We start from the raw sequence: 72,089 nt of genomic DNA on the forward strand, positions 1-72,089 counted from the left end.
CCCACTCTACTCACACATCAGGGACATCTGTGTCTGAGACTGAGCAGAATAAAAACTTAGAGAAAATAAATTTTGAACTTTAATTTCTTTAGAGTTAAGAATTCTAAGCTTTAGACTTCACTTACAAGGAGAAGAGATTTAAATTTTAGAAATTTTTGGACATGAACTTATAAAAACAAGAGAATCTAATTTATTTTTGTTTTCCAACATTTTAATACTATATGCAATTGTAACCTAATCCATCATCTATTGTTCTAATAGTAACCCATTTTTCAATTATGGATACATATATTTGTGTGCAGCTCATCTTATTCTCTCATCCTTGGTTCCATTTCATAATAAAAGTAGTATAATATATCTTTTTTTTTCAATTTTAAAATAAACATTTCCCCCAGGGAAATCATCTATTTATTTATTTATCTTTTCCAATTTTTTTTTATTGTGGTAAAATACAGATAACATAAAACTTACTACATTAACCATTTTTAAATGGTCTATTCAGTAATATTAAGTACATTCATATTATTGTGAAATCATCGCCACCATGTATCTCCAGAATATTTTGCATGTTGCAAAACCAAAATTCTGTACCCATTAAACAATAGCTCCCCTTGACCCCTCCTCTCAGCTCCTGGAAAACACCATTCTACTTTCTTTTTTACTTTTGGTTTTTTACTCTTCTCTTTTTCTTCCATGCTCTAGCCTCTGGTAACCACCATTATATTCTCTGTTATTATAAGTTCAATATATATATATATATTTTTTTAATTCTACATATAAGTGAAATCATGGAATATTTGTCTTTCTCTGTCTGGCTTATTTCATGTAACATAATGCCCTCCAGATTCATCCATGTTATTGCAAATGACAGGATTTCCTTCTTTTTTTTTTAAAGTCTGGATCATACTCCATTGCATATTATATATCATATTATACATATTATATCTCACATCTTCTTTATCCATTCATCCATTAGCAAACAGTTAGTTTGTCTATATACTATACCTTAGTTATTATAAATAATGCTGCAATGAGTATGGGGTGCAGATATCTCTGAAATAGTGATTTCACTTCCTTCAGATATATACTCAGAAATAAGATAGCTAAATCATATGGTAGCTCTATTTTTAATTTTTCAGGTAACCTCCATACTGTTTTCCATTGTGGCTGCAATAATGTACAAGCCCACCAACAGTGCACGAGGGCTCCTTTTTCTCCACCGCTTCACCACACTCGTTATCTCTTATCTTTTTGGTGACAGCCATTCTAACGGGGCTGAAGTGATATCTCATTGCGGTTTTGATTTGCATTTCTCTGATGATTAGTGATGTTAAGTCCTTTTTCATGTACTTATTGGACAATCCTATGTCTTTGATACAATGTCTATTCAGGTCCTTTGCCCATTTTTAACCAGGTTATTTGTAGCTTTGCTATGGAGTTGTATGAGTTATTTATATTTTTTTGATAGTGACCCTTTATCAGCTATATGACCATGTCACTTTTTGGTTGAAGCTTGAAGAGCCAGTGCATAATGCTCAAAAAGTAATCTCCCTCAAGTACTTTAAGGGTGCCCATTTATTCGTCAACGATTGTCATGTTCACAGACGTCATTATCTCTTCATTAAAGCAGTTTCCCAAAACTACTTTCTGATCCTGAGTTGTCAGTGTGGATTGTTTTTTCTAGCATTCATCAATTTGTAATAAATTTCAATAAGTGTTTTTTTGCCATATCACCTTAATTTGTTGGTCAAATATTTATTGAGCACCTGTCATGTTTCAGTTACCATGCTAGGTGTCGGGGTATCAATAGTAAACAAGAAAGATTTGGTTCCTTCCCTCAGGAAGCTGGGAAGTACTCTGGAGTAAAAAACTAGAGTGTTTTCCGAGTGTATAACATGGGACTTGACCTATCCAGAGGGGATGGTGAAGGCTTCCTGGAAAATATAACATTTTCACTGAGACCAGAAAAAAAATACAAATTAGCCTGACATGGCATCTGTCAGTACAATCTTGATTAAATGGAATATTCAAGAAATAGGGTATTTAGGTTAATTAAAGTTCTAGCTTTTTAATTAAATAATTAATTATACCTCATTTATAAAGACTGGATTTCTAGTACTTTCATATCTATTTTTGCATTTTACTGCCGCTACAGACTCTTAATGAGAGAGATTAAGAATGATTTATTCTGTTTTTGTAAACACTTTCTGTGCCCCACCCATGTCTCTTACTCTTACCATTCCCATACATGCTGGCCTGAGTGACAATTGCCAATACCTGAGTCTCTTTGAGTGCTGTCTCTGACCACTGGCGTCTGCTCCACCTGCCCATAGGGAAGTCCTGAAGGATGAGGAATTAGCCCTACCCTGGAAACGGCTCTCAACCAATGATTGATGACCCAGCTCCTTCACCCCTTGGGCAAGACAACTTGGAGGCACATGTTCTGCTCTGGTACCTAGAGCTCTCTCCAGAAGGAGTAAGCTCCTGTTGTCCACTGGATAACTTACTTGGATAACCCACCTGTTACTAGCTACTTTCCTTCCCTGTATCATTTCTTCATTCCTCTACTGGTGTTTCCTGAGACCACCTCTGTGATTGTTAATTTTATGTGTTGACTTGCCTAGGCCATGATGCTCAACTGTTTGGTCAAACACCAATCTATGTGTTATGTGAAGATATTTTTTAGATGTGATTAACATTTAAATCAGTAAATTTGGGGTAAAGTAGATTCCCTTCCAAATGTGTGTAGGCGTTATCCAATCAGTTGAAGGCCCTAAGAGAAAATGACTGGGGTACTCCAAAGAGGAAGGAATTATGCTCCTGACTTCTTCAGAGTTGAGCTATAACATTAACTCTTCCCTTGGTCTCCAGCCTGCTGGTCTTCCCTGCAGATTTCAGACTTGCCAGCCCCCAATTTCAATTTCTTAAATCACAAATCTCTCTCTCTGTCTCTTTCTTTCTCTGTCTCTCTCTGTCTCTCTCCACACACACAAATATAAATACAAATATATAGATGTTATAAATATGTATATATATTATGTATATATACACACATATACACATTAACATGCACACAAGTATATAGCTAAGTGACTTGTTGAAGTCACAAAACTACTTAACTGTAGAGCTCAGACTAAAAGCCCAATCTATTCACTAGCACAATTTTCACTATGAATATTTGGCGAACAGTTCCCCCACTTCTCTCTATTACCACTACCACAACCCTGCCATCAATTCTAACTTGACCTATTCAAAGTCTCCTAACTTCCACCCATCTCAATTACCCATCCAACAATGCTTCACTCTGCAGTCAATGTGATCTATTTAAAGTCCATGTCTGGTCATTATGCCACCCTTCTTTTAAAAATATCTTTTTGAATCCACTGGACTTCCTATGTCCATGACAGACATCATCAGTTGATCTTTCCTTTCCTTTGGGCCCGGTCACATCTTCAGAAACATTCTCAAGGCATACTTTAGGCAGCCTTTAGGGCCTGACATATAAGAGACCTGTTTGCCATTCCTGCTCTGGACTATATTCAAAACCTTTCTAAAATGGATCACCATGACTCTGGAAGAGGCTGACAGTGCCTGCCTCGTTTTCCCATCTCTGCTGCTTTACTAGCTCCTTGAAGCTGGAATCCACTGTACCTTCTAGCCCCACCCAACCCTGCCCACTTTCACCACAGACTTCATGCTGATTCAAGCCTACTCTCTTCTGATGGAGGCTGCAGAGACTAACCCTCCCCCACAAAAAAAACCACACCCAAGGGATGGAGCTTGAACTTTGTGTCACCCCCATTGCCCAGATCTGATGGCCCATCCACAGCTGAGTCTAGCATGGACCTGGCCAAGAGTAGGTGGTACTCTGTGTTGATGGACTGAGAAAAGGAACACAATGGCAAATGAACACCTCTAAACACAGTGAGTTATTTCAAAGTCTCTCATTCCAGTGGCTTTAGGGGAGCTGACTAATAAAAGAACAAAGAAAGAGTCACAAAGCTGGTGCTGTTATTCTGGAGTCCCCACACACAAACCTAGAGCTCATTCAAATATTGGCCAAAGCGCTTACACATGTGCTGCAACTTCTCTTGTTATAGAATCTAAGGCCATGGATTTGGGAAAGTGGATTTGCAAGATAAACCTGGCAGAGATGGTGAATGCTAGTAGGTTAACAGTGGTAAGAAATGGTATAGGGACCCCCTGGCACAGTCAGAAATCCTCCGACTACCTCAGGAAACAAACCTGTTGACATTGGTCTGGGCAGCTACTTGAAGATGGAGCCTTGGACAAGGTCTGTTTTCAGCGATGAAAAAAGCTGAGCCTTTCTCCATCCTGGTTGAAGGTGGAAGTGGGGACGTGCTCTGCAGCATACATAGCTGCAGCACATCAAGAGAAAAGGAAGAAAAGGAAAGAGCTCTAGGTTGCAGGTTGAGTAGTCAACCATGACAGAGACCACCAGAGTCTTCCACAGAGAAAATGCTTTAACAAACAAAGCCAAGCCTCTGAGCCCTCACCCCCACCTTTGACCTGCCATCCTATAAGAAGAGCTGCATGCACCAGCTAGGGAAGTTAGGATGCTGGAAAATAGCATATCCAAAGCTCCCAACTAACTCTCAGTGGGAAAACAGGCAAACTTTTCTTCTATGTGAGTTCATAGTCTGCCAAGGTCTCTTTGATGAGGACATGAAAAAGGAACCAAAAGCCATCTGGACCAAAGATTAGGAGACCAGAGTTCTAATGTCAGCATCCACAATGACCCACAATGTCAAAGGCTGTCCAAATGTAGGGCAATATTGCAGTAGCATAACCACTCTAATGCTTTGAGTTTAAACAGCTGGACAATTCACATGATCTGACCAATCCTAAAAACAACCTAGTGAGATAGGCAGGATGCATCATCCCCTTTATACGTGAAGAGACAGATTAAGGCTCAGAAAGGTTAATGCACCTACATAAGGCTACACAGCTAGTCTGGGGTAGAGTCAGAAATCACATTCCATAGTTAGGGCCCATTCTCTCCTGCCATGGTTTCTCTTACAAGCTCTCAGTGATCAAAAAGTGATGCAACAAATACTTTGTGAACACTCATGAGGCCTTGTTCTACATTCTGAGAATACAGTGGTAAATTAGATACTACGAGGTCCCTACTGTCTGGACCCAATATTCTAGTGTCAGAAATGTACAATGACCCATTACCAAGAACATAATTCAAGTTCAGAAAATGGTGGGTGCTATGAAGGAAATGAAGCCAGGTAATATGAGAGATGTGGCAAGCCTAAAGAATGGGTGGGTAGGGAAATGAGGCAGGTGATATTTTCTATAGCCCAGGGCCCTTTGAGGAAATTGCACTCCTCTAGGCTGTGCACATGTGAGTTCCACAGTAGGGCCAGCTATCCCCACCTCTGTCAGGTAGCCACCCCCAGCCCTGGTCCCCCCAACCCTCAAGCTCCAGTGGCCCTCGAGCTCCAGTACCATGCAAGTCTGGGACCCCACCGACCTAAGGAAATCAGGAAATGTATATGTGTGAGAGATCAGTTTGAAGTTAAATTCATCCCAGTCTAGTTCTAGAAAGAACTAGAAAGAAGGATAATAAATCCATGACTGTACATTGCCACTCACCACGAACAGAGCTCCCATGCAAACAGCTGCCTTTCACAGGACTCTACAGTATGTTAGCTAGGAAGAATAGCTCCTAGATGGGGAGACCCAGGACCAGGGAGATTTGTCCGAAGTCACCCCATGGGTCACGGTCAGGGTCAGAGTTTGAATCTCAGTAATGGAAGGGCAGAGATAGGAACACAATTCCTAACTTCCAGGTGCTCACAGCCTAGGTAGACAATGAAGGATGTTCCAAATAATCACCATACACTTGGATATTTGCAAAATAATAATTCTATTAACTAGCTGCCTTTTTCAAGAAAATCCCCTAACTGTAGACCCCATTCCCTCTAGCAGTGGTGGCCTGGGATGTGCAAATTGATCACTTTTGAGAGGGTCCCACCTTCTCCCTGATATCATGTAAAAAGAAGAGAAGACACATGGGCAGATGCCAGACCCTGGTCAGGTGTGGTGTGCTCACCGAGGGCACCTGTTCTAAGTAAATAGGCTCATAGATGGGAAGTAGTTTGCACAAGGTCATCTAACTCTCAGGTAGCAGAATGGGATCAACCTACATCTGTGTGGGCTCTTCCAGATCCCCCAGGATTTCTCCTGGGACACCTGAAGCTCCAAGTAGACTCAAAAGAGCAGACCAGAGGTTGGGGGGTTGGGGAGGCTCTTCAGGAAATCTGGTTTATTCACCAAACCATAAAGTGGAAATCCCAGGGCCGCACATCCTCAGAGTCCCGGAGACCTCCAACCAGATGGTTGAGCCTTGTAGAGTCAGAGATGGTGAGCATTAATGTGTTGTGATCTCAGAGACTTCAGGGACCCCGCATTTAAAATGCCTAGTGTGCCAGCTATGATACAACGCAAATGTCCCTTCCCTGGCTGCCAAGAATTAAATTTACCCCAGGCCTGCGGTGGAGCCGGTGGTGATCATGCCAGGGGCAGGGCCTGCGTAGTGCAGTGTGTGTGCACAAAGCCTCCCAGAGTCAGGTCATGGTGACCACTGGTTAATCTCAGTGGGCCTGGGAATCAAGTCCCCCCAAGCTGGTGTACCTGTGTAAGTGTTAGGGTGAGGGTGGTACCCCAAAAAAAGAAAAAGTAGAGCATTACCTGTAGTTACCACTTCTCAGTGAGCAAACCCCTTCCTCTGAGACCCCCTTACCATTAGGGCAGGTTGGAGAGCCCATTTGTTCTGTGTGAACATGTGGCACTTACTACCACCTACCTGAGACTAGAACTCTTTGTGTCTAGCTTCAGCTTTGAACTATCCATAGTCTCTGGGTTCCCTCCTGGCAGCTCACTGCCACCTGACCCCAGTCACTTCTCCTGTACGGGGTGGCCACAGTTTGCAAATCAAAACGCAGACCTCCCAGTTACATTGGAATTTCTGGTAAACAATGAATCATTGTTCAGTTAAGTATAAACCATGTGATATTTGGGACATACTTATAGTAATCAATTATTCGTTGTTCATCTGAAATTAATACCTAACTGGGCGCCCTGGATTTTATCCGGCAGCCATATTCCTGTAGCCCACTTGGTGCCTGCTGTTAATACTGGTTGATGGAGAAAACAGTGTAATACACTGTTTTGCAAAAGTATTTGGAATAACTACTACAGGCTGCAGCACGACGTTTCTTCCTCTTTTGTCATTTTTGGAGGACGTTTGCACTATACACACACACACACACACACACACGTGTGTGTGTGTGTGTGTGTGTGTGTGTGTGTGTGTGTGTGTGTGTGTGTGTGTGTGTGTAGTCTCAAGGGATGCAAATGAGACCCAGTCCCAGAGGGGGTAAAATGAGTTAGAAAGCAGTTAGAAAACAACCCCAGGGGATCTGAGACCCGCGCTTCATCTGCCGAGTCTTTTATTCTCGTTAATTCATAACAGTGTCTTTAAAATCCTGGACTCGAATTCGAGAACAGTCGGTGTGTGAGTGTGACAGTCGTTACTCCTAGGAGACACCCCTTCCGCCAGCTGGGCATACTCGGTGCGTTCTTGATGCCACAGCGGCCTCCAGTGGCTTCCTCGGGAACCGCATGCTGTCTCTGCACTGAGTTAGCGCTGGCCAGTGAGGTGCGGGAGCGCAGCGCCGCTCACCGCCCTGGGGCTTGGCAGCGAGGAAGGATCTCTGCCCAAAGGCATAAGTCCAAGAGCGCCACGTGGAAACAAAGCTCTTCCCTGCTGCTGTGAAGCCCTGACCAGACCAGGGATGTATTTCATCTTGCCTGCCAACGTGTAACATATCTGCTGACCCAATTTTACAGATGTTCTCTTCAAAACGGACTTGGCTTTGTGAATATTTTTCTTTAACTCTCAAGCTGTGGTGATGGAAATGTCAAAAAAAACCGCTTTAAATAAAATGAGAGACAGTTGGGCTCAGAATTGATTCTTCTTCTACCAGTAGGTTATGCTTAAATGGATAGTTGGGGGTGTGGGAAAGGTAAAACCACTGGAATTAAGACTCCCACCCACTGCCTCTTCCCTTCAACCTAGCAGCCATTTCGCTTCATTTCCAACAAAGGGCAGCACCACGGATCCATTATTGAAAACACACGACTCCCATAGCCTTGTTCATTTTCATATACGTAGCTCGGGGCAAGAGGTTCTCTGCCACAGCTTCCCTTTGATTTGAAAGCAATATAAAGAATAAAGGAAAATGAAAAATGTGGCCATGGAGGGGCTGGCACTTGATCCTTCCACACAACACACACACACACACACACACACGCGCGCACACACACACACACACACACACACACAGAGGCAATTTTCCAAATGGGTTGTCACCAGCCTTTCTCCTTTCACAAGTTGATCTTCTGGCAGCTCCATGGCTTTTACTTTGTTCATTTGCTCATAATTTCAACTGAAGCTTACCCCCTGGGTGGAGAGACTCAAGGGCAGGAAGGTTGCCTAAGCCAGAGCCTGTGCAGCAGCCACCACAGAGAACTGGACTTGGAGATGGACATAGTGTAGACTTGGTGGACTTGAATCTGAGGTCTGCTTCAAATTGATGGTCTACAAATCCCTGACGGGGCGGGCTTCAGTTCCTCATATTGGAATAAGAAACTGCATAGGCATCCTCCCAGCTCTGAGTCTCTGGTTCTAGTTTGTTCTTCTTCAAATTCTTTTTGAATATTTTTATGTATATTCATTTAGCAAACATATAAACAAACACCTAAAATGTGCCAGGCACTGGGTTAGAGGCTTAGCATAGAGAAATGAATAAGGAATGTCCCCTTTCTTAGAATTAGGTTGTTGCAAAATGACAGAAGAAGTACTAGGAGAAAGATAAACCTAAACTAAGTGCCCTGATGATGGAGTGTCAATTTGTGCAAACTTTTTGGAGGCCAGTCTGGCACCAGTTTCTAGATTGTCCAATGCACACACTACATTAGTTGAGAGCCCTAGTTGCTTGACTGACTCTAGTTAAGCAGAAAAGTTCTGTATTTGTTTTCTTTTAAGCCTGATGAGTAACTCACAGAATCCCAGAGAAGGCTACAGTGTCAGACCTAGGTAGAGACATAGGGAATCAGGCAGCTGCCACAACCACAGCTGAAATCACACCACAAAAACAATCTGGCACTGACACTACCATTAACACTGTCAGACACTGGTGGCTACTACTCATCCACTATTGCTGCAGAGCCTGTGTGTTCTGCCATGCCACCACTGCTTCCTACTGCAGAGACAGAGTCACCAGAGTTCCTGCTTCACAACTCTGGGAGAGGGGTGTCTTCTTAGCCCAGATTGAGGTCACATACCCACTCTCTAGCCACAAGGGAACCACAGGAAACATGGCCATCTGGAATTTTGTGCCTCTACTGAAGCAAGTATGCTCTACCTCTCACCCAAAATAATAGCATGGGGAATTTCCTCAGCAGAGCAAGATATTTATGATGCTGGTAGCCTAAATCATGATAAATGTCCTCTACACATGCATTTTGACCAGGAAATTCCATTTCTGCAATTTAATACTTTAGAGTTATGTTAATGCTCACACAAATATTCATTCATTCCACTAACATTTGTTGTGGGGGTTATGATGTGCTAGGTATTGGGAGAAAATGGCACAAAAACACTCTGTGCCCCCATGGAGTTTACCAGGAATGGGGGTGCACATACAAATGAAGTAATTACATAAATGAGTGTGAAAGAACAACTGAGCTGAGGACTCAGAAAAAGTGGGTCTGCTGCACCTTGACCTAGTCAGTTATTATGGAAGAATGGCCTTGGGAAGGGAGGGTCGAGCAGGCCCTAAAGATGGAGTAGGAGTCAAGACAAGGAAGTATGACAGGTTTATGGGGGCCAAATCATAAAGGGTATATACAAAGGCCAGGTTAAAGTGTTTTCTGCTTCTTGTCATTTCAATGGGAAGCTATTGAACACTATATTTGGGAGTGGCAGTGGGCAGTGACATGATAAGATTTGCATTTTGCAAAGTTTGTCTTCAGAACTGTGAACTGGACTGTAGGACAGCAGGAATAGAAGAGGAAGTGACCAAGTGTCCAAGTGCTAGAAGATGGTGGCACAGAATGGCGGAGGTAGAAACAGAGGCCTGGACGGGTTCAGAATATACTGAAGGAGGTGAACATCCACATGGTCTTTTGGTGGATGTCTATACCCCGTGGAGTTGCAGAGCTTGCAGGCCCCTTGGCCAAAATAATCATGAAGGTCATGAAGGCTGAGTAGAGCAGCAGTCTTTGTATTAATTTTCGTAGAAATATTCACATTTATAAGTTGTCATGAGAGATGATGGAAAATCTGAAGTTTCAGGTTTTGTCCTCCAGGAAACAGCATCACATGCTCATATGAAAATGCTTCAGATTTTCATGTCATAGAAAGTTGGAGTTAGAGAAAGCCCTTATAAACCATGAAGCATGAAAATCGGGTTGTAAAATAGGATGTAGGAAAATATAAAATGTATAATAGCATCCAATTGTTTAATATATTATGCATAGAAAGGGCTACACCAGGTTAACACTGATGTTACATTATTGTCTTTGCTTTCATATGTTTCTAATTTTTCTATGATGAATATGTAAATATTATTGCAATAAAGGAGGAATCCAATATAACTTTCTAAAAGAAATTACCTAATGTATATAACTTCTACAAAGAGAAAACTGAGACAGGAAAATCTCTCTTGATATGAAGAAAGGAAAAATCCAATCAACTGCTACTATAGAAACCTTTTGTGTTGTTTTAAAATCTTCATCTTTATTTAAAAGTTCTCTGCCCTCCTTAAAGATTTTTTTAAGGCTATATGCAAAGGGCCACCCATTTTATATGGTCAACACATTATTTAAATAACTGAGTGCGAATTCCCTAAGTCATGAAAAACTCAGAGACAAAAGGAGTTTTTAGTAATTAGTCCTACTCTGACAAAGGATTGCTTGTGTCCAGGTTTCTCAACCTTGGAAATATTGCCATTTGGGGCTAGATGGTTTCTGTTGTGGGGGCTAATCCTGTGCATGCTTCATATCACCCCTGGCCTCTCCCCACTCAATGCCAGTAGCACTGACTAGATCTTGCTTATGTACCTCAAGTTATAGATAACTCACCACAACCAGAAGCACTCTTCCATCCATAAGTTGCTGTTAAAGTTCAACCTTCCACTGAACAGCCATCTGTCTCCTGCAGTGTCCAGTGCTGTTTTTTTTCCATGGGGACATTAAAGAGCAGGTCCAATCTCTCTTACCTATGACGGTTCTGTAGAGATTTCAAGATAGCACCATCCTCTGCCCCCACCAGCTCCCTCACCTACTCCCAAATCTTTTCACTCCCAAGTTGAGCATTACTCTTTAAGATGTTCCTGATGTGCCACACGGGGTCTCCTGTTTGACCACATTTCTTTGAAAGCTCTAGGTCCATGGGTAAACACAATTCTCTAGGTGCTGGCTGACCGTGGAGGAAGAACAGTGACCAGCATTCCTTACTCTTCCTGAAACATTGTCTTCATACTAAGCTGCTGACCACAATGCTAAATGTTTGTATGTATGACACTGCACCCTTGGATCACCCCTCCCTAGTGCCTAGGCACTATAGCCCACGTGTTAGTCCTATATTTATCCATACCAAACTTTGCCAATTTATAAGAAACTGGTAACTGTACTTGCGTCTGAGGAAAGAAGACTGGTTGGGGAAGGGATGGAGGTAAAAATGACTCTTCACTGTATATAAGTGTACACTTTTTAAAATTTGTACAATGTGCATGGATTACCTAGTCACAATAAAAAAGCCAGCAATAATTACACTGCACACATTTCACCTGCTCAGCTTCACCCGATCCTTCTAGCCTGTGCTGATCCAGCTGGAAATTTACAATGTCTTCGCTCAAAGCCATCCAGAGGAAAGGAGGAAAAAGAAGAGCCAAGGACCGAGAGGAGGGCCAGCCCCTCGTCATCCTCCAGAGAAATCTTGCCCACTGTAGCCGAGGTGAGGCTCCTCCAGTCATGTCGCTCACCTCTCAGCGCATGCCCTAAAGCTTTTAAGAGACTAAACGTGAACATACGCTAGGTCTATACCCAAAAGAATGAAAAGCAGAGACTCAAACATGGTTGCACCACCATAACCATGGCAGCTTTATTTGCAATAACCAAGAGGTAGAAACCACCAAAGTGTCCATCGAAGGGTGACTGGATAGCCAACATGGGGGCTATCCACTACGAAACGCTGCTCAGACTTTAGACTGAAGGAAATGCTGCAATATGCCACCACATGGAGGCACCTTAAGAATATTATTCTAAGTGAAATAAGCCAGACGCAAAATGACGAATGCTGCATGATTCCACTTATATGAGTTCTCCCGGGTAATCAAATGCATAGGGACAGAACAGGATGGCATTTACCAAGCATTGGGAGGAGGGGAAGAATGAGGAGTTTCTGTTGAACAGGAACGGATTCAGTTTTGCAAGAAGAAAATACTTCTGTGGAGAGATGGAGGTGGCAGTAGCGTGACAATGAGAAGGTACTCAATGCCACTGAACTGAACACTTATAAACGTTTAAGATGGTACATTTCATGCTAAGGGCATTTTACCACAATTTTAAAAAGTGCATGCAAACGTTGTAAATGTCCATATCTGTACATATGTACGTGGGCAGGGGAAAGAGCAGAAAGAAATGCACAAATGTCAATCAACGGGGGCTATACTCGGGAGGGTGGGCTTTTTTCATCATCACCATTTTCTACATCATCCACAATGAGCACATGTTACTCTGATAACGATGTGGAGAGAAGAGATAAACCAAAACACAAAGCAACAAAGGAAAATGAATGTTTATTCGGTCTCCAGGTTAGGAGGGGTCTCCACGTTTAACAGGAAAAGATCGGGGGAGGGGGTGGGGGACATAGGAAAGAAGCAATTTGTTTGCTTGCTTAAAAAGTGAAACCCACTGCCAAAATTTAAAGGTGAATGTGCACACTGGACATACAGAGACCCGGCAGTCATACTGACAGAACACGATCAGGCTCACCAAGAAGCAAAGAATCAGAAGGTTAAGCAGGATACCTCTTTCATCTATTATCGTTAGGGGTGCATTTGTTCTTGTTGTTCTTGATGCTGCTTTGTTGGCTGATTGCTTTTTATAGTTTTTATTTGTGCGCTTGTTTGCTTTATTTTCAGTTTTACTTCCCTAAGGTAGCAGGAGAGTAGAGAAAGGAGAGATATAGAGAAGCTTTTGACTGCTTGGCACCGAGAGACTATCCTACGGGAGCAATTCAAAAGACATAAAAGCATTTTATTCACAAAGTTGTTCATCAGAACATTATTTACAATGCTGAAAATTTGGAAATCACATAAATTTCCGATAATCCAAAGAAGGTTAAGTAAAGTATGACAGACACTGCACGATAAAATATATTACCACTGGTATAATGTATCTTTGCGAAAATCTGTAATAACCACGTATACTACCTAGTGAAAAAACAAGAATACAAAATTGCGTGGTAAAGCATATAGTGTGATGACAATGGTGTAAAATATTCACACACGCCCCAAAGATGATATTAAGTGACTATTGGGGTAAAGTACCGATGTGTTTTCTGACCTTTTACTAAATTTCTGTTTTCCAATTTCTATACAGTTAACCCAATATTATGATCAGGAAACACATGCTGCTTTTAGAATAAGGGGATCACAAGATTCTTCAGTGACGTCACTTCATACCATGACACAGGCTAGAATCACAAACCCTCAGCCTCTCGGAGGTGGGGGCATGGGAGCAGGATGTGAAGAATGGTCATGGAAGGATGGGGAAGGCGGCAGGGGACAACCTAGGGGTGGACAGGGAGGTAGGGATCGGCACAGGAGAGTGTGGGACCAGTGTGCAAACTGGTCGGCCGAGGAAAGGGGCTTCGTGGAGTCAGGGAAGACGCCGATTTCTCAGTGAAGGTCTGTGCAGACCTGGTAGTAGGCACTAACGGTGTTCTCAAAGGGCAGGATCAAAGAGGGACTTCAGGAAGACACATGGATTCTTTAGGGACCAGGGAGGAGAGAGGAGGGGTGGGTAAACTACTCGGGATAGGCTGAGGCGATGGCCATGGCGTGGAGAGGAAGAGGCTGATTGCCAGAGCGAACTCCTACGCTAGGCTGAGACCGAACACACTTCACTCACCTCTGGACACGTCTTTGCAGGCAAACGCAGGGTCGAGAAGCAGCTTACAGGAGGGCCTTGCCCAAACAAAGCCTGGTGGATGCAGCTCAAACTCAGAGTTTGCCCAGGGTGGCTCCATGAAATCAACTTTCTGCCACGACAGAAAGCTCCTAGAGCTGTGCTGTCCAATATGGTGACACAAACCACACGTATGCGGCTACTGAGCACGTGAAGTGTGGCAAGTCCAACTGGGAGTATGCTTTGGAAATGTTTCTCTTTCTAATTACTCTAAAATCAAATAGTCGCATGTGCCTGGTGTCTGCTGGACGGCACGCACGTAAGGCAGTGTTTCTCAGACTGTGGTCTTCAGGGAAGCAGTGTGATTGATAAGAAATGAAATGATCCAGCCCCAGCCCGGACGTACTGAATCAGAAGCTCTGCGGGAAGGGCACGACACACTGATTTACCAAGCCCTTGGTGTGGTTCCGATCCATGCTCACGGGTGTGAGCCCCTGATTTAAGGCCATTCACAATTTCGGGGATCACTCGTGCTGCTTTCAACCAGACTGTATAAAACAACTCTTGCTGCAGTGAAGTGACACTTTCTGCAAATAAACTGACTGGGGAGCCATTGATAAAACACGTCCAGTTCAGTGGGATAGGAGAAAGGTTACGCGAAGCAGCACAGATGTGGCTTCTCTAAGTCAAGTCAAGATGAGGAGTGTGGTCAGCACTGACATCTGAAACAGAAAGTGGCTGCTCGTCCCAATGCGTGTCAGAGACACGCAAAAGGAAGCGAAATCCGGCTCTAAATTGGGTCCAGTGTCGGAAACGCAAAAAGCAACCATAACCCGTGAGAGGAGTTGGAGGAGCGTGCCCCTGAACGTGAAATGCACCCTTCCTGGTTTCCAAAGAGATAGATTCGCAAAGAGAGGCCAAGAAAAGCTATAAGCTAAGGAGAGCTGAAGCATTCTGAGGTTACGCCCTCGTGAAGGGGAGAGAAGATAGAAGCACTTCTAGCCAAAGTGCCCCACAGAGACCAGAGCCAGATGTCGCTTTGGTCACACGGGTGGATGCGGTTTACTGCCAGAATGGCAGCTGCACATCCTACGTGCAAGTCACTTCACTCTCTGCCTGCGTGGTTCGGCTCATGACTTCGGCAAAAGCAGAACTGAGATTTTTGATGCTAACACTGTCAAGAAGCAAAGCGAGAAAGAAAGTGACAAGGAGTGCGTACTGCCGCCAACAGGAGCGGCAAACGAACGTGAAACAAAACCCTGTGCTAAACCTTACTGTAACTGTGGAGTAGGAGATAAAGCGAAAGGCGCTGGAAGTGCCTCATGAGGGATTTACCGACTGGACTGTCAAAATCCTAGCAGAGGTGACAAGAGCCATAAGAGGTTGAAGATGGAGAAATGAGAGGCTGAGGGAAGCCGTCTGCATGTAAAGGTTTCCGCGAGGGAGCCCATCGTCAGCATCGGCAGACGTGAACAGGGCCTTCGCTGCTCAGGCAGAAATTCTTGTGGCCAGACGCTAGGTCAATTACCTACAAGATCGTCCTGTTGCCCCATGTAGACCTCTATCGTAGGCTAATCAGGGAATTCTTAGTTTTGACTGACTTGAAGTAGTCATGCGATACCACCTCTCGTCTTTTTGGGTCACGACTTAATAGCCTGCAGTAACTCAAGCTGATTTGCCATTATCCTCCCTTCACAGATATTTACCTTGAAACACTGAAGCAGTTGTAAACACAGAATTCCTAAAATTACCCACTTTGAAACAGGACTGTAGTCAGTGTTTATACAGAAAGCCCTGGACTCTTCTGGTGACTCCTGATAATTGATCAGCTTCGACATACTGTGAAGATGCTGTGAACTTTCCGTCCTTCTGACGATGACATAGCAAAGCTCACCACAGCCATTTGCCTTTCTGCTTACTTTCATGTGCATCGAGGGAACACAGAACGACGTTCTGGGAGATCGGAGATGACCTAATAGTATGCTAATGAAAAGCCTCCAAAACTCTCCAAATAGCGTAGAATTTAATAAAATTAATGTTGCCTTTAAGCAGCAATTAAGAGCAGAATATTTGCAGCCTGGATAATGGATGTCTGCAGCCAACCATCCCCAAGGAAGGAGAATGCTAACAGGGTCTGAGTGACTCAATTCGTGGATACAGTCACGCCTTTAAATGTTCCCCATTGTAACTCACACTGCCTCTTAACAGACGGCCTTTGGGTTCAAGGGTTACATCATTTGCTAATATCTTATTATTTGGGCCAGAAAATCTCTAGAATTTTTTACTGAATTCCCCATACATCTCATGCCTCTGGTTTACCGAGCACGATTTATTATTTGATGCAGAAATTCCACCTTAATCACTTCTTGTATATTTTAAGTTTAGTTTTTGAGAGTTTACAATTTTAGAAAGAAAAGTTAAGGATCAAGACTTTAAGGCCATGGTGTCCAGCATTAGCATTTCACTTTACAATTTATAAAGATACCTGGACTACAGGTTGAAGTAATATCCTTAATATACTGGGATACATATGAATATTATTAAGTCATAAACAAAAGAACCAGGGACGTAGTGTCAAATCTGATTTGATGTATGCTTACTTTTTGAAATGCACTAAGCTCCACAAATAATTAAGGTGTTTCTTGAGTATAGTGGTATGTTTGGCTATTACGGTCTTGAGGTCTAAAGGTATGACAATTTTAGTTAGCTCACTCTGTACTCATTCATTCATTCAATGAATGAGCTTTTGGGGGGAAAAAAAGAAAGAACAGGTTCAGTCTAGCCCCAGTTCAATTACTAAATAGAAATCAATAAAGACCCAATCCAAAGTTTCGGCTGTTACAGACAGCTAGGCTCAACTGCCGCTACATGTTGTGACCGCCCGGCCCTCGCCTGCTTCCGGTGTTGTGGGTAGTCAGAATGTAACCAGCTCTAAGTCCTTCACTCTCCAGCGGGAAGGGAGCACATTATATACATGCCCTCTGTGGTCGGCACAACTCAAGGTGCCAGTAATCGGGGTAGGTCTCCACCTTGGCTGTCATTATACATGTTGTGATCCTGCAAAGGGTCCGAGTCTACAAAATACAGTTCCCCTGCATGGACGTCAGAAAAGTTGGCCAGAAATTCGTGGGGACTGAAGCCCACCCACACAGTGAACCTGTAGTCTATGGTGCGTATGGAGTAGCCCATGACCTTGATATCTTTTAAACTCGGCTTGTCAGAATTCCACTGAGGAGAGTCTGCGGGCCGGGGGTACTGGCTATAGGCAATGGACTCACGGGGATCCCCGTGGAAGGCCGGATCCTCTTCCAAGTCATGGGGTCGGAAATGCTTCCCAAGGCTCTGGCCTTCTCGGCACAGCTCCACGTGAAACGAGGGAACCGGACAGCGAGGCGGCACGCGCAGTCCCGCCAGTCCCGCGAGCGTGGGGAAGAGAGACACAAGTTCCACGAGGTCCTCGGCTCGCTGGCCTGGAGGAGGAAGAGACCCAGCGACCGTTACAGCGCAGAAGCAGACCGCATCCCGCATGGCTCCGTAAAGAAGCCCGTCTGGGCTCCACGGGCTGTCTTGCGATTTCTTTTACAACGTGTACTTTCAGCATAAGAATCTTAGGAACAAAGCCATCTCGGCCCCTCACACAAGGACAGGATGCAAACTGAGGTGCCCTCAGCCTCTCGGCACTTTTAAAGACTACTGCATTTTGGTCCATCGGTGTGTCATTAACCGAGCGAGGACCGACAGTGGAGGCCCAAGCCACTGGGTAAAGGTCTCTTGCGGACAGGACATCCCGTGTCTCAGAGGACCACCCTGCAGATCGCTCCTCTCCAGGTGTCTGCATTTCATCTCTCTCCTTTCATTGTGGTGAGATACAAACAACGGAATCTTTGCCGCCCTCTCCAGTTTCAAGTGTCCATCCAGTTCAGGGGCATCGATCACATTCACATTGTGCAGCCGTCGCCAACACCCTTCCCCAGCTCCCTCTCATCCTGCATACTGAAACCCTGTGCCCACTAAACAATGGCTCCCTACTTCCTCCTCCTCCCAGCCCCTGGCAACAGCCATTCTACCTTCTGTCTCTATGAATTTGCCTATTCTAGATGTGTGAATGATACACCATTGGTCTTTTTGTTAGTGGCTCATTTGCTCTGCATAACGTCTTTAAGGTTCACGCATGTTGCGGCATGGGTCAGGCTGTCCTTCCCGTTAAAGGCTGAATAATAATCTGCTGTATCGCTACCACATTTTGTTCACCAGTCATCTGTTCATGAACAGTTAGGTTGTTTCTATCTTTTGGTAACTGTGAATAATAAATTGAACTTTGTGTACAAGTTTTTCTTTAAATACCTGTATTCAGTTCTGTGGGAGAGCAACTACGAGTGGAAGTGCTGAGTCACATACATGTATACTGGTGAGGGAGATTATTTATAACACTGTTAAAAACATACCTGTTGGGTGCCATGTGTTCCATTGCCATAGCCATCTTACAAAAACCCTAAAACTCAGAAAGGTTGATTAGCTTTCCTACACCCAGTTTGTATGGAGCACTGCCAGGATAGGTACCTGTGTAGAATTTATGCAACCCCAACCTCAGACTGTCTTCCAACCCCCATAAGTGAAACAGGAAATGCAGTCATTCGCTGATAGACTGGGCAGACAGCCTGCACCACCCGGACTGCTGGGACTGGTGTATAGGTGTGTGAGTATTCCCCACTCAGGGTCATGTGGACTCTACCCAGGTCCCTGAGGACTCAGGCCTGACAGCTGAGGAGTTTGTAGCAACTCTCACTGTGAAATAACACATGATGTTCTTAATGCCCTCAGCAATGAGTTGTATGACAACATGTGTGAAATGCTGCCACCAGGGCAGCTCATTAAGCCTCAGCACTCAGGGCTGTTCCCAGGGCAGTCACCTGGACACTCACTGCTTCGACATACGCAAATCCCAGACTCCGAGCAGCAGGGCAGGGCTCTGCATGGACGCTTTAGGCATAAGAGCCGCTCATCGGTTCTGGGAATGGTGGGGACACTCCCGAGTTCCAGGACCACCAGTCAAGGACCAAGCTCATAAGCAGGACTTTCAAAGGATGACAGTCAGGCCTGCTACGTTAACTCTTTTCTGAATGAGAAGCAGGAGAAGTGAGTCTCACTGCATCCAGGGGGCTGACGGCTCCCGCTAGGAAGCCGAGGTCCCCTGGGACAATCAAAGTAAGATGCCACACCATGTCTTCTGCTCTCTACTCTCACTGCAAGCAAGGCCCATGCTCCGTGAAGTCAAAAGAAGGGGCTGCTCGGGCCCGGGAAAACCTGATAGGGAAAAACTGAAAAAGATGTTGTAAAAAGGAAGCGATTCCATGCTCTACAGAATATACATGCAAACACAGGATTTGAGGTTCCAACAAGCAGCACAGGGCCCTGTGTGTCACGGGTGTGACTGGTCAGCCCTCAGGGGACAGGTGATCACTGAAAACGTTCCCTGGAATTGAGTCTCAAAGACCATCCCTCACTGCAGGCTTTGGCAGCAAGCTCTGACTCACTCCTCTATGATGCTCTCACCAATCACCCCAAAATTTGCACACTGAGTTCAACGGAAAGAAATGAAAACCTCCAGTGCAGGGGAGTAGAAGGCCAAGGGTTTCCAACAAGTTCTTCTTTGTCCTAAGTCAAACCCTTAGCTGTGATCTCTGCATCTCATCTTCACACCCCTGAGTACACTTGGGCTGTCAGGCACCCCTGGTGACCGGGGATGGTGGCACGTGGCCACCTTCGTTACTAGAATCCCTCTTTTAACAAATGGAACAGCTGTCCCAGCCATGTGGGATCAGCATCCCCCATGAGTTAGTGATGGTGGCCCGGGCCTCAGCCGGCTCTTCACCTTGGGGTATCTGAAGGGGATGTGCGGCTTGTGATACCCAACGGCCAGGAAGAAAGGACTGGCAGACGATGTCATCTTTTCCAACAATCGGATGGCTTGCTCGGTGCTCTGTTTGTCAGGCAAGGTGCCCTCGGGTACATCTGCCACATCCGCAGGGCAAAGCAGGTTGGCATGGAGTTCTCCGTCTGGCCCCCTACATGTCTTTCAGAACAAAACATAGGGAATCAGCTTTTGAAACCCAAGAAGCAGAAGTCACGAAGTTTACACCCACAACAGATTTCACCTTTCTATCAGCAGCCCATTGTGTATTAGTCATTCAGGACAGGCACACAGGAAGTAAAACTAAAACAGAGAAGCGTTTCTGCTCTTCAAGGGAAGGGCCAGAAATCCGCCAGCACTTACTTCCCTGCTGTTAACCCTCTGTCTCTGGTAAACAATAAAAGGAAGTCCAAGTCAACTAATGATCAGAAAAATCTGACTCCAAATCAACAACAACAAAAAAGCCAATTAAAAAATGGGCAAAGGACTTGAATAGACATTTATCCAGACCAGATACACCAATGGCGAATAAGCACACATAAAGATGCTGACTATCTTAAGTCATCATCGAAATGCAAATCAAACCACAATGAGATACCCACTCACACTGCCTAGGATGGCTATAATTTTTAAAAATAGAAAATAACAAGTGTTAACAAATGTGGAAAAACTGGAATCCCCACAAACTGCTGATGGGACTGTAAAATGGTGCAGAACAATCTGGCAGTTCCTCAAACTATTAAACATAGAATCACTATCTGACCTAGCAATTCCACTCCTGCGTAAACATCACAACAATAAATAAATAAAATAACATTCTAAGTCCACACAAACACTAGACCTAGCAACTCTAACTAAGATACCTGAAAACTTACGTTCACACAAAAACCTGTGCAGGAATGTTTATAGCAGCTTCATTCATAAGCGTTAAAAAGTGAATACAACCCAAACATCCACCCACCGAAAAATAGATGAAAAAAAATGTGTTCGAGCAGGTGTTAAGCATCTCTCTGTGTCCTTATGGCAACTACTATTTCTTCTGCGGAGGAAAGTCTACTCAAGAAGTTTGCTCATTTTTATTTCTCTAAAAAAAGTAATACAGTCCTGATCCATGCTACAACACAGATCAACCTCAAAAACATTATGCTAAGTGAAAGAAGCCAGACACCAAAGGTCAAATACTGTACGATTCCACCGATACACAATGTCCAAAATAGGCAAATCCAAAGAGAAAGAAAGATCGGTTGCTGCCACGGGCTGGGGTTGAGAAGCAATGGGGACTGGATGATAATGGGTATAAGGCTAAGGTTTGAGGTAATGAAAGGGTCTTAAATCCCTTTTGCTGATGGTTGCACAATGCTGTGAAGTATAAAAATCAGTGAATTGTACACTTTTAAAGGGTGATTTTTATGGTATAAGAATTGTGCCATAAATTTTTCTTAACAAAAGAAAACAATCTGTCTATGAATTCAAAGACAGACTAAGGGGTGCAAGGGACAGGGGCCCGGTCAACTGGATGAGGTGACAGGCCATGGAATTTCTGGAAGCTCAACCACACCGTGCACAGATCAAACACTACATTTTCTAAAATGGCCACGCTGGCCACAGGCTAAGTCAGGGTGACCATATGATTTCTACCTCACAAAGACCCAGGGGCTTTGGCGGCTGCTGGTCCATCTGAGAGGACCTTCCTCCCACAAGCTGCCTTGTCCACCTGGCCCAGGGCCAGGACGGCCCAGCACCAGCCTCCCAGAAAACTCCCCTCCACGCTCACGCAATCTGCAGCTGTCATGAGGATCCGGTTCTGTCAGACCCACTGCTCTGAGAGCACATGTGGGGAGTGGGAGACATGGGCCTGGCATTCGTGAGTGAGCCAGTAAAAAGTACCACGATGGCTTGAGGCAACGGAGGGATTCAGATGGGGCCTCCACTCTCATTCTGTTAAGACTCAAGCCACAAGCCAAAGGCCAGAGCCCTCGGCTTTCACTGCATTCGGAAAGGCAAAGCTCTCAATTATTTTGACTACTCCTCTCCACCCCACTAACTTTCCAAACTGATACCCTTCTCCACAGGATCTGCTACAAACCTCCCAGGAGCATGCCATTTCTCAGTCCTGCAGCTGGTTTTCTGAATTTCTGAAAGGAGAGTTTTAGCTTCATTTACATATGGGGAGTCCTCTGAACCAAGACCAAGTTGCGTTGTACATTCCTGCTTTAGCACAGGGCTCTACAATTGTAAAACCCCTGTGAAAGGTCTCAGCACCTGAACATATCCACCAGGCCTCAGACGGACTGACAGACAACTGGTATGCCTTTCTCCCAATCCAGGCGGAGGCTCCTGGAGCACAGATCACTCTTCTCCCTCCTGGGTCTCCGCATCTCCTACAACACTGAGCACAGAGCCTTACCAACAATGAGCCCCAAGCGGCCCCTAAATGAATCTCACACACTACAGCATAAGGTTCCAGGACAAGGCATATCCTCCTGCTTCTGTAACAAAGCCACCTCCCCCAATGGACCTGATGCTAAGGATCCCACATCTAGTCTCTCAACCGGGAACCTTAAACTACCAGACAGCGAAAGAGCAGCTGCTCTTCAGTACAGTATCCCTTTCACACCCTTACCTTGGTATTTTCGTACATTTCAGAGGACGGATGATAAGGAGGAATGGACTAGCTGTATGGAGAATCATCACTATGATGAGAAGATATTCCTTGAGGGAGGAAAAAAGAAAGGCTTTAAGTAAAATATGAAGCATCCTCCAGTGCCCGCCCCACCCTAAGTTAAAACTTTGTCAACAATTGGTGAAACATCTCCTCTCTCTGAGCCTCGGCTCCTTTTTAAAAGCCAGGGGCATGGGCCAGAGGACAAATCTCCTAACCCAACGCTCTAGGTTTCTCACTGAGTACTGAGTATCTGACATCCCAGTCCCCTAAGCCCTGGCGATTCACACTAGGCTCCTAGGAAGGAACTCGAAAGGGTGAGCAAGGGGAACACTACTGAAAACGGTCAAGTCACAGCCCCTAAGGAAAAGCACTGCGGTCCATACAGAGCTTGGCTTTTCAACGCACTGTCACACTGCTGAATGACATGCACTGGGACACTCCCCTGTGAGAGAATCAAGGAGGCTATGATGCCAGCTTCCCGGAGCAGAAGTCTGAGGCTCAGACAGGGTGAATAATTGGCTCAAGGTCAACTGCACAGCTAAGAAGTGCCACTGGTGGAACTGGAGCCCAGGGGCCCAGATACGCGGTACCACTGCCCACCACTCTGCCACCAGAGGCAGTCGTCCCAGCTGTACGCGTGACAGAAACGACCTGAGACTACTTAGAGGAAATACAGTACATCTGGATGACAGACTACTGTGCTGCCACTCAAAAGTACTTCCTCATAACATGGGGATGCTATGTTTAACAATTCACAACAGAAAATTATACGTACTCAATCGTCTCAGATCAGGAAAGTCACAGACCCAGAATGGGGTGCGGAGGCATCCCAATGTAGCTCTCAGGATGGTAGGAATACAGCTGATTTCTATTTACATTATAAGCCCCTTTCCTGCCAAACTTTAGTCTCACCACGCGATTTCTTGATTTCTCCGCACATTGAAAGTCTTCAAGTTCGCCTGCACCTCAGCACTCTGACTTCGGCGTTAGAGAACCAGTTTAGCAGGCAGTGCTGCAGCATGGACTGGCAGGCCCTGGAACCCCACGGGCCCTCCTGCCAGTTTTCACTCCTTTGCTGGCCTAGTTCACAGGCCGAGGGCAGCGGGCCCTTCACGGGGCAAAGAGACAGCGACAGCACTGCAGGCCACGTGGGGCGTCCTCAGATGTTCTCTCCCTATATCCCTAACTTTACCTGACGCTGCCACTTCCCCATCCACTGCACTGCCTTCCACCCCAGGAGCCGAACAGTACCACGACATGGCTCTGAGAGGAAGGAAAACTCCTTCTGCATTTTTCACTGTGGGGCAGAACAGAAGGCCAGGATGGGAAGCGATATTATGTAAAAGACAGCGGTGAGTAAGGAGGTGTCCACCCGGCCCTAGAGGCCTCTGCAAAGACAGCTCTAACCCCAGGAGGGGACCCCCACCCCCATACTCAGGTGAAAAAACAGTAAAGAACCCAGACTTTGGACAGCAAGCATTACCAGGGTGAAAGACTTTTCCAACCGACATGGTCACGTAGCCATTCTCCTTGAAGTACTGGGGGATGGTGGAGAAGTTTCCGGCATGTACCCTCCAGTAGGAGTCGAAGTCATACAGGCAGGTGGTGTCCGGTCTCCTCCCGGTGAGGAAGGACACACGGCTTGGGGCGCACACTGCTTGCTGTTAGGGAGCAGAAGAGGAAAATGGCCTCAGAGGAAAACAGCCAGCAGCTCAAACATAACCAGGCAACCTCTGAGTCCTCAGCAAACAGCTTGGCAGCTGAGTCATCACGTCTCAAAGCCAACCTGTGGGATTTGTCCCTCCCCCAGTCGCCAGAACTAAGTCCCCGGGAGAGAGGGAGAGGAGGACTCAGCCCCTCATCCCAGCAGATGATCGTGCCCTCCTTCTACACAATGGAGTCTCACAGGTGCACAGAGCAGGCGAGGCTCCTGGGGGTGGCCCTGTGAGGAGCTTCAGGAAGGAGTGTCGCCATGACAAGCTGGCTGGCCCTTGCCCAAGTTCAACAGGCAGATCTGAGGGTGGCATTCTGCAGCACCCCTTGTTTCTCAGCACCAGGCAAGCTCATCTTTGGTGAAGGAAGCTAGTCAGGACCATCCTGAGCACGTCAGGTCCACGGCGCACCCTGCACCCAAGGAGGAGGGGCATCCTTGAGGCACAAGCTTCCTTGTCAGTGGACAACTGGGTTGTCGCAATCGCCATTTTCCAGATGATGCTTCCCTCTAACAAGCAGATGCCTGGCACCACCAGTCTCATCTAGCAACAGCTGAGGGGACCCCCAACACTCAGTGCAGAATGCACCCACCTGCACCTAGAGGGCCTCAGACATACCTGGGCAAAGGCATTCCAGAAAAGGAGACTGTGGGATACCAGTTGGTCTACGTTTGGGGGCCTTATGAGCTTGTCCCCATAATAGCCCAAGGAGGGGCGCAGGTCATCCATGATGATTAGCCGGACATTCAGAGCATCTGCACTGGAGGGAGGGGCTTCACTGAGATCACCTACATGACACTAAACCCCCACCCATGCTACATGCTAGTGTGCGAGACCCAAGGCTGGCCCTTGAACCTTCACGGCACAGCTAGCCACCCAGGCAGGAAAAATAGTATGAGGGAGAGAGCATGGGAGGAAAGAAAAGATGTAGGAAGAGAAGAATGAATAGGGGGGAAACAGGACCATAGGTGGGTAGCAGGGAAGAGGGAGGGAGGGAGAGAGGGAAGGAAGGAAAGGGTGGATGCGGGGAGGGAAGCACGGAGGGGAGCTGGGAGGGAGGATTCCCTGTCATCTGAGAGAAGACGCGGAATTCACCTGTGGAGTTGCTGGCCAGATTGCAGGACCCCAGCGAGACACAGGCGGAGCCCAGGACCAGGCCGAGCCAGAGCAGCCCCCAGCCCGGCGGCGGCATTTCCGCCTCCGTGCGGCAGCCCCTTGGCGACGGTGACGAGCCCAGGCGCCAGTGCCGGGCTGCCGCCACCGCCGCCGCCACCGCCGCCGCCACCGCCACCGCCGCCTACGCCTACGCGGACTGCGCGATTCCGCCGCCAGGACCCGAGTCCCCGGTGCCGCCGACTCACGGGTCACGAGTGCGCCTGCGCGCCTCGTCACCCCGCCCCGCCTCCTGCCCGCCGGGCCGGTGCTGAGCGAACGCCTTGCTCACGGGTCTGATTGGAGAGCCGCCGCAGTCTTTCAGGTGTTCCCCAAGGATTCGTGATGCAGCCGCTGTCTTTAACCAGCGGGTTCCTGCCTCTTGGCCCTTGAACCTGCTTTGCTTTTCACCTGGAAGCCCTTTACTTTTCTCCCCTCTCTATCTATGAAAGTCACTTCCCCTCGCACAGGAGCCCAAATGCCATTCTCCTTCACGGAAGCCCCTTGAGAACCCTCCATCCTCCATCTAAAAGGAACTTCAGTCCCAGGCATTTGTTCAAGAAACACTCGGTAATTCCACAGCTATGGACACCGAGGACCGATGGCAGATGGAGAGTTCTAAGTTCCTGCCCTTCTGGAGCTTCCGGATGATAAATAGCCAGTCAATCAAAGGCTGGTGCTGGGATGCAAGGTCTGGAGTCGCTTGCTATTTCTATGGAGGTGGCTACTAAAGTGACATTAGAACAAAACCTTGGGAGTGTGGCACCCAGCCACGACCACCTCCACAAGAAGAGTGCTCCAGACAGAGGGAGGAGCCTTTGTGAGGAGCAAGCTCCATGCTGTTACCGGACTACATAGGCCTGGTGTGTCTGGCTCGGAGCAGCAGATGCGAGGAGGGAAGGTCATAAGGCCATGGCAAGCATCATTCACAGTCGGCCTGGGGTCGAAGGTTGGGAAGGACACCACCATCCCTGTCCACACTCTGGCTCCCACCTACTCCCCAGAGAAATATCCTAACACACTGCCAGGCAGATTGGAGATCCTTTGTAGGTTAATATTAGTATTGTTATTGGGGGCTTCCTATGCCCAGGCAACATGCTAGTTTTCTCTTCATGGCAACTCTCTGAGCTAGATGCTACTATCATTCCCATTTTCTAACTCCAGAAATCAAAACTCGGAGAGGCTGACTCACTTGAGCAAACACACACGGCCAGGAAGCAGAGGCCAAGGTGTCTCTCCATGAGAAGTGTGCCTCTCAAGCGGTAGCCAGAGCATGGTCAAGGCCTGCAGCCTGCTGCCACTGCTGCTGCGCCTGCTTGGCTGTTTCCTGGAGACCCGGCACCGGCAACCCCTCACACTGCTGCCTGGATGGCAGACCCCTGGGAAGGGATGGCCTCTGCTTTCTCTCCCCAGACTAGAACAGACTGAGCCCCGCGGAGTCAGCCAGCACCAGACAAGAGCCCAAGCTGTCAAGTGGCCCCTCCGCTGTCCCTCCTCATCCTGACACTTCAGTATGGGTGGCTGCTCTGATCTTGCCCTTTCCCTCACGAAATATGGCCTTATCGTTTCACAAAAGTCTGAGCCCAAGGTCAATGGCTCCAGTGGATGTTCAGAAAAGTGTCCTTACACTTCTTTCCTTTCATTGGCATCAGTAATATCTTCTCATAGTGATAGGAGCCTCCTATGAGATTGTGAACTCAGGACCTAATTTCATACTTGTCCTTATCAAAAAGCCACTAAGAAAAAATTATTCAGCCTACTCCAGGGTTCACCAAAGAGGAGACTAAGGCAAAAGTCATACACAATTTGAGCCTCTAAAAGTCCTTATTTCTGTGCACTACCATCCAGTCCAGACCCAGGGGCAGGGGCGGGGTAACTCATGAGGAATAAGGAGGCAGACTGGTCCTTGCTGGCCCTCCTCCTCATAGATTGTGCACTCCGGGTTGAGGGGCAGCAACACAACACAATCGCAGCCACAAAGATGGACTGATGAGTTGTCAAAAAGAAGAGTTTCCCCAGTAGAAGGCATGGGCGTGAAGAACAACACAACCAACCCAACAGTGATTCGAACACCTCTGACATGTTGCTGAGCTGTTGAAGGCCACCAAGAAGGAGCGGCTGGAGAGTCAGTTCTGCACACCAGGCAGGCCTCCAGTGACAGAAAGGAGACCACACATGCAATCTCATCTGTCTGTTTCTGACACACTTTTGATTTGAATAAAGGTGAACAGCTAGTATCCATTGACAGCTATGGCAGACACACCCGGTGGTGTGTCACCCACAATGAGTCATGCTCTTGCATGATCCCTTCTCTTTGGAGGTAAGTGGAAGCTGTGCTTCTAACCCATAGAATATGGTGAAGGTGGCACAGATTGTCACACCTGTCACTGCATTATCATGGAGCGATGAGTCCATTTTGCTGGCTGACAGAGGACTCTGAACTCGGGAAGGGGATGCAGCCGAGCCCACAATTCAACTGCAGCCTCCTGAGACCCTGAGTGGAGGACCCAGCTGAGCTGTGCCTGGCCTCCTGACCCACAAAATTGTGAACTGATAAATGTATATTGTTCTAAGCTTCTAAAGGCATGGCAATTTGTTATGCAGTGATAGAAAAGGAACGTATCGTTAGTCATAACGTGAATACAATTGACCCTGAGGCTAGATCCTTCCACGGGCGATTCTAACAAAAATCAATTCGATATGAAAGTGGCTTCCTATGCTTATGAAAGCATTGATGCCATAAAAGGGTCCGTGAGAGCACGTTGGAATCGTCCCACAGAAACTACAGCCATTACGGCTGATCAACTAGCTCTGCCAGGTTATGTGGTGGCTACACAATCATGCAGAGAAATACGGCCATAAGGAAGGAAAGACGAATGGAAAGGGGATGTCTTCACGTTTCCAACGAAGCCCAAGAAGCCACAGACACAGCTGGGCTTGAACTTGCAGGTCAACCAGAGGGGCTTAAGAGGTGAAATGCAGAAGTAGAGGCAGATGATACAGGAGAAGTGAAAGTCAAAACTGAGGAATGACTTTTTGCTGTACGTAATCCAATTTAAGGAACACAAAGCAGCCCACATTGGGATAAACACCCTTGACTGGAATGAATCCCACTATTGAAATTTCAAAGCTGATATATTTTTAATGTACTTAAACATCCCATCCGACCAGAAGGTGAAACGCCTTCCCACACATCAGCCGCATTCACACAGTAGCTTCAGCTTATTGAGCAGGTTTTAAGGGAGTAGCCTACGTTCACTAAAAGCTAACGTGTGTGGCTGAGCGCATGACAAAATAGGCTTCCCATTACACTGGTCTTCCCCACAGGTGCCCTCCATCCCTGAAGGGAGGGGGACCAACCACCCCGACTTGCTGTGGGACTGGACGTGCTGCAACAGAGAGAGTCTCAGGAAAAGCAGAAAGAAGTGGCAGCCTACTGCCAAGCCCCCTTCCAGAGTGAGTCACCACAACGCATGGGCACAGCCTGCCAGGCCTGGAACGGGAGGAAAGGGACTACACCTCCCCCCACCCCAGGAACTGCAGCAGAGGCCCAGGTCAGCACTAAAGGGCCAGAGGCTCATGATGACAGACACCATCGACAAGGAGGCCTCACCCACAGTTGTGGCCATGCTCAGTACCACATGGCTGCCCTGAGGACACATGGATGAGTGACTGACTGAGATACAGCCTGAAGTGAATACTCAGAAGAGCAAGAACAGGCAGTAGGAGCCCGAGGTCAGCCACCCGACAAAAAACGTCACGATGTCCTGCCCAGGTTCTGCCGCTGCGCGAGCTTTCCAACCTGGAACCATGGACTAGGGAGGTGGCCGGGTCTCCCAGGGAAAGGATGCTGCAGTAACATGGCAGAAAGACACTGGGATGGTCCCCCAGCCCTTCTCAGAGGGACCACCACCCATGTACCGGGTGACTGAACACTGGGAAAGGGGATAACCAGGGAGTTCGAGGCTGCAGGACGCAGTGTCCAACTTGACACTGAGGTGGGAGGCTCAATAAGCTGTCTCTGCGTCTGCTTCTGGAGGATAGGGCTGTGCTGGAGTTTCTGCGCGGAGAATGTCACTGGGTCCAAGGTATACTGGGCCAGGCCAAAGGAGGTCGGTTGTCTGCACAGGGAGAGCCACGCATCCAATATGCTCCAGAACAAGGTGCCGAGTGCAGTGAGATGTCTTCTAAGAATTCTCTTAGAAAGTGGGATAACATTTAACATTAAATGAAAAATACAAAACAAATCATAACACAGCATGAACTCAACCGAAAAAAAAATAAAAAACACAGAGGAAAAAAAACCTGGGAGAATATCCCGAATGCTGAACTTTTTTTCCTCAGGGTAAAGCCTTGGGAGAATCCTTTGTCCTGATTCTTCATGTACTTTCTGTCCTTTCCTAAGTGGCCACGATGGGCATGCAGACACTCAAGAGTCGGCTGAATGCGTCTTCTGCACGGGGCCCATTATTCCTCTCATTAGAGCCCCGTAACCGTGGATATGGCATCAAGTGCTCTGTCCCCACTCCGCACCCACTGAAGCAGTAATCACGCCAGCTGGACTGCGCATCGGCTGGGCTGCAGCGTGATGTTGGATGCCTGTCCACCCGCCCGCCAGCTGTGGAGGACCTGGAGCAGGAGCACGGGACCTGGCTTATTTACTCAGCAACTGAAGACAGTAAGGAACATGCAGAGAAAAGAGCCCGGGAATGACGGGACATGAGTGTCTCCTTGCCCCCAATTAAAGTCGATACAAACACTGGTGACATGCATGCAGTGTGGGGGGCGCCAGAAGTTCGCAGAAACTCCCAGGGTTGCAAGTCTGCTGTGCCACGTTCTGTGAGCAGCCCCCACACCTAACCAGAGCCGCCTGCCTGTGTCTGCACCATCCCTGTGGTGCGGCTTCTTCCTGTGGCCTTGCAGTGCTGAGATGACAAGACTAGAACTAAGTACAGCTCTCAGGTCAGGCCACTCGACCTGGGCCCTGCGGAGAGGGACCACTCGACCTGGGCCCTGCTTAAAGGGACACAGACAACTGCAGCTGTGCCCTGAAGACGGAGAGGAAGGTGGGGCCAGGGGACCATGGACCTCAGAAACAGGCCAGAGGAGGCTCAACTGCCTCCTGAGTTGGGTAGGAGGAACAAGGCTCATGTCTTCCTGCAGCTGGTCAGCTGCCCCGGGGCTTCTCCTGCATGAGTCCCGGACCCAGGCCTATGGCCGAGAGGTGACCAAGTGAGTTACAGAGACAAGGAGCACTTTTCATTGGGCAGAGTGCTGGATGCAAGGACACCTCTTCTTTCAGGACCGCTCATCCCACATGGCGGGCAGCCTCCAGCAGGAGAGGCAGTGGGACAGTCCCTGACCCGTGGGGTCACATACAGTTTGGAGAATCTAGGCATACTCTATGAACCAATAACTATTCCAAAGCATGTACCCAACAGACAGGAATACTTATGGTCACCAAAATGCATGTATAATAATATTCATAATAGCATTATTTGTAATAGCTCCAAACTGGGAGCAACCAAAATCTCCAAACATCTGTCAACAGTATTCAATAGTTAGTATAGAAAAATTGTCATAGAATCACAGAATGGGAATATGATGCGGCAATAAAAAATAGCAAACTACTGATACATGCAACGATAGAGTTGAATTCCAAAAATATAATGTTGATTGAAAGAAGCCAGACATAATGAATTGTATGCAATGTGTAACTGGATTTATATGAAGTTCTACAATAGCAAAATTTGTCTATGCTGATAAGGTCAGAATAGTGGTAACCTTTGGGGAAGTAGTGGGGTATGAAGAAGTCCTGTGTGTGCTGGATATGTTCTAATATTTTATCTGATTACTGCTTACACAAATGAGTAAGTAGGAAAAAATATAAGCTCTACACCTAAATATTTGTATACTTTAATGTATAGAAGTTATGCCTCAAGGAAATAGTTTTTAAAAATCTAGGAAATAGCAAACAAAATGTGAGAGTCAGTTAGGAAGACCAACATGTTACTAAGTCATAGAAATGCATAAGAAAATGGAGGGGAGTAAGTCATTAAAGATATATTATAAAAATAACTTCAAAGCTAAAGAAAAACACTGAGTTCAGAGTGAAATGGCTTAAGTGTGTAGCACATTGAATGAAAATTGACCTAAGCTCATGTAAGTTTGTATGAAAGTTCAGAACACCTAGGATAAGGTACTAAAAACTTGCAGAGATTAAAAATATAATAAAATTGCAGCATGAAATTTTATACATAGCCAAATTGTCAAACAAGAATGAGAATAGAATAAAGACTTTTTCAGACATGGAAGAATTCAAAAACTTACTTCCTATTCAACCGTTTCTTCAGAGGTTACTTGAGGATATACTGTAATAACTCAAGGAAGCATGGAAGTATACCGTCATTACTAAAACCACCACCAATAAAAATACATATGTTATATATGATATATGTTACCATATATATCATATACAGTCATATATCACATAATGAAGCTTCAGTCAACTACAAACTACAAATACAACAGTTGTTCCATAAGATAGTGGAGCTATGTAGTGGTTCAGAAAGATTTTTTTTCTCTGTGACACTTGGCAATAGAGTCCCCCTCACTCACAGCACATCCATTTTGAGAGTTCAGATGACCTCCCAATCGGTCACCCACTGACCTGTTTCAGCCCAGAGGAGCCTGTCGCCTCAGTGCTGCACGTTCAGGGGGTGCCACAGCCCTCCCAGGTCTAGCCTGATGGTCTTCAGAGTACATTTCCATGAATTCTTGGTTGAGGGCCTAAGGTCCTGTACAAGGACACAGGTCCACAGGACCCACCTTAACAAGTGGCACCACCACTTTAGTAAAAGCTCTCTGTGGTAGGGTGAAGCCAGCCTGCCCCTGTAATTTGGAAATACTTTTAGGCTGTAATGATGTAAAACACAGATAAGATATAGTGCTTCCATCAAGTCAATGCCAGAGAGAGCCCTTTGTGCCAGATAGGGTCAACGGAACCAAAAACAATTGTCCAAAGTCAGATTATCGAGTCCTTAGCTCTATACCAATTCCATATTAAACACTCTCTTTTTTTATGCACACCACAAAATTACTTAATCTGACCACTGGTTCAACATGCAATAGCCAAATCCACACTGGCATGGCAATCCCCTATGCTCCTTTGTCTCATCTTTATTTCCCATTCCTACAGGTCCTCAGGCCACCTTCCACTCCCTCCTGACAGCCACTATTATGGTGGCCTACGCCTTACCCAACCAGTTTCCCCTCGATACTTCCAATCAATCCAGCCACATCCCTGTTCATGCAGCAGCATTAACAGCGCCAGTGTTCTATTTCTGACCCTGTTGGAGGGATTCGGGGAAGGGCTTGTGGGACAGTGTTTATAAAGTCTATAGTAGTGCACGGTCATGTCCTAGGCCTTGACATTCACTCACTAGTCACTCACTGACTTACCCAGAGCAGCTTCCAGCCCTGCAAGCTCCATTCCTGGTAAGCGCCTGGTACAGGTGTACCTTATTTATCTTTTATACTGTATTATTACTGTAGCTTTTCTATTTTTCGATGTGTTTAGATGCACAAATACCACTGTGCTACAACTGCCTGCAGTAGTCAATACAGTCACATGCTGTATAGACTTTTAGCCTAGGAGTAACAGGCTATACCATACAGCATAGGCGTGTAGTAGGCTAGACCACCTCGGTTTGTGTACATGCACTCTATGATGTTCGCACAATGACCAAATCACCTAATGATGCATTTATCAGCACATATCTCTGCCATTAAACCACACATGACTGTATGTTATCATATATATCATGTATCTCAAGAAATTCTCCAAGCATGACACCTGCAGAACAGGCCTAGAGATTAACCAGCATAGATTGAAAAAAAAAAGGTTAGAGACTGTGGGAAGAAGATCTCCAGCAAATAAGAGGATTTCATTCAACAGATAGTATAACTGAGACATTGGAAGAACTCAAGTATATGTTAAAAGAATACAGTGCCTAAAACAAAATAACAAAAGTCTCTAAAAGTCTCTGTACAAATATTAAGCCATCAATTTAAACTGGAACAGAAGTCAATAACTTTCAATACAAATTGGATGGATTCTAAAACATAAATCAAATAAAAAGCTCAAAGATATTAGGGCTATGGCTATAAGAAGGCTACATTGCAAAACCAGAGACCCCTAAATGATGCAACATCCCAGAATTTTGTGAGTGGACCCAGGTTTTGTATAACTTCCATTGGGGGAACACAGAGGGATCGGGATTTCATGAAGCAACATGGTGGGATGATTGTCAGAGATATAAATGACTAGTATGCACACGCTTGCCCTTCCTAATTTTCATCCCATTTCCACAAACAAAAATTGTGATCGATACCCAATGAGATTTTGCATCTTGGTGCAGTTTGGCAGGAGGTGCGGTATCCAGCCATCCAGGTTGACCAAGGCCAGAGTCTCAGTCCTGGCTCTCCCAGGAAAGGCATCCCTCCTGGCTGAAGGCTAGAGGAAGAACACATATCCAGAAACCCAGGCCTTCCACAAGTCCTTAACAAATGTTGGCTCTTATTGGTGTTAGATGTTATTGGTGTTTCACATGTGCTCAATGCCTAATGCACAGTTCTTGGGACCAGGTAAGTTTCAGAATTCAGAAAGATAACAAGGGGCCAAGACAATTTATCGGTAACATTCTTGCAGGGTCTAGCAAACACACCAATATCTCTGTAGTGTAATATATGACTTAACATCATGAGGGATAATTAAAGAACATTCAGGATTCTGTAAATAGCTTTGTGTCATCCATTTTTGGTCAAGCTTCTGAAAATACTCTTGGTTACCAAGACTTTATGGATAACGAAATTGCAGCCACTAGATCTTGGACCTGTATAACCCAAGGCAGCAGGCTGTCGCTGACTCCCACACAGATAAGCAAAGTGGCTCCCAGCTTTATGAATTCCTGGCACTGACACAGCCCTCAATTCTCAAACCCTGTCAGTTTGAGTTGATTTAATCTGCCTTTCCATTGGTCCCAAGGGCCAATATGCATATTTGGTCAAAATTCTTGGACAGCATCTGAGCACCCAAGAAGGTCATGACCTTTGGGACCAAAGGTGTCAAAGCTCTTCCTCATCCTTTCCAACTAGAGGCTTTCACTGTCTGTATTTCCCACTTGCAGGCTTCAAAACACAGGCCTGCACGCCACACTCTTTTTTACCTATCAAAGCCTTCTGGTGGAAACAGAGATGCCTCTTTAACCACTATTAGTAATAGAGTGCTTTATGGTTTACAGATTGCTCTCAACAAGAATCATCCCATGTCACCCTCACATCTATGACACAGAGATGTATTACTCAGGGGATTTTTACATTGTGCCCATTTTTCAGATGACAAAAGTGAGGTTCAGAGAAGAAAAGTGATTTGGTTAGGCTCATACTCCAAGAGTGGTAGTGCCAAGGATCAACCCCAGATTTTTGACCACAGAAGCTTCTGCTTCCTGCCATGCTCCCTCTGTAGAGAACAGGAGCCTGACCAGCCATATCTGGGTAGCTGATGACTCATGCACATGTGCAGATACACACACACACACACACACACACACACCCTACACACATATACACATGCACGCATGCACACATGCACATCTGACTATAGGCAATGAATGAAACCTTACAGCATATCAAAATCTCTGAAGCTCATATAACAACAATCACACAGTGGACCCGAATTCATGGTTCCACCTTGGGGGCATTCCACAAACTCATCACCCCAGCGAAAAACCTTCTCATTTACCTCAGGTATCTGGCCTTTTCTGGGGGCTCGTCCCCCAATTCCTACCAAATGAGACCCCTATTACCTTCAAGACCCAGTTCAAATGACCCTTTTCACTGCGGCCTTCTGCCCTGAGCCAGTGCATCCTTCCTCTTCACATCCATCTAACCTCATTGCGCCTCCCTTCACATGCCACAGTTGACAGGTTGCCCTAGAAGGGACCCTTCCCGGCACCGAGTGACAGAGGGGAGTGCGCTCATGGAGCCTCTTACAGAGCGAGTGTCTGCGGACTTAAATCTGTTTTGCGTTACAATGCTTTGTACCCAGATCTGCCCTCTCCCATTCAGCCATGTTTACACAGATGCGAACAGATGCATGGTTAGCAAATGGCCCGGAAGCGCAACCCTTCCTAGCCCAGCTGGCCGCAGGGTGGAGCGAGGTCTGCAGGTACAAAGGCGGCTGGTGCCTATGTGTGCAGCTTAGCACACACCCATTCCTGGGCACCAAAGCCAGATGCCGCTTCCCCATCGCATCAGTATGGATTGCAAGGCCTCAGGCACTGCAAGGGCCTGACACCGGACCCAGTGTGGGCCTCTGATGACCTGTGATGACAATCCTGGCTCTGCCGCTCCCTGAGGGGCTGGTAGTCATAGGCTGAAAGGACACCCTGTCCAACCCTGACTGCTCCCTGCTCCCTTAGTGGGTGGTAGCCACCAAGCAGCCTTCGGCACCCTAACTCCTTCTCAGCATCAGCTTCCTGAAGGACCCAACCTGAGATGGTTGGTTCCAGAGTGGTGCAAAAAGCAGGTGGTAAGATGGGGTCTTGGGACCAGATTGATCCTCACCTACCCATTGGAAATGAGGATCCTATCCTGGCGGTAATTGGTGTGCACACAGCTCCAAGCACAAAGCGAGAGCTCAGTCATTAGAATATTCATATTAGACTTCTCCAGGGCCGGCAGGTGTAGAGAAATTTCCTGGCAGGTTAGAATATCCAAGTGTATGGGTCCTATGGGAATGCATGGAGGTGCATATATTACCATTTCACAATAAAAAAGCCAGCAATAATTACACTGCACACATTTCACCTGCTCAGCTTCACCCGATCCTTCTAGCCTGTGCTGATCCAGCTGGAAATTTACAATGTCTTCACTCAAAGCCATCCAGAGGAAAGGAGGAAAGAGAAGAGCCAAGGACCGAGAGGAGGGCCAGCCCCTTGTGATCCTCCAGAAATCTTGCCCACTGTAGCCAAGGTGAGGTTCCTCCAGTCACCTCACTCACCTCTCAGCGCATGCCCTAAAGCTTTTAAGAGACTAAACGTGAATGTACGCTAGGTCTATACCCAAAAGAATGAAAAGCAGAGACTCAAACATGGTTGCACCACCATAACCATGGCAGCTTTATTTGCAATAACCAAGAGGTAGAAACCACCAAAGTGTCCATCGAAGGGTGACTGGATAGCCAACATGGGGGCTATCCACTATGAAACGCTGCTCAGACTTTAGACTGAAGGAAATGCTGCAATATGCCACCACATGGAGGCACCTTAAGAATATTATTCTAAGTGAAATAAGCCAGACGCAAAAGGACGAATGCTGCATGATTCCACTTATATGAGTTCTCCCGGGTAATCAAATGCATAGGGACAGAACAGGATGGCATTTACCAAGCATTGGGAGGAGGGGAAGAATGAGGAGTTTCTGTTGAACAGGAACGGATTCAGTTTTGCAAGAAGAAAATACTTCTGTGGAGAGATGGAGGTGGCAGTAGCGTGACAATGAGAAGGTACTCAATGCCACTGAACTGAACACTTATAAACGTTTAAGATGGTACATTTCATGCTAAGGGCATTTTACCACAATTTTAAAAAGTGCATGCAAACGTTGTAAATGTCCATATCTGTACATATGTACGTGGGCACGGGAAAGAGCAGAAAGAAATGCACAAATGTCAATCAACGGGGGCTATACTCGGGAGGGTGGGCTTTTTTCATCATCACCATTTTCTACATCGTCCACGATGAGCACATGTTACTCTGATAACGATGTGGAGAGAAGAGATAAACCAAAACACAAAGCAACAAAGGAAAATGAATGTTTATTCGGTCTCCAAGTTAGGAGGGGTCTCCACGTTTAACAGGAAAAGATCGGGGGAGGGGGTGGGGGACATAGGAAAGAAGCAATTTGTTTGCTTGCTTAAAAAGTGAAACCCACTGCCAAAATTTAAAGGTGAATGTGCACACTGGACATACAGAGACCCGGCAGTCATACTGACAGAACACGATCAGGCTCACCAAGAAGCAAAGAATCAGAAGGTTAAGCAGGATACCTCTTTCATCTATTATCGTTAGGGGTGCATTTGTTCTTGTTGTTCTTGATGCTGCTTTGTTGGCTGATTGCTTTTTATAGTTTTTATTTGTGCGCTTGTTTGCTTTATTTTCAGTTTTACTTCCCTAAGGTAGCAGGAGAGTAGAGAAAGGAGAGATATAGAGAAGCTTTTGACTGCTTGGCACCGAGAGACTATCCTACGGGAGCAATTCAAAAGACATAAAAGCATTTTATTCACAAAGTTGTTCATCAGAACATTATTTACAATGCTGAAAATTTGGAAATCACATAAATTTCCGATAATCCAAAGAAGGTTAAGTAAAGTATGACAGACACTGCACGATAAAATATATTACCACTGGTATAATGTATCTTTGCGAAAATCTGTAATAACCACGTATACTACCTAGTGAAAAAACAAGAATACAAAATTGCGTGGTAAAGCATATAGTGTGATGACAATGGTGTAAAATATTCACACATGCCCCAAAGATGATATTAAGTGACTATTGGGGTAAAGTACCGATGTGTTTTCTGACCTTTTACTAAATTTCTGTTTTCCAATTTCTATACAGTTAACCCAATATTATGATCAGGAAACACATGCTGCTTTTAGAATAAGGGGATCACAAGATTCTTCAGTGACGTCACTTCATACCATGACACAGGCTAGAATCACAAACCCTCAGCCTCTCGGAGGTGGGGGCATGGGAGCAGGATGTGAAGAATGGTCATGGAAGGATGGGGAAGGCGGCAGGGGACAACCTAGGGGTGGACAGGGAGGTAGGGATCGGCACAGGAGAGTGTGGGACCAGTGTGCAAACTGGTCGGCCGAGGAAAGGGGCTTCGTGGAGTCAGGGAAGACGCCGATTTCTCAGTGAAGGTCTGTGCAGACCTGGTAGTAGGCACTAACGGTGTTCTCAAAGGGCAGGATCAAAGAGGGACTTCAGGAAGACACATGGATTCTTTAGGGACCAGGGAGGAGAGAGGAGGGGTGGGTAAACTACTCGGGATAGGCTGAGGCGATGGCCATGGCGTGGAGAGGAAGAGGCTGATTGCCAGAGTGAACTCCTACGCTAGGCTGAGACCGAACACACTTCACTCACCTCTGGACACGTCTTTGCAGGCAAACGCAGGGTCGAGAAGCGGCTTACAGGAGGGCCTTGCCCAAACAAAGCCTGGTGGATGCAGCTCAAACTCAGAGTTTGCCCAGGGTGGCTCCATGAAATCAACTTTCTGCCACGACAGAAAGCTCCTAGAGCTGTGCTGTCCAATATGGTGACACAAACCACACGTATGCGGCTACTGAGCACGTGAAGTGTGGCAAGTCCAACTGGGAGTATGCTTTGGAAATGTTTCTCTTTCTAATTACTTTAAAATCAAATAGTCGCATGTGCCTGGTGTCTGCTGGACGGCACGCACGTAAGGCAGTGTTTCTCAGACTGTGGTCTTCAGGGAAGCAGTGTGATTGATAAGAAATGAAATGATCCAGCCCCAGCCCGGACGTACTGAATCAGAAGCTCTGCGGGAAGGGCACGACACACTGATTTACCAAGCCCTTGGTGTGGTTCCGATCCATGCTCACGGGTGTGAGCCCCTGATTTAAGGCCATTCACAATTTCGGGGATCACTCGTGCTGCTTTCAACCAGACTGTATAAAACAACTCTTGCTGCAGTGAAGTGACACTTTCTGCAAATAAACTGACTGGGGAGCCATTGATAAAACACGTCCAGTTCAGTGGGATAGGAGAAAGGTTACGCGAAGCAGCACAGATGTGGCTTCTCTAAGTCAAGTCAAGATGAGGAGTGTGGTCAGCACTGACATCTGAAACAGAAAGTGGCTGCTCGTCCCAATGCGTGTCAGAGACACGCAAAAGGAAGCGAAATCCGGCTCTAAATTGGGTCCAGTGTCGGAAACGCAAAAAGCAACCATAACCCGTGAGAGGAGTTGGAGGAGCGTGCCCCTGAACGTGAAATGCACCCTTCCTGGTTTCCAAAGAGATAGATTCGCAAAGAGAGGCCAAGAAAAGCTATAAGCTAAGGAGAGCTGAAGCATTCTGAGGTTACGCCCTCGTGAAGGGGAGAGAAGATAGAAGCACTTCTAGCCAAAGCGCCCCACAGAGACCAGAGCCAGATGTCGCTTTGGTCACGCGGGTGGATGCGGTTTACTGCCAGAATGGCAGCTGCACATCCTACGTGCAAGTCACTTCACTCTCTGCCTGCGTGGTTCGGCTCATGACTTCGGCAAGAGCAGAACTGAGATTTTTGATGCTAACACTGTCAAGAAGCAAAGCGAGAAAGAAAGTGACAAGGAGTGCGTACTGCCGCCAACAGGAGCGGCAAACGAACGTGAAACAAAACCCTGTGCTAAACCTTACTGTAACTGTGGAGTAGGAGATAAAGCGAAAGGCGCTGGAAGTGCCTCATGAGGGATTTACCGACTGGACTGTCAAAATCCTAGCAGAGGTGACAAGAGCCATAAGAGGTTGAAGATGGAGAAATGAGAGGCTGAGGGAAGCCGTCTGCATGTAAAGGTTTCCGCGAGGGAGCCCATCGTCAGCATCGGCAGACGTGAACAGGGCCTTCGCTGCTCAGGCAGAAATTCTTGTGGCCAGACGCTAGGTCAATTACCTACAAGATCGTCCTGTTACTCCATGTAGACCTCTATCGTAGGCTGATCAGGGAATTCTTAGTTTTGACTGACTTGAAGTAGTCATGCGATACCACCTCTCGTCTTTTTGGGTCACGACTTAATAGCCTGCAGTAACTCAAGCTGATTTGCCATTATCCTCCCTTCACAGATATTTACCTTGAAACACTGAAGCAGTTGTAAACACAGAATTCCTAAAATTACCCACTTTGAAACAAGACTGTAGTCAGTGTTTATACAGAAAGCCCTGGACTCTTCTGGTGACTCCTGATAATTGATCAGCTTTGACATACTGTGAAGATGCTGTGAACTTTCCGTCCTTCTGACGATGACATAGCAAAGCTCACCACAGCCATTTGCCTTTCTGCTTACTTTCATGTGCATCGAGGGAACACAGAACGACGTTCTGGGAGATCGGAGATGACCTAATAGTATGCTAATGAAAAGCCTCCAAAACTCTCCAAATAGCGTAGAATTTAATAAAATTAATGTTGCCTTTAAGCAGCAATTAAGAGCAGAATATTTGCAGCCTGGATAATGGATGTCTGCAGCCAACCATCCCCAAGGAAGGAGAATGCTAACAGGGTCTGAGTGACCTAATTCGTGGATACAGTCACGCCTTTAAATGTTCCCCATTGTAACTCACACTGCCTCTTAACAGACGGCCTTTGGGTTCAAGGGTTACATCATTTGCTAATATCTTATTATTTGGGCCAGAAAATCTCTAGAATTTTTTACTGAATTCCCCATACATCTCATGCCTCTGGTTTACCGAGCACGATTTATTATTTGATGCAGAAATTCCACCTTAATCACTTCTTGTATATTTTAAGTTCAGTTTTTGAGAGTTTACAATTTTAGAAAGAAAAGTTAAGGATCAAGACTTTAAGGCCATGGTGTCCAGCATTAGCATTTCACTTTACAATTTATAAAGATACCTGGACTACAGGTTGAAGTAATATCCTTAATATACTGGGATACATATGAATATTATTAAGTCATAAACAAAAGAACCAGGGACGTAGTGTCAAATCTGACTTGATGTATGCTTACTTTTTGAAATGCACTAAGCTCCACAAATAATTAAGGTGTTTCTTGAGTATAGTGGTATGTTTGGCTATTACGGTCTTGAGGTCTAAAGGTATGACAATTTTAGTTAGCTCACTCTGTACTCATTCATTCATTCAATGAATGAGCTTTTGGGGGGAAAAAAAGAAAGAACAGGTTCAGTCTAGCCCCAGTTCAATTACTAAATAGAAATCAATAAAGACCCAATCCAAAGTTTCGGCTGTTACAGACAGCTAGGCTCAACTGCCGCTACATGTTGTGACCGCCCGGCCCTCGCCTGCTTCCGGTGTTGTGGGTAGTCAGAATGTAACCAGCTCTAAGTCCTTCACTCTCCAGCGGGAAGGGAGCACATTATATACATGCCCTCTGTGGTCGGCACAACTCAAGGTGCCAGTAATCGGGGTAGGTCTCCACCTTGGCTGTCATTATACATGTTGTGATCCTGCAAAGGGTCCGAGTCTACAAAATACAGTTCCCCTGCATGGACGTCAGAAAAGTTGGCCAGAAATTCGTGGGGACTGAAGCCCACCCACACAGTGAACCTGTAGTCTATGGTGCGTATGGAGTAGCCCATGACCTTGATATCTTTTAAACTCGGCTTGTCAGAATTCCACTGAGGAGAGTCTGCGGGCCGGGGGTACTGGCTATAGGCAATGGACTCACGGGGATCCCCGTGGAAGGCCGGATCCTCTTCCAAGTCATGGGGTCGGAAATGCTTCCCAAGGCTCTGGCCTTCTCGGCACAGCTCCACGTGAAACGAGGGAACCGGACAGCGAGGTGGCACGCGCAGTCCCGCCAGTCCCGCGAGCGTGGGGAAGAGAGACACAAGTTCCACGAGGTCCTCGGCTCGCTGGCCTGGAGGAGGAAGAGACCCAGCGACCGTTACAGCGCAGAAGCAGACCACATCCCGCATGGCTCCGTAAAGAAGCCCGTCTGGGCTCCACGGGCTGTCTTGCGATTTCTTTTACAACGTGTACTTTCAGCATAAGAATCTTAGGAACAAAGCCATCTCGGCCCCTCACACAAGGACAGGATGCAAACTGAGGTGCCCTCAGCCTCTCGGCACTTTTAAAGACTACTGCATTTTGGTCCATCGGTGTGTCATTAACCGAGCGAGGACCGACAGTGGAGGCCCAAGCCACTGGGTAAAGGTCTCTTGCGGACAGGACATCCCGTGTCTCAGAGGACCACCCTGCAGATCGCTCCTCTCCAGGTGTCTGCATTTCATCTCTCTCCTTTCATTGTGGTGAGATACAAACAACGGAATCTTTGCCGCCCTCTCCAGTTTCAAGTGTCCATCCAGTTCAGGGGCATCGATCACATTCACATTGTGCAGCCGTCGCCAACACCCTTCCCCAGCTCCCTCTCATCCTGCATACTGAAACCCTGTGCCCACTAAACAATGGCTCCCTACTTCCTCCTCCTCCCAGCCCCTGGCAACAGCCATTCTACCTTCTGTCTCTATGAATTTGCCTATTCTAGATGTGTGAATGATACACCATTGGTCTTTTTGTTAGTGGCTCATTTGCTCTGCATAACGTCTTTAAGGTTCACGCATGTTGCGGCATGGGTCAGGCTGTCCTTCCCGTTAAAGGCTGAATAATAATCTGCTGTATCGCTACCACATTTTGTTCACCAGTCATCTGTTCATGAACAGTTAGGTTGTTTCTATCTTTTGGTAACTGTGAATAATAAATTGAACTTTGTGTACAAGTTTTTCTTTAAATACCTGTATTCAGTTCTGTGGGAGAGCAACTACGAGTGGAAGTGCTGAGTCACATACATGGTAATTCTACTTTTATCTTTTTGAGGGACCACCAAAGCATTTTCCACACTGGCTGCAGGATTTCACATTCCCACCAGCAACGTCTGAAGGTTCCAATTTCTCCACATTCTCATCAGAACTGTTTTTTCTCTGTTTATTTTGATAACAGCTATCTTAATAAATGTGAAATGATATCTCACTGTGGTTTATACTAATATAAAGTCTATTTCTTGCACTTTATTTGATTCCTATTCAAATGCATCTTTGTTTTGGACTAGCATTCTAGCCTTTCTGTATCTTTAAGGTTTTCTCTATACTGCCTAATTTTACTTCCTGCACATTTGGTTTATAAGCAAAATAAAAATAATGTTTTAAAATTTTACCTTTACGATGCCAAAACCTGGCTGACATGACCACCTTAACAAGTTGAGTGAACTTGGCTTTCCTAATAATGGCACAGGAAGTGCCTCTGATGTGATACGAATGGAGCACACAACCCCACATGCAGTGCCTGTCAAAATGTTTACCCTGACTCTCGTCATGATATCGCAATCAGACAAATCCAGACTATTGCACAAATTCAAGCTATTATACAAGACGACTGGCCTGGGACCTTCTAAAAAGATGAGGTCAAGGAGCTAAGGAGGGCCCCAGATCACATCAAGCCTTGTCGGCCATTGTAAAGACTTTTGCTCAGAGTGAGATGGGAGAGCATAGGAAGCTCCAGAGTAGGGCTATGACAGAATTTGACTTGGGTTTTCACAGGATCACTTTGGCTACTGCAAGGATAAAAATCTTTAGGCGATCAAGGGCACAGCCAAGAGACCTTAGCAAGCTGCTGCAGTTAACCCAGCAAAAATGGTGGCAATGAAATGGTGAGAAATGCTATGGACAAATTCTGAATGGAATGTGACAGGCTTGCTGATATACTGCATATCACATGGAATATGAGAGAAAGACAGGGTTGAGATGACTCCACAAGTTTTTGGCCTGAGAGACTACTGTTATTTTCTGAGAAGGGTAAGAGTGTCAAAGGAAAGGTCTGAGGTGAAAGGTCAGAAGTTCAGCTTTTGGCAGGTGAGACTAGCCAGGTGTGACAGGCTGTTGGAAATCCAAGTTCAAAGTTCAGGGAAGAGATTTATGCTAGACACGAAATATGGAAATAAACTAGAAGACAGTGCAGTTAGATGAATTTATAAGTTGCTGAACACCTCCCAACAGAAGTTTCTAGAAGGCAAACTTGGAAAGATCCAGAAAGGCCAGAATGATGGTCCAAAACTAGGAAAAATTTAAACAGGAATCAATATAAGTGCAGTATGTAGATGTTAAAGATGGGTTAAATGCAGAAGTCCAGAAAGGGGGCAAAGCACTCCAGAAACAGCAAATGTCATCTGAAGGACACACCTCATGTCTGCACTTGAGCATATCAAGTCAGGAGACAACTCACTAAAATCTACCCAACCCACCCAGGGAGGGGATCTTGTCTTGGGGACATTTCTGGAAGTCATTTCTCAAACTTGAGCATTTTAGAAGACAGAGACCAGGATAACCATTGGGGTCTAACACTATCTTGAGAGGGACGGCTTAAGTACTGGAGATTTCAACCTAGAGAATAGAAGGTTATGCTGTTTTCAAAGCCTGAAAGGACTGGCACATGGAACTCAAAGTAAACTTGTCCTTCACTGTCTGGGAGGGCAGAAGGAGAATCACCTAATTTTGCAGATCTAGTGGTTCACTAGACTGATGAACTGCCAAAACGGCAAATGTCTCCCTTATGAAGGGCCGAGTCCCTGTCTGAAGTAGGTAATGGAGTTTTGCTCATCTGTGGAGTGGGGTGGGGAGTCAGGGCAGAGTCTCGGTCTGCTGTCCCATTCTTACAATTGTTTGTCACCTCTAGGATAGCCTTCCCCAACCTGGGGATGCCTTCTGCTCCTTTGTCTTGGCTCCAAACCCTGCTTTCCATGGCTCCCTGTGAAAAGAGGCCATACTTGTCCACTTTGGGCCTTCCATTCCTCTGTGACTCAGAGTATGGGAAGTGCCCAGGAAATATGTGCAGTGAATGCCAACATTGGGCTGGAAAATGGACAGGGTAAGTCCCCAGGCCATGATTTGGTAAAGGGATTTATATAAACTAAAGGAGCTATTACTGTAAGGCAGGTCAGCATTTGGTATACCTGGCTCCAATGATTCCGAGGGATCAAAAGGGTCGATGTATGGAAAAAGCTTCTTGCCCGCCTCTGGAAGTGGAGCCGTCCTTCCAGGGACATAGAACATCAGGGGCACACGAGTAGTTATGTCAAAATTGCTGTATTTAGCCCATTCTCCATGTTCTCCTAGGGCCCACCCTGGTTCATAAAAAGCACAAAATGACAGAAAACAAATAATCACATCACAGCTAAAGTTCATTTTAGACACCGTTTCATTTCCTGTTGGAAAAAAACAGAGGAAGCAAAAACTCATCACCTACAAGAAATTCCTCTAGAATTACCATAAGAAATGGTGATTTCACCTGAATATTGCTTTATTTGAAGTTAGACATTTATCTTGAATGAAGAAACCTTCAAAAGGAAATATATATATATATATATATATATATATATATATAAATTCTCAAACTAAAGTATCTTCTTTTAGAAAGCAACTAGCAATATATACCTCAGTTGAGCTCCAAGGGACAAGTGGGTCCCCGCACAGATCTACCTTTCCTGCTGAGATGGGCTCATTCTTGACTAGGCGGGGACCCCTACAGACATAGTGTCACCATTGCCTTGTCCTGTGCCCACCTATCTTGACTGAAGTCTCAAAGCTCAGGTTTTCACTTTTGGGTGTGTACCACCAAAAAATGAACTGTGAAACTGGCACAATTATCGCAATTAAAACAAAAGATAAGGATAGCTTGTTCAATTTTGAAGACATACCATAGGCAAGTGTCTGTGTGTGTATGTGTGTGTGTGTTGATTCCAAATTCTTAACCTTGATGAAAAACAACCCTTAACCCTGATTTAAAATATCCCTTGCAAAAGATAATTTGAATACTCCAAGTTGGAAATTTCCAAATTTTTTAGGTTTGAGCATTCTTTTGATATCAAAAAAAAAGATAGAGATTGTACATTGTAGATTTCGTGTAACAAAATAACCAAAAACACAAAAAGCTGTCATGCATGGATCTGAGAAGGCTCTTGGAGTTCAGATGTAAAAAGTGCTGGGAAGGCTCTTTGAGAAGGGCCATTAGTAAGCAACTGCCTCAGAGTGAAGAGAGCTTCTGGGTGGGCCTTCCTGCTGAGTTCACAAAGAAAAAAAGGTTGCTACAATGCTCCCTCCACCCACCACCTCTACCACCCAAGCATCTAGCATGCTCCTTTGACCCATACAGACGCCAAGAGAGGTCCCAGAACTAATAAGGTGGTCATAAAAACACCTGGAGACTACAGACTCAGAGATACCACTGACTCCCAAAAGAAAATGCGCCTATGTTTAAGGCAATCTAGAAAAGCATATTCACAGAAAAGTTCAGAGACTCTGAGTGACTCACCAGAGCATTTCCAAATGCTTACCATGATCTGAGGTAAATGCAACAATAGTGTTGTTGGCCAGCTGAAGATCATCCAAAGAGCTCAAAAGGCGGCCAACCTGTGTATCCAAGTATGAAACAGAAGCAAAGTAGTTCTGGCGGATTTTTCGCTGCAAATTTAAAAAAAAAAATTGAGTGGCTGTGATTTAAATTGCTGTGGCATACACTCAGCGTTTACCTGAACATCCCTCCCAAACACCACACCTCTACTGATGCCCTATATTTTCTCATTCAAAACAGAGCATTCATTTCCCTACCACCTGCATCCCCTCGCCCCAAAGTCAGCGAAATGTGCAGGTCCAAAAGAAAGATTCTTTTTTTAAGGGGATCGCTTTCACATTGGACACAGATAACAGCAGGTGTATGTGCCACTTACTGTTCTTGTCTCCTCCACATACTCTTATGGGTCCCAGGAAATGAGAAACTGACCCCTCAGTCCCTCCAAACTCTGCTGAGGATCACGCCAAAGACACCATATAGTTGTATCCATTCCCATCTCCTAGTTCTGGAAGCCAGAAGTCTGCGATCAGAGTGTTGGCAGGGCCATTCTCTCTGAAGGCTCAAGGGGAGGGTCTTGCCTCTTCCAGTTTCTGGAGGTGGCGGCCATCCTTGGAATTCCTCGCCTTGTAGCTATAGCACTCCAATCTCTGCCTCCATCTCCTCATGGTGTTCTTCCCTGTATGTCTCTCTCCTCTTCTCATATGGATACTGATCAGATTGAATCAGGCCCATACCACTCCAGTAGGACCTCGTCTTAACTTGTTACATCTGTAATGACCCTAGTTCCAAATAAGGTCACGTTCAGAGGTACTATGGGTCAGGACGTCATAGTATCTTTTTGAGTGACACAAATCAACCCATAACAACGGCCTGTATATACTTTCCTCTGCCCACTTTCTAAGCCAGCAGAAGGTGGCAACTGCTTGTCCTCATGGACCACGGCTATCATGTGCAGCTCATTTCTAACAAACTCCCAGCAGGCAGGAGAGCAGTGGAGGGATGAGACAGCAGCCCACCCTCCATGGTCCCTAAACCCAAGTGGGACTTCATGAGTGGCCAAGCCAAGCGCTGACATCAAAGAGCCATGGCCCCTTCTGGGATGATTCCCCTCCCAGCCTTATTCACAAATATTAAGGAAAAGATGAACTCCTGCTCCCACCAAGGCTGAGAAATGAGGGAGCCACTGACTCATCAGAACAGCCGCAGCTTCCACTGTGTACCCAGCCATTTTATCAGCCAGATGCGCTGGCTTCTTTTCATCACTGCCAGGTGAGGACAATCATGAGACTCACCACTCTCCCCATGAGATAAAGACAAGAGATATCCACCTAACCTTCCAGGAAGACTATGCCAAACCCTGGCCTACTTCTATTTTCTACTAGATAAAGTCTTCAGCCTCTAAATTGGGGAACTTTGATCTTCCTGGGGATCAAAGACACCTGTTAGGATGGCTGTGTCCTACTCAGTGCTGTGCCTTCTTTCCCATGCTAGCCCCTAGAGAAAGGACAAGAAGCAGATGTGGTCCCCATCCTCAATGAGCCACCCATCCAGGGAGTACACAGGCATGGAGATGAGAAAACATACAGGTTGTTGGTGGGGCCTGGGGATAACATGGGAGAATGAGCGCTCGAATCAGCCTGGGTAAATCAGGGAAGACTTCACAAATGAGTCAGCAATTGACAAAGGGGCTGGCAGTCAGACAAGTTAGGGTAAAATGCTGTAAGCAGGGGCTGCAATGTATGAACAGGGCAGAGTCACCAGAGCACAGTGTGTTCAGGACCAGTGACCCAGTTGTTATGGTTGGAGAATCAAACAAGAAGGCTGAGGGGCAAGGGAGAAAACTGAAAATGCAGGTCAGGACCACATGATCCATACCTAGTGGGTCCATCCAAGGAGCAGCGGTCCAAGGCTGGAGGCCAAGGGAGGTGCAGAGGGTGTTCAGGGTGAAGAGTCGATGTTCTCTGGGCTGCAGGTGAGCATGAGTCCTACAGCAACAGTCCAGAGCTCATGATAAAATGGAACCAGAGCAGTGCTGAGCACATATGAGGGGCCAGAATGACACTTGTTGAAAGAACAAATCACTCCCTGACCCACTGCAGGGGTCAGGAAAGACATGACAAAGGAGCAAGAATCGATTTGAGAAGGATTTAGGGAGAGCAAGCGGGATGGGGGTGGGGAGGGGGCAGATGAGGAAGGAAATGAGGACTCCAAGGGTGACCCTAGGTTTCTGGTCCAACTGGTGGCCTGACTGAAGGGCATGGGGGCCACAGAAGTAGGAGAAAGGAGGAAAAAACAGCAAGAGTGGTGGTGTGGCCACGGGGGGCATATGGAGCTGAGGTCATCATGGGCAGTGGCCTGAGAATGGCTCGCGCAGCTGAGTGGACAGACATGTCTGAAAATGAGGAGCGAGGCCAGAGTTGGATGGACACTTCAGCAGGATTCGCCGAGCCAGGCTGGAGAACAGGGGCACAAAGGACACAGTGGGGGTCCTGGGGTTGAGCCCGGGGCCCGGGAGGGCTGGTACCTGTCAACAGTGAGAAAGCAGCCGGACTCGCAGAAGGTCACACTTACAGGATGGATTTTCTTTGCCAACGAGGTCAGTGCTGACCAGCTGAGAGAACTCTTTAGTGGGCTGGGGAGGCAGAGGGCCGTGCAGAGGCAGATGAACAAGAAATGGACAGTGAGGCCATGGACGCAGCCAGAACAGACCACGTTTTACTCATTCCCCAATGAAGGGCAGGAGTGGGAAGAGAGGAGTAAGGGCAGGGGCAAGGGAAGCCGGACTTCTGAAGATGGGATGGACGTGAGCAACTGTGGAGGTGGGTGGGAAGTCGGCAGGTAGAGGACATCAGGCTGGTATAAATGAGAAGAAGGGGGCCCGGGGCTGGGAGGCACCAAGTCCCTGCTGCTCCTCTTCTAAGACTGGGGAGAGGGCTACAAGCCCAGAACACATGCATCCACAACTCCATCCACCAGTGAGGGACACTATGAATGGCACCGTTTACCACATACGAGCTGGGTGCCATCTGCTCCTCCGATCCACCCTTTACGTTGAGCATTACCATTCCCACCTTGCACAGGAGGACTCCGAGGCTCAGAGAGGTCGATTATCTTTCCTACAGACACACAGCTGGCAAGAGGCACTGCTAAGATGTGTACCCGTGTCCGTCTTGTGTGGTCCCCTCCCTCAGACTGCCCACTAGCCTCCATTTCTGAAACAGGAAGTGCAGCCATCTGCTGAGACTGGGCAGAGGGGCGCGGCAGACACAGGGACCTAAGGGGCTGGAAGGAGCTCGGCAGACAGCCTGCACCACACGGACTGCTGGGGCTGGTGTATGGGTGTGCGAGTGTTTCCCATCACGGTCGTGTGGACCCTGTCCAGCCCCCTGAGGACTCAGGCCTGAGAGCAGAGGGGGTGGCTGAACAACACTATGATGAGGGTATTGAAGGTGAAGCAAGGATAAATGGACAAATGCCGAGGGGACAGCAAGAACCGTAAGTGGCCTGCCATAGGACCTCAGCTATTCAGAGGAGTAAAGTCCAAAAGGGGCCAGACACAGGGGGAAAGGAGGAGTCAACACCCTGGAATTCCCCGGAGGTATGTGGGGAACGAGGGCATGGAGGAAGGGGACTGCAAAAAGAAAAGGCTGTCAAGTTAGGGGCAAAGGAGGAGCAGGCCTGGGAGGTGGCAAACTCCCAAGTGAGACCCTGAGGTGGCTGGCTCACATGGAGCTCAGTGAGAGGGCTGGAGGCTGAAAAGGGCAGAGACCTGAGAGGCTGAAGAGCTGAGTGAGATGGGGCCTGGGCATGGATGCAAGAGGACGGTGAGCAGAGCCCACGTTCCAGGTGGTTGTGGAGCAGGGACCAACAGGTGAGCATCCCAGGGAGGGCCCTGGGCCATGCTGTCAACTGTGAGCCCAACTGGGCAGTGGACGAGGGAACTTTGAAGGAGCCCTCGCCAGGCAGCTGACACTGTCCCAGATGCTTTCCCATGCTCACTGTACTCCCCGCTGAAAGCCTCTGAAGTAGGTGTTCTCACAGAAAACCTGTCTCCATCTTGTCTCTGTTTTACAGGTAAGGAAACTGAGGCTCAGAGAGGTAAAATGACTTGACAGAGGTTATGCAGCTGGTATGGAATAGAAAAGGAATTTGAACCCAGACTGCTTAGAACCAATACAACAAACCGTGGGGCTTTGGGATTCCAGGCTCTCCTGGCACTAACTGTGTCAGGACAAGACGCCACATCTCCGTGCCTTTACTTTCCTCACCTACACAACAGAGAGAGCAGGTATCTCAGGTTCCCATGGGGACCAAAAGAGAGAGCACACATAAAATGCTGAGTACCCTTCCTGGCACACGGTCCACTTTAAAGGGTCATTTTAAGTGCCTGTCACTAACACAGCACCAGGTACAGCCTCAGAGCTGCCATTTGAGCTACCTCGCTGCTGGAACAGGAGAGGAGGAACCAAACAAACTGCTTTCCAAACTCTCACCACTGCCACCTGAAGCTCAGGAATGACACAAATGTGAGGGACGCATAGCCATCCCTCACCCAAAATCTTGCTGTCCAAAGTCAGGCGCCTGGTAAGTGTGGATAGCAATAAATACCTGCATGCTATGTTTTGTTGCAAACTGTACCCTACAGCAATGGTTCTTAAACTTCTGCGTGCATCAGAGTCACCTGTGTGCATTTTTAGACATGCAGGTTCTCAGGCCTCGCCTCCAGCTGCCAGTTCCCTAAGTCCGCGTAGGGCCAGGACTGTGTGCTCCTAATAATCACCTCATGGCGATTGGGAAGCAGGTGGTCCAGGATGCACACTTTGAAAACACTGCCTTCTTCCTTCCATTGTGTACTTCCTGTCGGAGTACTCCCGTCATTAACAGAAGGGCAGGACTGCATGTGGAACATTCCGAAAACTGCATTGGTCAGCATGTCCTCGGCACTCCGGGCAGAGAGTGGCTGATGAGTCGGTGTGAGGATTCTAACTCTCTGGCTGCTCCACCCCCTCATCATGGCAAAGGGACAGCAGACATTGCAGCTGGCTGGCACTGGCCATGTTGGTGCCCAGCTCCCTGTTTGCCAAGACGCTGCTCACGAAGCCACCCTGAGAGCGACAGGAGCCCATACAGGCTGTCCCACAGAGGGGACCTGCAAGTACCAGCAACCTGAGTATTCTGGGCTGCGTAGGAGTTGCCCACAACCCCATAACTGATGAATTCTCACCAGGTTAAACAGCATCGCCCATGAGTTGGTGATGGTGGCCCGGGTCTCTTCTCCACCCGTGCTGCCATCCAGTGAATCACCACATCTCCAGATGCTCCCTTTGGAAGTGGAGACACTTCCTGGGAGACTCTTTCCACTCAGCACTCCCATGTCCTAAATGCCTCCAGACCACCCCCAACCTCAGCACTTTGCAATATGCTTAGGTTCTTAGGAAGACGAGATGGATGGAGCCATATGTCTTCCCGAAGTGTCATCACCAACGAAATCATGTCATAAGTGCCCAAACCTTCCCCCAAATAAGTCCTTGGTACCTGAAAGTCCACAGGAATTGGGCCATAGGGCACACTGAGGTTTAAAGCCTTGACGTCCTCCCGCTGCCTAATGTCCATCCAGGGATTGTAGGCCACAGGAGGGAGGCCAGCAGGGACCTGAGGATCAGGAGCCAGCGTGATGTTCTCCAAGGGATACAACTTCTGAAACTCCTTGAAGGAAAAGCACACACAGCCACCAGGTTGTCACTCCTTTGGCAAAGGCGCAAGGCTGAAACTGCATCAGTGTTTACACTGATTTTCTCTAAGTCTGTGATGCTTACTTACATGGCGGCTCACCAACACTCCCCAGACATTTCCCCCTACCTGAAAGTCAGGCCTTAGGTCACTCTACCAAAACGCCAAGTGTAATAAAATCACGTGACTTCTTTTCTATAAACCAAGCAGCAATAGGTCTCCTTCCTCATACAAACCAACGTCCTCCTATCGCTATCACCACCTCCCGTCCACCTAGAACAGGTGCGGAGAGGTGCTGCCTGCTCCCCAAACCACGCTTAGTGTCGCTAATCCCTGGGAGAGCTCAGAGGACAGCATACGGTCACATACTGGGCTATGACTGATGATAGGGAAAGGAGACCAAACCCATTCAGGAAACGGAGAAGTCACATGGACAAATCTGAGGGAAACCAGGCATGAGTGTCCAGAGTCCTTAGTCGGCGATGTTAAACAGAATGTGTGAACGCTGTCAGCAATGAGTTGCGTGACAACATGTGTGAAATGCTGCCACCAGGGCAGCTCATTAAGCCTCAGCACCCAGGGCTGTTCCCAGCGCAGTTACCTGGACACCCACTGCCTACACATACGCAAATCCCAGACTCTGGGCAGCAGGGCAGGGCTCTGCATGGCCGCTTTAGGCATAAGAGCCGCTCATCGGTCCTGGGAATGGTGGGGACAGTCCCGAGGTCCAGGACCCCCAGTCAAGGACCAAGCTCGTAGCCAGGACTTTCAAAGGATGACCGTCAGGCCTGCTACGTTAACTCTTTTCTGAGTGAGAAGCAGGAGAAGTGAGTCTCACTGCATCCAGGGGGCTGACGGCTCCCGCTAGGAAGCCGAGGTCCCCTGGGACAGTCAAAGTAAGATGCCACACCATGTCTTCTGCTCTCTACTCTCACCGCAAGCAAGGCCCATGCTCCGTGAAGTCAAAAGAAAGGGCTGCTCGGCCCAGGAAAACCTGATAGAGAAAAACTGAAAAAGATGTTTTAAAAAGGAAGCAATTCCATGCTCTACAGAATATACATGCAAACACAGGATTTGAGGTCCCAACAAGCAGCACAGGGCCCTGTGTGTCACAGGTGTGACTGGACAGCCCTCAGGGGACAGGTGATCACTGAAAACGTTCCCTGGAATTGAGTCTCAAGGACCATCACTCACTGCAGGCTTTGGCAGCAAGCTCTGACTCACTCCTCTAAGATGTTCTCACCAATCACCCCAACATTTGCACACTGAGTTGAACGGAAAGAAATGAAAACCTCCAGTGCAGGGGAGTAGAAGGCCAAGGGTTTCCAACAAGGTTCTTCTTTGTCCTAAGTCAAACCCTTAGCTGTGATCTCTGCATCTCATCCTCACACCCCTGAGTACACTAGGGCTCTCAGGCACCCCTGGTGACCGGCGATGGCGGCACTTGGCCACCTTCGTTACTAGAATCCCTCTTTTAACAAATGGCACAGCTGTCCGAGCCGTGTGGGATCAGCATCCCCCATGAGTTAGTGATGGTGGCCCGGGCCTCAGCCGGCTCTTCACCTTGGGGTATCTGAAGGGGATGTGTGGCTTGTGATACCCAACGGCCAGGAAGAAAGGACTGGCAGACGATGTCATCTTTTCCAACAATCGGATGGCTTGCTCGGTGCTCTGTTTGTCAGGCAAGGTGCCCTCGGGTACATCTGCCACATCCACAGGGCAAAGCAGGTTGGCATGGAGTTCTCCGTCTGGCCCCCTACATGTCTTTCAGAACAAAACATATGGAATCACCTTTTGAAAGCTAAGAAGCAGAAGTCACAAAGTTTACACCCACAACAGATTTCACCTTTCTATCAGCAGCACATTGTGTATTAGTCATTCAGGACAGGCACACAGGAAGTAAAACTAAAACAGAGAAGCGTTTCTGCTCTTCAAGGGAAGGGCCAGAAATCCGCCAGCACTTACTTCCGTGCTGTTAACCCTCTGTCTCTGGTAAACAATAAAAGGAAGTCCAAGTAAACTAATGATCAGAAAAATCTGACTCCAGCTCAACAACAAAATAGAAGCCAATTAAAAAATGGGCAAAGGACTAGATAGACATTTATCCAGAGAAGATACACAAATGGTGAATAAGCACACATAAAGATGCTGACTATCTTAAGTCATCATCGAAATGCAAATCAAACCACAATGAGATACCCACTCACACTGCCTAGGATGGCTATAATTTTTAAAAAGAGAAAATAACAAGTGTTAACAAATGTGGAAAAACTGGAATCCCTACACACTGCTGATGGGACTGTAAAATGGTGCAGCTGCTTTGAAGAACAATCTGGCACTTCCTCAAACCATTAAACATAGAATCACACTCTGACCTAGCAATTCCACTCCTGCGTAAACACCACAACAATAAATAAATAAAATAACATTCTAAGTCCACACAAACACTTGACCTAGCAATTCTACCCAACATAACTGAAAACCTAGGTTCACACAAAAACCTCTGCAGGAATGTTTATAGCAGCTTCATTCATAAGAGCTAAAAAGTGAATACAACCCAAATGTCCACCCACTGAAGAACAGACTAAAAAAAATGGGTTCGACCAGGTGTTAAGCATCTCTCTGTGTCCTTATGGCAATTGGTATATGTTCTGCAGATGAATGTCTATTCAAGAAGTTTGCCCATTTTTATTTCTCTATAAAAAGTAATACAGTTCCAATCCATGCTACAACACAGATCAACCTCAAAAACATTATGCTAAGTGAAAGAAGCCAGACACCAAAGGTCAGATACTGTACGATTCCACCGATACGCAATGTCCAAAATAGGCAAATCCAAAGAGAAAGAAAGATCAGTCGCTGCCACGGGCTGGGGTTGAGCGGCAATGGGGACTGGATGATAATGGGTATAAGGCTAAGGTTTGAGGTAATGAAACGATCTTAAATCCCTTTTGCTGATGGTTGCACAATGCTGTGACAGTATAAAAATCAGTGAATTGTACACTTTAAAAGGGTGATTTTTATGATATAAGAATTGTGCCATAAATTTTTCTTAACAAAAGAAAAAATCTGTCTATGAATTCAAAGACAGACTAAGGGGTGTAAGGGACAGGGGCCCGGTCAACTGGATGAGGTGACAGGCCATGGAATTTCTGGAACCTCAACCACACCGTGCACAGATCAAACACTACATTTTCCAAAATGGCCACGCTGGCCACAGGCTAAGTCAGGGTGACCATATGATTTCTACCTCACAAAGACCCAGGGGCTGCGGCGGCTGCTGGTCCATCTGAGAGGACCTTCCTCCCACAAGCTGCCTTGTCCACCTGGCCCAGGGGCAGGACGGCCCAGCACCAGCCTCCCAGCGAACTCCCCTCCACGCTCACGCAATCTGCAGCTGTCATGAGGATCCGGTTCCGTCAGACCCACTGCTCTGAGAGCACATGTGGGGAGTGGGAGATGTGGGCCTGGCATTCGTGAGTGAGCCAGTAAAAAGTAACAAGATGGCTTGAGGCAACGGAGGGATTCAGATGGGGCCTCCACTCTCATTCTGTTAAGACTCAAGCCACAAGCCAAAGGTCAGAGCCCTTGGCTTTCACTGCATTCTGAAAGGCAAAGTTCTCAGTTATTTTGACTACTCCTCTCCACCCCACTAACTTCCAAAACTGACACCCTTCTCCACAGGATCCGCTACAAACCTCCCAGGAGCAAGCCATTTCTCAGTCCTGCAGCTGGTTTTCTGAATTTCTGAAAGGAGAGTTTTAGCTTCATTTACATATGGGGGAGTCCTCTGAACCAAGACCAAGTTGCTTTGTACATTCCTGCTTTAGCACAGGGCTCTACAATTGTAAAACCCCTGTGAAAGGTCTCAGCACCTGAACATATCCACCAGGCCTCAGACAGACTGACAGACAACTGGTATGCCTTTCTCCCAATCCAGGCGGAGGCTCCTGGAGCACAGGTCACTCTTCTCCCTCCTGGGTCTCCGCATCTCCTACAACACTGAGCACAGAGCCTTACCAACAACGAGCCCCAAGCGGCCCCTAAATGAATCTCACACACTACAGCATAAGGTTCCAGGACAAGGCATACCCTCCTGCTTCTGTAACAAAGCCGCCTCCCCCAATGGACCTGATGCTAAGGATCCCACCTCTAGTCTCTCAACCGGGAACCTTAAACTACCAGACAGCAAAAGAGCAGCTGCTCTTCAGTACAGTATCCCTTTCACACCCTTACCTTGGTATTTTCGTACTTTTCAGAGGACGGATGATAAGGAGGAATGGACCAGCTGTATGGAGAATCATCACTATGATTAGAAGATATTCCTTGAAGGAGGAAAAAAGAAAGGCTTTAAGTAAAATATGAAGCATCCTCCAGTGCCCGCCCCACCCTAAGTTAAAACTTTGTCAACAATTGGTGAAATATCTCCTCTCTCTGAGCCTCGGCTTCTTTCTAAAAGCCAGGGGCATGGGCCAGAGGACAAATCTCCTAACCCAACGCTCTAGGTTTCTCACTGAGTACTGAGTATCTGACATCCCAGTCCCCTAAGCCCTGGCGATTCACACTAGGCTCCTAGGAAGGAACTCGAAAGGGTGAGCGAGGGGAACACTACTGAAAACAGTCAAGTCACAGCCCCTAAGGAAAAGCACTGCGGTCCATACAGAGCTTGGCTTTTCAACGCACTGTCACACTGCTGAATGACATGCACTGGGACACTCCCCTGTGAGAGAATCAAGGAGGCTATGATGCCAGCTTCCCGGAGCAGAAGTCTGAGGCTCAGACAGGGTGAATAATTGGCTCAAGGTCAACTGCACAGCTAAGAAGTGCCACTGGTGGAACTGGAACCCAGGGGCCCAGATACGCGGTACCACTGCCCACCACTCTGCCACCAGAGGCAGTCGTCCCAGCTGGATGCGTGACAGAAACGACCTGAGACAACTTAGAGGAAATACAGTACATCTGCATGACGGACTACTGTGCTGTCACTCAAAAGTACTTCCTCATAACATGGGGATGCTATTTTTAACAATTCACAACAGAAAATTATACGTACTCAATCATCTCAAATCAGGAAAGTCACAGACCCAGAATGGGGTGGGGAGGCATCCCAATGTAGCTCTCAGGGTGGTAGGAATACAGCTGATTTCTATTGACATTATAAGCCCCTTTCCTGCCAAACTATAGTCTCACCACGCGATTTCTCGATTTCTCCGCACATTGAAAGTCTTCAAGTTCGCCTGCACCTCAGCACTCTGACTTCGGCGTTAGAGAACCAGTTTAGCAGGCAGTGCCGCAGCATGGACTGGCAGCCCCTGGAGCCCCACGGGCCCTCCTGCCAGTTTTCACTCCTTTGCTGGCCTAGTTCACAGGCCGAGGGCAGCGGGCCCTTCACTGGGCAAAGAGAGAGTGACAGCACTGCAGGCCACTTGGGGCGTCCTCAGATGTTCTCTCCCTATATCCCTAACTTTACCTGACGCTGCCACTTCCCCATCCACTGCACTGCCTTCCACCCCAGGAGCCGAACAGTACCACGACATGGCTCTGAGAGGAAGGAAAACTCCTTCTGCATTTTTCACTGTGGGGCAGAACAGAAGGCCAGGATGGGAAGCGATATTATGTAAAAGACAGCGGTGAGTAAGGAGGTGTCCACCCGGCCCTAGAGGCCTCTGCAAAGACAGCTCTAACCCCAGGAGGGGACCCCCACCCCCATAATCAGGTGAAAAAACAGGAAAGAACCCAGACTTTGGACAGCAAGCATTACCAGGGTGAAAGACTTTTCCAACCGACATGGTCACGTAGCCATTCTCCTTGAAGTACTGGGGGATGGTGGAGAAGTTTCCGGCATGTACCCTCCAGTAGAAGTTGAAGTCATACAGGCGGGTGGTTTCGGATCTCCTCCCAGTCACACGGCTCAGGGCGCACACTGTTAGCTGTTAGGGAGTAGAAGAAGAGGAAAATGCCCTCAGAGGAAAACAGCCAGCAGCTCAAACATAACCAGGCAACCTCTGAGTCCTCAGCAAACAGCTTGGCAGCTGAGTCATCACGTCTCAAAGCCAACCTGTGGGATTTGTCCCTCCCCCAGTCACCAGAACAAAGTCCCCGGGAGAGAGGGAGAGGAGGACTCAGCCCCTCATCCAAGTAGATGATCATGCCCTCCTTCTACACGATGGAGTCTCACAGGTGTACAGAGCAGGTGAGACACCTGGGGGTGGCCCTCTGAGGAGGTTCAGGAAGGAGTGTCGCCATGACAAGCTGGCTGGCCCTTGCCCAAGTTCAACCGGCAGATCTGAGGGTGGCATTCTGCAGCATCCCTTGTTTCTCAGCACAAGGCAAGCTCAACTTTTTTGAAGGAAGCTAGTCAGGAACATCCTGAGCACGTCAGGGCCATGGCACACACGGCACCCAAGGAGGAGGAGCACCTTTGAGGCACAAGCTTCCTTGTCAGTGGAAACTGGGTTGTCGCAATCGCCGTTTTCCAGATGATGCTTCCCTCTAACAAGCAGATGCCTGGCACCACCAGTCTCATCTAGCAACAGCTGAGGGGACCCCCAACCCTCAGTGCAGAACACACCCACCTGCACCTAGAGGGCCCCAGACATACCTGGGCGAAGGCATTCCAGAAAAGGAGACTGTGGGATGCCAGATGGTCTATGTTTGGGAGCCTTAAGTGCCTATCCCCAGAACAGCCCAAGGAGGGGCGCAGGTCATGATTAGGAGGACATTCAGAGCATCTGCACTGGAGGGAGGGGCTTCATTGAGATCACCTACATGACACTAAACCCCCACCCATGCTACATGCTAGCGTGCGAGACCCAAGGCTGGCCCCTGAACCTTCACAGCTCAGCTAGCCACCCAGGCAGGGCGGAGTGCGTACACATGGGAGACCCGAGTCCAGGGAGGAGGGTAAGGCTTTGGCCATGGCCTCACCCATGGAAGAGGGAGGAGGCAGGAAGGGAGCAAGAGAGCGAAAGGGAGAGAGAGGGAGAGTAAGGGAAAGAGGACAGAGGGAGGGATAGAAGAATGTAGGAAGGGAAATATGTACAGAGGGAATAAAGGATAAGGTGGTTGGAAGGGAGGGAGGGAGGGAGGGAGGGAGGAAGGGAGGAAGGAAGGAAGGAAGGAAGGAAGGAAGGAAGGAAGGAAGGAAGGAAGGAAGGAAGGAAAAATAGTATGAGGGAGAGAGCATGGGAGGAAAGAATGGATGTAGGGAGAGAAGAATGAATAGGGGGGAAACAGGACCATAGGTGGGTAGCAGGGAAGAGGGAGGGAGGGAGAGAGGGAAGGAAGGAAAGGGTGGATGCGGGGAGGGAAGCACGGAGGGGACCTGGGAGGGAGGATTCCCTGTCATCTGAGAGAAGACGCGGAATTCACCTGTGGAGTTGCTGGCCAGATTGCAGGACCCCAGCGAGACACAGGCGGAGCCCAGGACCAGGCCGAGCCAGAGCAGCCCCCAGCCCGGCGGCGGCATTTCCGCCTCCGTGCGGCAGCCCCTTGGCGACGGTGACGAGCCCAGGCGCCAGTGCCGGGCTGCCGCCACCGCCGCCGCCACCGCCGCCTACGCAGACTGCGCGATTCCGCCGCCAGGACCCGAGTCCCCGGTGCCGCCGACTCACGGGTCACGAGTGCGCCTGCGCGCCTCGTCACCCCGCCCCGCCTCCTGCCCGCCGGGCCGGTGCTGAGCGAACGCCTTGCACACGCGCCTGATTGGAGAGCCGCCGCAGTCTTTCAGGTGTTCCCAAAGGATTTGCGGTGCAACCGCTGTCTCTTACCAGCGGGTTCCTGCCTCTTGGCCCTTGCACCTGCTTTGCTTTTCACCTGGAAGCCCTTTACTTTTCTCCCCTCTCTATCTATGAAAGTCACTTCCCCTCGCACAGGAGCCCAAATGCCATTCTCCTTCACGGAAGCCCCTTGAGAACCCTCCATCCTCCATCTAAAAGGAACTCCAGTCCTAGGCATTTGTTCAAGAAACACTCGGTAATTCCACAGCTATGGACACCGAGGACCGATGGCAGATGGAGAGTTCTGAGTTCCTGCCCTTCTGGAGCTTGCGGACGATAAATAGCCAGTCAATCAAAGGCTGGTGCTGGGATTCAAGGTCTGGAGTCGCTTGCTATTTCTATGGAGGTGGCTACTAAAGTGACATTAGAACAAAACCTTGGGAGTCCGTGACCAAGCCACGACCACCTCCACAAGAAGAGTGCTCCAGACAGAGGGAGGAGCCTTTGTGAGGAGAAAGCTCCATGCTGTTACCGGACCACATAGGCCTGTTTTGTCTGGCTGGTAGCAGCAGATGCGAGGAGGGAAGGTCATAAGGCCCTGGCAAGCATCATTCACAGTCGGCCTGGGGCCGAAGGTTGGGAAGGACACCACCGTCCCTGTCCACACTCTGGCTTCCACCTACTCCCCAGAGAAATATCCTAACACAATGCCAGGCGGATTGGAGACCCTTTGTAGGTAAATATTAGTATTGTTATTGGGGGCTACCTATGCCCAGGAAACATGCTAATTTTCTCACGGCAACTCTGTGAGCTAGATGCTACTATCATTCCCATTTTCTAACTCCAGAAATCAATACTCGGAGAGGCTGACTCACTTGAGCAAAGACACACGGCCAGGAAGCAGAGGCCAAGGTGTCTCTCCATGAGAAGTGTGCCTCTCAAGCGGTAGCCAGAGTATGGTCAAGGCCTGCAGCCTGCTGCCACTGCTGCTGCGCCTGCTTGGCTGTTTCCTGGAGACCCGGCACCGGCAACCCCTCACACTGCTGCCTGGATGGCAGACCCCTGGGAAGGGACGGCCTCTGCCTTCTCTCCCTAGACTAGAACAGACAGAGCCCTGAGGAGTCAGCCAGGCCCAGACAAGAGCCCAAGCTGTCAGGTGGCCCCTCCGCTGTCCCTCCTCATCCTGACACTTCAGTATTGGTGGCTGCTCAGGATCTTGCCCTTTCCCTCACAAAATATGGCCTTATCGTTTCACGAAAGTCTGAGCCCAAGGTCAATGGCTCCAGTGGATGTTCAGAAAAGTGTCCTTACACTTCTTTCCTTTCACTGGCATCTGTAATATTTTCTCATAGTGATAGGAGCCTCCTATGAGATTGTGAACTCAGGACCTAATTTCATACTTGTCCTTATCAAAAAGCCACTAAGAAAAAATTATTCTGTGTACGCCAAGGTTCACCAAAGAGGAGACTGAGTCAAAAGTCATACACGGTTTGTGCCTCTAAAAACATCCTCAGTTCTGTGCACTACCATCCAGTCCAGACCCAGGGGCAGGGGCGGGGTAACTCATGAGGAATAAGGAGGCAGACTGGTCCTTGCTGGCCCTCCTCCTCATAGATTGTGCACTCCGGGTTGAGGGGCAGCAACACAACACAATCGCAGTCACAAAGATGGATTGATGAGTTGTCAAAAAGAAGAGTTTCCCCAGTAGAAGGCATGGGCATGAAGAACAACACAACCAACCCAACAGTGATTCGAGCACCTCTGACATGTTGCTGAGCTGTTGAAGGCCACCAAGAAGGAGCGGCTGGAGAGTCAGTTCTGCACACCAGGCAGCCCTCCAGTGACAGAAAGGAGACCACACATGCAATCTCATCTGTCTGTTTCTGACACAGTTTCGATTTGAATAAAGGTGAACAGCTAGTAACCATTGACAGCTATGGCAGACACACCTGGAGGTGTGTCACCCCAAATGAGTCATGCTCTTGCATGATCCCTTCTCTTTGGAGGTAAGTGGAAGCTGTGCTTCTAACCCATAAAATATGGTGAAGGAGGGACAGAATGTCACACCTGTCACTGCATTATCATGGAGCGATGAGTCCATTTTGCTGGCAGACAGAGGATTCTGATCTCGGGAAGGGAATGCAGCCAAGCCCACAATTCAACTGCAGCCTCATGAGACTCTGAGTGGAAGACCCAGCTGAGCTGTGCCTGGCCTCCTGACCCACAAAATTGTGAACTGATGAATGTGTATTGTTTTAAGCTTCTAAACGCATGGCAATTTGTTATGCAGTGATAGAAAAGGAACGTAGCGTTAGTCATAATGTGAATACATTTGACCCCGAGGCTAGATCCTTTCACGGGCGATTCTAACAAAAATCAATTCGATATGGAAGTGGCTTCCTATGCTTATGAAAGCATTGATGCCATAAAAGGGTCCATGAGAGCACGTTGGAATCGTCCCACAGAAACTACAGCCATTACGGCTGATCAACTAGCTCTGCCAGGTTATGTGGTGGCTACACAATCATGCAGAGAAATACGGCCATAAGGAAGGAAAGACGAATGGAAAGGGGATGTCTTCACGTTTCCAACGAAGCCCAAGAAGCCACAGACACAGCTGAGCTTGAACTTGCAGGTCAACCGGAGGGGCTTAAGAGGTGAAATGCAGAAGTAGAGGCAGATGATACAGGAGAAGTGAAAGTCAAAACTGAGGAATGACTTTTTGCTGTACATAATCCAATTTAAGGAACACAAAGCAGCCCACATTGGGATAAACACCCTTGACTGGAATGACTCCCACTATTGAAATTTCAAAGCTGATATATTTTTAATGTACTTAAACATCCCATCCGACCAGAAGGTGAAACGCCTTCCCACACATCAGCCGCATTCACACAGTAGCTTCAGCTTATTGAGCAGGTTTTAAGGGAGTAGCCTACGTTCACTAAAAGCTAACGTGTGTGGCTGAGCGCATGACAAAATAGGCTTCCCATTACACTGGTCTTCCCCACAGGTGCCCTCCATCCCTGAAGGTAGGGGGACCAACCACCCCGACTTGCTGTGGGACTGGACGTGCTGCAACTGGGAGAGTCCCAGGAAAAGCAGAAAGAAGTGGCAGCCTACTGCCAAGCCCCCATCCAGAGTGAGTCACCACAACGCATGGGCACAGCCTGCCAGGCCTGGAACGGGAGGAAAGGGACTACTACACCGCCCCCCGCCCCAGGAACTGCAGCAGAGGCCCAGGTCAGCACTAAAGGGCCGGAGGCTCATGATGACAGACACCATCGACAAGGAGGCCTCACCCACAGTGGTGGCCATGCTCAGTACCACATGGCTGCCCTGAGGACACATGGATGAGTGACTGACCAAGATACAGCCTCAAGTGAATACTCAGAAGAGCAAGAACAGGCAGTAGGAGCCCGAGGTCAGCCACCTGACAAATAACATCACGAACTCTTGCCCAGGTTCTGCCTCTGCGTGAGCTTTCCAACCTGGAACCATGGACTAGGGAGGTGGCCGGGTCTCCCAGGGAAAGGATGCTGCAGTAACATGGCAGAAAAACACTGGGATGGTCCCCCAGCCCTTCTCAGAGGGACCTCTGCCGATGTACCAGGTGCCTGAACACTGGGGAAGGGGATAACCAGAGAGTTCGAGGCTACAGGACGCGGTGTCTGACTTCACACTGAGGTGGGAGGCTCAATAAGCTGTCTCTGCGTCTGCTTCTGGAGGATAGGGCTATGCTGGATTTTCCGTGCGGAGGATGTCATTGGGTCCAAGGTATCCTGGGCCAGGCCCAAGGCGGTCAGTTGTCTGTTCAGGAAGAGCCACACAACCAATATGCTCCAGAACAAGGTGCCGAGTGCAGTGAAATGTCTTCTGAGAATTCTCTTAGAAAGTGGGATAACATTTAACGTAAAATGAAAAATACAAAACAAATCATAACACAGCATGAATTCAACCGAAAAAAAAAATAAAAAACACAGAGGAAAAAAAACCTGGGAGAATATCCCGAATGCTGAACTTTTTTTCCTCAGGGTAAAGCCTTGGGAGAATCCTTTGTCCTGATTCTTCATGTACTTTCTGTCCTTTTGAAAGAGGCCACGATAGGTATGCAGACACTCAAGGGTCGGCTGAATGCGTATTCTGCACAGGGCCCATTATTCCTCTCATTAGAGCCCCGTAACCGTGGATATGGCATCAAGTGCTCTGTCCCCACTCCGCACCCACTGAAGCAGTAATCGCGTCAGCTTGACTGCGCATCGGCTGGGCTGCAGCGTGATGTTGGACGCACGTCCACCCGCCCGCCAGCTGTGCAGGAGCTGGAGCAGGAGCACAGGACCTGGCTTATTTGCTCAGCGACTGAGGACAGTAAGGAACGTGCAGAGAAAAGAGCCCGGGAATGACGGGACATGAGTGTCTCCTTGCCCCCAATTAAAGTCGATATAAACACTGGTGACATACATGCAGTGTGGGGGGCGCCAGAAGTTCGCAGAAACTCCCAGGGTTGCAAGTCTGCTGTGCCACGTTCTGTGAGCAGCCCCCACACCTAACCAGAGCCGCCTGCCTGTGTCTGCACCACCCCTGCGGTGCGGCTTCTTCCTGTGGCCTTGCAGTGCTGAGATGACAAGACTAGAACTGAGTACAGCTCTCAGGTCGGGCCACTCGACCTGGGCCCTGCGGAGAGGGACCACTCGACCTGGGCCCTGCTTAAAGGGACACAGACAACTGCAGCTGTGCCCTGAAGATGGAGAGGAAGGTGGGGCCGGGGGACCATGCACCTCAGAAACAGGCCAGTGGAGGCTCAACTGCGAGAGCTGGGCAGGAGGAACAAGGCTCATGTCTTCCTGCAGCTGGTCAGCTGCCGCGGGGCTTCTCCTGCATGAGTCCCGGACCCAGGCCTATGGGCGAGAGGTGACCAAGTGAGTTACAGAGACAAGGAGCACTTTTCATTGGGCAGAGTGCTGGATGCAAGAACACTTCTTCTTTCAGGACCACTCATCCCACATGGCGGGCAACCTCCAGCAGGAGGGGCAGTGGGACAGTGCCTGACCTGTGGGGTCACTTACAGTTTGGAATATCTAGACAAACGCAGAGCCCCAAGCAGGCCATCAAGGAGGAGGAAACAAACCTGTGAAGGGCAGAAGCAGGAATCTGAAACACAAAGCAGCAAGACGGGGTTAGGACTGAGACTTCACTAAGAGCCCACAACTAGGTGCCAAAAATGCAAGCAGCTCAAAGAGAGTTGGCCAAAGATAGTTCACAGGGAGGAAGCGACCTCCCGACAGGTCCAGAAGGGAAACCAGGAATTTGGGTCAAGCCAGTCCTAGCCTGCTGGTGTTGCAAACCCATGGCAGGAGCAAAATGCAAACTTTCCTCTCAGGGCCTCAGAGTCACAGCAGCATGGGGTGACAGGTTGGGGGCTAGGACAGCAAGCCGCAAAGGCAGGCGCTCAGAGGGTCATGGGGATAGTGAGTTCTGCAGGGTGCTGCCAGAGGGGCAAGAAAGGTAGGCTGACTCTCAGCAGGTGCCCTGAGCTCAGAAGAGGAGGCCATGTCCATGGGCACTGTCCCCTCAAAGAGCGATGGCGGAAATAGCAAGGACATCCTCAAAGGAAGACGGGACGCGTTCTGGGGATGGAGTCCCGGGCTGGGGAAGAAACAGCTTGAGGAGGAGCCTCTCTCTGGCCCGGGAGGCTGGGAGTGTCCTAACAGTGGCTGGGAGGGAGCAGAAGAAGCCCCGAGAAGACCTCGATGTCTTCTGACAGCTGCCAGGGCCTGGTGGCGCCCTTGGAAGGCCAAGCAGCGCAAGTTGGCTTTGGCTGGGTCTGGGTGGTGAAGGCCAACCTGCTTGCCATGACTGGAGAGCGAGGGAATAAAGGCCTGTCCCTGTCAGCACTTTGTTCCTGAGATGGCATGGGAAGCAGCTGGAGAAGAGGATGTCACCCGAGGATCAGAAATCAGATCCTTTTAGGGCTCGGTGTCAGCTTTTCATTTGTACTGAAAATCGAGACTGAGTTGCAAATGGGTTCATTTGACATGGGCAGCCAAACACCATCCCACCCCCACCCGTGACATGGCCAGGCCACTCTTCCTGGGCCCACCCACCTGGCAGCGAATTGGCCTTGCAGCCATGACCCTTGAACTTCCGCTCATCAGATCATACTCCTCACCCTTACAATTCTGCTCCCCAAGGGAGATCGTACACCCCGTTCTCAGCATACAGGGGGGTCAGAAAAGACAGTCCTTAGTGACATCTCGACTGTCCCATGCAAGTAGCCACAAAGTGTACGTCTCTAGCTCACTGGGCAAGTTCTATTTCTTCAAACAACAGGATGTGGGAGGAACACTAATAGCCCGCCATTCGGAGCTCCCTCCCTCACTACTTGAGATCCCTACCACGAGGTTCTTGGGCATCCAGCAACAGCTGGTAACCATTCTTGGGCACAGACCCAGGAGGGGAGGCTGACATGGAGGGAGCAGACCTGGTGATCATACAAGCCCCCTGCAGCCCCGAGGCCTAAATCACATGGATGTTCCTTCTACCCCTCACCTCATCCCCAGCATTCCTGTTTCCTTGACCTTCTACAAAGAGAGAGATGTACAGTTCAATGGTGTGTGGAGGACCCTCAGGAGAAAGGACGCGGGTGTCCAGGCCAGTGTGGGGTCTCAGGAAATAGCGCTGGCCCCGGACCATGAAGCCAGAGTTCAGGGAGTAGCAGTGGGAACAGGAGGAGGAGCATTTTTTCCATCAGGCATTTCAGAGGCAGGGACATAAGATTTGGCCATCGACTAAAAGCAAGGAAGGGAGAGGATAAGGGGATGCCAGGAGCAAAGTGTGGCGGCACTGAGAGGGTCGGTCGAGCCCTGAGAGGTGGAAAGGAGGAAACAGCTCTGACAGGGAAATTAGCCTTGTTTTGGACATGTCAGCTCAGAGAAGCAGCAGGGAACAGAATGGGGATTTTCCTCCTCACCTGCAAAAAAAAGGCAATACAAAGACCTACCCTCAGGAAACCCGCTGCCAGTCCCTGGGAAGTGGGGGACTTGCAGGAAGGATAGCTGGCCTGGGCATTCTGCCCTGAGTGCAAAACTCGGCCTAGGGGTCCTGCCATCTCTCTTCCTCTGTGTCCTCTGTGTCTGAGGTTCGGCGTAGGTCACTGAGGACCGTGGGCTGACACTCTGATTCATGCCTATGGGTGCAGCACGGACTAGGCGCTGATGTCACTGGAGTGAAAAGGGCACGGCCTGGCCATGAGCACTAAGCGGGCCTAGCCAACCTGCCATGTGGTTCCCATGGCCAGATCTACAATACTGCCTTCTCCAGGACGCTCCTCCCGGGGCTCCACCCCCTTCCAGCTCCTCCTCCCCAACTCCCTCCATGCTCAGCCCTGCTCTACCCCAGCTAAACACAGCAGTGCAGCGGCTCCCCCCAGCTATTCTTCAGCTCCGCCTACTCCTCCTGTAGCTCCGCCCCCAGCTTTCACAGTTCCACCCCAGCTCCTCCCCGGGTCTTTCCAACAGGTGTGCCCCCAGATACACTTCCCCCAGCTCCACCTTCTCCACCCGTGGCACTGTCTCCAAGCTCACCACGCCCCGCACCTTCCCCTGCACATCCCACTTCCTGATCATCCCCCTCCTGTTGTGGGCCATTGGACTCCATCCCTCCACTGGGCCTGTTCTTCCTATGCTGCTCAGAGCCGAGTCCCACGTCTCCTAGCAACATTGGCCTCCTTTCATATCTGCCTGTGTACTTTGTGCGTTTACATCAATGCCCGGCTGGGCGTCTGCTCGTCGTGCCTGCCAGGGGCGGCCGTGCCCTGTAAGGGCGTGCTACGTGCGTGCAGGTGTTGCGTGTGGTCTACGTGCTGCCCACCGGCGTGCTGCGCACGGATGGACGGCGTGCTGAGTGCGTGCTGCATGTGGCCGACGTACTACGTGCTGGCAGTGTTTTGCGTATCGGAAGACGGCGTGTTGCGTGTGGGCGTGTGGCGTGTTGCGTGTGGATGTGCAGCGTGAGGGCTTGCTGCGTGCAAACAGTGCTGCGTGCGTGCGTGTGTGCGTGGAGGCGCGCTGCATGCGGTTGTGCTGAGTACCTGCGTGCTCTCTGTGTTTGTCTTGTTGTAAGCCCCGCAATAAAACGGATGATTGCATCCGTGCCAGCACCGCATGTATACCCGCCGCGGGCGCTTGGCTGCGTTCTCTGATCTCTGCAGCCACGACCCGGGCCAGGTGCTCTGTCGTTTCGGCTACTTGATGGGCTCAGAAGACCTGCCTTGCCATAAGGGAGCCAGGAAGCTCAGCTTGGATGCTGACCTGCTGGTCTTCCAGGGGACAGTATCTCTGACCTATGTTTCCTGTAGCCATTTCCTCGCACTGGGAGCAGGCTGGGAGCAATTGCGGAGCTGCCAAGGCCCCACTTGTCTGTCTCTTTCTCCCGCCACCTTCACCTGCCAGTCTTCCTTGTCAGTGTGTGCTGATGATGTGCCACTCCCCATCGAAACACGGGTGTCCTGGTCCGCATGCACAGGTTTGCCCCCACTCCTGCCCTCCCCGCTTCCTGCTTGGCCTTTAGGTTGTCACCACTGTACCCAGGCCACAGGCCATGCAGTGCTCAGCTGGTTGTCCGTGGCGCCCCTCCCAGTGGGACCTACCCAGGATTACATTAAGGGAAACGGAATTGTAGGGTCCCTGAATCCTTCTTATCTGGTGTGGAGGGTGACATTTTTCTCCTCAGAAACAGGGGTCTACTAGGCTGTCAGAACGCCACCCAGTTAGCTGAAACGATTTTCTGTACTGAAGGCTGGGCCATCATGTGGTCCCTGACCCAGCCCACGGAGGAGAAGGCCGCTGCTGTGATTAGCAGGACCCGATTATGAGTGACGTGTCACAAATGTTTTCCATCAGTTGGAACCCCCTGGGTCCCGGTGGTCTTCAATCCCTGCTGAGTAGAAGACCGTTTTAGTACATTAGCCAACATTGCTGTCTTGTCCCTAATGATCTCCTCTCATTAGGCCTCTTGTCCTTGTGCCGGTGAAGAACCGAGGTTAATGGAAGCCCTTTCCTCCTCAGGCTGCAACCCGGTACTCTACACCGTGAGGCAAGAGGGCACTCATCCCTCTTCCTGTCTTTACAGTCACCTCATCTCTAGGAGTTCCACCCACGCATTTAAGGTCTCCTTGTTGCGATTTTGTGGTGCCGATGAGAAATGGGCCAAGAATCCGAATGGCAGAAAATAGGCAAGCCTGCAGTCTAATCATATACCCTGGTAGAAGAACTAGATATGGCTAACTTACGTGGGAACATCCATCCTCCTTCATAAATAATTGAAATCCAATGACGCGGGTGACTCTTTGTCCCCAATAGGGTGAGCAAGGTTAAGCACAGTGATGAGTTTCCAGGCCAACAAGCATGTGAGGAAATGGCACCCTTGCCTGGGGTTCATGGAACATCATGGGTGACCATCTATGAAAGGCCATTTGTTGGCGAGTATCAGCATTGCAGATGTGCATGTATGTGACCCGGGACTCCCAAGCATGCCTTCAGTCGATGCGTGTTTGTGCTGATGTCTTTTATAGTGGCAGAAAGTACAAAGCATCGGTAGGGGAATCGGTAAATTCTGGGACAACTAACAGTGGGATACCATACAGGCAGTGAAAACTAGGAGAGACGAAGATGGACAGACACGGCCAAATGTGCTTGATGTGCCATTAATGGAGAAATCACCCCGTGGAGACATGCGAGAGCTTACGGTAGTCATTTGCTGATGTGTGGCATCAAGGTACCACAGCCCAGGTGGCTTAAACAACGGACATGAGTTGTCTCACAGTTGGGGAGGCTGGAAGTCCAACATTGAGGTGTCGGTTGAGTTTGGCGGTTCTGAGGGCTGAGATAGAACCTGCCCCCTCCCTATCCCCAGGCTTCTGGTGCTTTGCCGCCAAGCTATGGCTTACCTTGGATTGAAGATCTCGGCCTTCCTTCATCTTTATAATGTGTTCTCCCGTGTGCATATCTGTCTCTAAATCCCCCCTTTATACTAGGTCACCAGTTGTAGGAAGACGGTCCACCCTAATGAGCTCATTTTGGCTTGATTGCCTCTGGAAAGACCTTTTCATTATGGATAAGGACACGGGAGCTAAGGCCTGGGGTGAGCAGGGGAAGGCGGCTCAGCCTGAGCCAGGGAGGGAAGGTGGGGGAGATGCGGTCAGACCCCTGTGATTGTGGGCCATCTCGTCATCCATCAGCACTGCCTTCTCAGCTGTGCAGCATGGTGACAGCTACTCTGCTCCTCCCGAGTAATTTGAGGGTTGAATTCTAGGATCCATGCATCATGCCAGCATGGGGGCGGTACTTGCATACCAGCGGTGCATACCAGCGCCCGTCCTCCTGCTCCTTTTATTTGTTTTTCTAGGCCTCAGTGAGGGCCTGGGTGTCCACTGACAGTGTAGAACTGTGACGTGGGGAGGGGATGGGAAGGATGGCATTTGAAGGGCTCAGAGGAAACACCCAAGAGGGTTACCTGAGTTCACAGGGCTTCACCTGGGCCCTGCTGAGGTTGGGTCCCCAGGATGTGTGCGCAGGAGCCCTGGGGAAGGTGGCAGGGAGCTCAGGAACCTGCAGGGCCTTGGAGAGGCGGGGCACAGGGAGCTGAGGGTTTCGGTGGGCGGGGCTGGGGAGAAGAATCACAGTCCAGGAAGGTCCCTGTCTGTGCTGGGAGAGGGCACAAACCTGCGCACTGGTTCAAGGGGCCTGCGCCCTCTGTTCTCTGGTCCCTTGGGACTCAAGGACCTCCTTTGTAGAACTGACCACACACTATCCTGACTGCCCTTCTCTAGCTGCCTCCCCCTGTCTCCTTAAGCTCTCCAAAGATTCCATGTGATGGAGGATGCATCCAGTCATCAGCCCCTTCCTTTGGGTCTGTCAGCTGACTTTGTGGCCATAGAATGCAGGAGCCACCAGGAGCCAGCAGGAGCCAGAAGTAGCCAGTGCTCTCTCCTGCACCATTCCTGTCAGGGGATTCAGCCCCGCCCCACCCCACATGACCTGGGATCTTGGAGAGAGGTCAGCCCTAGGGCCTGAGCCCGGAGGGCTGCCATTGATCCTTATTGACCTTTGTGCTTCTGTGTTTCCTCAGGCCCCCTGAGGCCACAGTCTCTGGGAAGATGAAATTTTGCCTCTCCTTTCAGCAGCCTTATGCAGGCTTTGTCTTAAATGAGATCCAGACATTGGAGACGCATTGGCGCCCCCTGCTGAGCATGCATGGGCACTGCACCATCGCCATCCACATTGCTCACAGGGCCTGGGAACACACTGCCTGGAGGGAGCTGCTGCTGGAGAGGCTGGGGCGGACCCCCGCTCCGGTTCAGGCCTTGCTTCAGCACGGGGAGAAGTATGGCCGTGGAGTGATAGCTGGCAAGTGACGAAACCCTGAGCATTGCTGAGATACCCAACAGGCACCCCAGAACCACGCTGGGAGTTTTGAGGCTTGTTTCCTCTTGAACCTTTTGGGGCGGGGCTATTGTTTCTTTAAAGAGCACAAGTTCAAAGGGGCAGCAAGGTACCCTGGGCTGGCAGTTGGTGGGCCGAGTTCCCCTGACTTCAGGTGAACCTTTTCTCCACTGAGGGCCTCAGTTCCCGTTGGTTGTCTGAGAGGCAGGGGTATTGTGCCCTGAGGTGCAAAACAGCCTATAAGTCCTGCTTGCGCTTTTGCTTGCTTTCTTTCTCTCTCTCTTTCTCTGTGCCTCTGTGTCCCCTGGGATCCATTCTGAGGGTCGATGTAGGTCACTGAGGACTGTGGGCTGAAAGTCTGATTCATGC

The 72,089-nt window shown here is 48.4% G+C and overlaps 2 protein-coding genes across 2 annotated transcripts; both read right to left on the minus strand.

Annotated features, from left to right (window-relative positions):
* Nucleotides 1-12,877: 12,877 nt before the first annotated feature.
* Nucleotides 12,878-60,164, minus strand: IDS (iduronate 2-sulfatase). The gene is given in 10 exon segments (XM_036226514.1): nucleotides 12,878-17,699; nucleotides 45,435-45,605; nucleotides 46,815-46,941; nucleotides 52,367-52,537; nucleotides 54,125-54,325; nucleotides 56,798-56,886; nucleotides 58,323-58,491; nucleotides 59,163-59,269; nucleotides 59,272-59,292; nucleotides 59,933-60,164. Coding segments are annotated over 10 exon segments (1,626 nt in total). The 5' UTR covers nucleotides 60,030-60,164; the 3' UTR covers nucleotides 12,878-17,226.
* LOC107502397 (iduronate 2-sulfatase-like) lies at nucleotides 18,559-25,859 on the minus strand. The gene is given in 5 exon segments (XM_036226515.1): nucleotides 18,559-20,302; nucleotides 22,764-22,852; nucleotides 24,289-24,466; nucleotides 25,136-25,277; nucleotides 25,613-25,859. Coding segments are annotated over 4 exon segments (633 nt in total). The 5' UTR covers nucleotides 25,247-25,277; nucleotides 25,613-25,859; the 3' UTR covers nucleotides 18,559-20,047.
* Nucleotides 60,165-72,089: the final 11,925 nt, after the last annotated feature.

This window comes from Rousettus aegyptiacus, unplaced genomic scaffold, assembly GCF_014176215.1.
Source record: "Rousettus aegyptiacus isolate mRouAeg1 unplaced genomic scaffold, mRouAeg1.p scaffold_m13_p_9, whole genome shotgun sequence".
Lineage (NCBI taxonomy): Eukaryota > Metazoa > Chordata > Mammalia > Chiroptera > Pteropodidae > Rousettus > Rousettus aegyptiacus.